The sequence below is a fragment of the Anthonomus grandis genome, chromosome 20, assembly GCF_022605725.1.
Source record: "Anthonomus grandis grandis chromosome 20, icAntGran1.3, whole genome shotgun sequence".
In the NCBI taxonomy this organism is placed as follows: Eukaryota; Metazoa; Arthropoda; class Insecta; order Coleoptera; family Curculionidae; genus Anthonomus; species Anthonomus grandis.
This window is the reverse complement of record NC_065565.1, coordinates 5,386,531-5,458,619: the sequence shown is the minus strand read 5'-3', so window position 1 is coordinate 5,458,619 and position 72,089 is coordinate 5,386,531. Positions and strand designations below refer to the sequence as shown.

Genomic DNA, 72,089 nt, shown 5'->3' with positions numbered 1-72,089 from the left:
AGACATCCATCCATAACTTGCAACGAACCCTTGATATCCAACACTGCTGCATCTGTAGACCGATTTGAGGTGCTCCAGTACCTGAGACTTGTTCTGCTCACAAAATGTCAGTCTGGCTTCAAGAGAACCTGGTTCCAATGGAAGAAAAAGGTGAAGGGCATGTGTGGGGAGGTCCTAGATGCTCCTGCAAGAGATTCCAGCAGCACTTTAACCAAATAAATGAAACATAGTGTGACAAGGAGAGTAAATTCCAAACTACAGCGTATCAAAACTTCATATGCTTTATTAAGTTACACTGTTATACACTAATCAACAATTAGGTCCTCTTTCTTCTTACATGTAACAATATGTAGCATCTAAAGACAGAGAGAGAGAGAGAGAAGAAATTGGTGCCAAGTACTAGTAAAGAAACTCACCACTTGTCCTAGAAACGATCCAAGTTAAGAAGGAGGTGACTCGAGAATTTATTCCGGGATTAGCAGTTGCGCAAGCGACCCCGTGGGAGATAATGCCCACCAAATGCATCCTGTTGGTGGTAGAGTCTGTCCAGAGTACTGGACCTCCGGAATCCTGTTGGCATGCGTCTTTACCTGTATAGAGGGCGACACTTGAGTTATGTAATGGAAGAAGAAGGTGTTTAAGAGTCTTTTCTTGATGGATGCAACTGTTTTTGAGTGCAAAACATTTGAGGTTAGATCTGGTGAGTGAGCTTGGTTCGCTCAATGTTTTCTAATGCTTGGAATATCTCTTGAACTTAGTGCTTGGAGCTAGATCTGGTTAGCAAGGACCGTAGTCCATAGTTAATAGTTGATTCCTTCAGTGCCAAAACTCTGATCGATTGCACCTAAACTTCAAGCTCTGCATCTCTCACGTGACTTTGATGGCTCCATCTCTAATTCCATCTGACTCTATCTCTAATTGGTGCAATGATAAATTTTTGACCAAAGTCCACGTATTCAGCATTCAATTCCTTGGCACGGAGAAGGAGAAGGAGAAGGAGAAGGAGAAGGAGAAGGAGAAGGAGAAGGAGAAGGAGAAGGAGAAGAAGACGAAGAGAAGAAAGGTTTGACTCAACTGCCTGTAAGAAATCAATAGTTTCTTCCAGGCATTTGGCGTTCCTAAGAAGAAAAAGAATAGATACCTCTAATCTCATAAGAATAGCTCTCTTATATCTGAGTAATCGGACTTGGCTATTAAGAATCACCTTCAAGATTGGAACTTGCTCCTTGGACCTTACTGGAGAAAAAACTGGATATCACAAAAACTATTGCTTGGATTGGTTTGGACTGTAAACATCATTTATTAAGCACGCTTTTCTTAATATTATGCTTTTTATTTCATAAGAATAGCTCTATTATTATTTGAGTTATTGGACTTCGAAGTGAGTGGTCACCTTGAAGTTGGAACTTGCTTATTGGACCTCACTGGAAAAAAATTCGGATATCTCAAAAATTGTTGCTTGGATTGGTTTGGACTGTAAGCATTGTTTATTAAGCATACTTTCCTTAGTATTATGCTTTTAATTTCATAAAAATAGCTCTATTATTATTTGAGTTATTGGACTTCGAATTGAGTGGTCACCTTGAAGTTGGAACTTGCTCCTTGAACCTCACTCAACAAAAATTCGGATATCTCAAAAAATGTTGCTTGAACTGGATTAGAATTTAAGCATTATTTATTAAGCATACTTTCTTTAGCATTATGCTTTTAATTTCATAAAAATAGCTCTATTATTGTCTGAGTTATTGGACTTGGAAATGGGTGATCATCTTGAAGATGGAACTTACTTCTTGGACCTTACTGGAGAAAAGTTCGGATATCTCAAAAACTATTGCTTGGACTAGCTTGGACTCTTAATATCATTTATTAAGCATGCTTTTCTTAGTATTATGCTTTTAATTTCATAAGAATAGCACAATTATTGTCTGAGTTATTGGACTTGGAAGGGAGTGGTCACCTTAAAGATGGAACTTGCTTATTGGACCTCACTAGAGAAAAATTCGGATATCTCAAAAACTGTTACTTAAACTAGGTTGCAATCCAAACATCACTTGTTGAACAGGCTTTCCTAAGTAATATGCTTGTAATTTCATAAGAATAGCTCCATTATTTTTTAAGTTACTGGACTTAAAACTGAGTGGTCACCTTGAAGATGGAACTTGCTTCTTGGACCTCACTGGAGAAAAGTTCGGATATCTTAAAAACTGTCCCTTAGACTGACGTAGACTCTTAACATTGTTTATTAAGCATGCTTTCCTTAGCATTATGTTTTTAATTTCATAAAAATAGCTCTATTATTGTCTGAGTTATTGGACTTGGAAATGAGTGGTCACCTTGTAGTTGGAACTTGCTCCTTGAACCTCACTCAACAAAAATTCGGATATCTCAAAAAATGTTGCTTGAACTGGGTTGGAATTTAAGCATTATTTCTTAAGCATGCTTTCCTTAGCATCACGCTTTTAATTTTATAAGAATAACTCTATTATTATTTGAGTTATTGGACTTGGAAATAGGTGGTCACTTTGAAGATGGAACTTGCTCCTTGGACCTCAGTCAACAAAAATTCGGATATCTCAAAAAATGTTGCTTGGATTGGTTTAGACTGTAAATATTATTTATTAAGCATGCTTTCCTTAGTAATATGCTATTGATTTCATAAGAATAGCTCTATTATTATTTAAGTTGCTGGACTTGAAAGTAAGTGTTTACCTTGAAGATGGAACTTGCTTCTTGGACCTCACTGGAGAAAAATTCGGATATCTCAAAAACTGTTACTTGACTTGGGTTGGAATCTTAATATTATTTATTAAGCATACTTTCCTTAGTATTATGCTTTGAATTTCATTAGAATAGCTCTATTATTATCTAAGTTATTGGACTTTGAAGTGACTGCTCACCTTGAAGTTTGAACTTGCTCCTTGGGCCTCACTGGAGAAAAATTCGTATATTTTAAAAACTGTTACTTGCACTACCTTGGACTCTAAACATTATTTATTAAGCATGCTTTTCTTAGTATTATGCTTTTGATTTCATAAAAATAGCTCTATTATTATTTGAGTTGCTGGACTTGAAAGTAAGTGTTTACCTTGAAGATGGAACTTGCTTCTTGGACCTCACTGGAGAAAAATTCGGATATCTCAAAAACTGTTACTTGAATTGGGTTGGAATCTTAATATTATTTATTAAGCATACTTTCCTTAGTATTATGCTTTGAATTTCATCAGAATAGCTCTATTATTATCTGAGTTATTGGACTTTGAAGTGACTGCTCACCTTGAAGTTGGAACTTGCTCCTTGGGCCTCACTGGAGAAAAATTCGTATATTTTAAAAACTGTTACTTGCACTACCTTGGACTCTAAACATTATTTATTAAGCATGCTTTTTTTAGTATTATGCTTTTGATTTCATGAAAATAGCTCTATTATTATTTGAGTTGCTGGACTTGAAAGTAAGTGTTTACCTTGAAGATGGAACTTGCTTCTTGGACCTCACTGGAGAAAAATTCGGATATCTCAAAAACTGTTACTTGAATTGGGTTGGAATCTTAATATTATTTATTAAGCATACTTTCCTTAGTATTATGCTTTAAATTTCATCAGAATAGCTCTATTATTATCTGAGTTATTGGACTTTGAAGTGACTGCTCACCTTGAAGTTGGAACTTGCTCCTTGGGCCTCACTGGAGAAAAATTCGTATATTTTAAAACCTGTTACTTGCACTACCTTGGACTCTAAACATTATTTATTAAGCATGCTTTTCTTAGTATTATGCTTTTGATTTCATAAAAATAGCTCTAATATTATCTGAGTTATTGGACTTGGAAGTGAGTGGTCACCTTGAAGTTGGAACTTGCTCCTTGGACCTCACTCGACAAAAATTCGTATACCTCAAAAACTGTTGCTCGGATTCGCTTGAAGCTTCAACATCATTTGTTGAGCATGCTTTCCTAAGCATTACTTAAGACCTTTTTATTTTAAAAACTCTTTAGACAACCCTCGTAAGACTGTCTTGTCTAGTACATAGTGAGTTGGCTTTCCTGCTGTTCCACATCAAGTGTTTCCCTCTTTTTCTCGACTTCAGGATAAAATTTCAAGAAAATTTATTTATGGACATTTAGGTGGTGCCCCAATGGTCACCTCACAAGAGCAGCTCTTTAACCAGGTTCCCTCTTATCTTATAACCTGACAATAGATCAACCTCGGACTATTTCCAATAGTTATTAGTGCAACATTTCAAGACCTGTCACAGGCATTCGACTCTAGATACCCGATGTCCTCTTGAATCCTCGAAATCTGCAATGGAAAGCTATTGAAGCGACTTACCATCCGCATAAGTGCATAACTCAGAATCCAATATGGTGTCACCAGTTTCGTTGGCGCAGTCTTCGTTGGAAAGCACCTGCAACGTCGCCTCTAAAAGAACATCCGAGGATGGACCTGAGAACTCGGTTTGGCCCCATCCTAAAACGGCTCAGGTAAGTTAAGAACTCGTTGACAGCACGGGAGTCTTACCTAATAAAGTGACAGATTCAAGGGCAAAGTCGTTCGAGTAATACCTGAAAGGTAAGCACACGGGACCGACGTAGGTGCTGAACGATATCTCCGTCTTCGTTTGCACTATTGCGATGTCATAGGAGTAAGTGTCCGAGTCGTAGCTCGGATTGATCTCGTAAGCGCTCACGTAGTAAATGGCGGAATAGTTCGTGTCCGAACCTAAATTTTAATGAAGAATGTGAGTTATTCATTCATTTCGTAGCTGGTACCTGAGGAGATGTTATGGTCACCCACCAGTACCACCAGCTCATCTGGATCTTTGTTTTGCAAGCAATGCCCCGCCGTCAAGATGTACCTGCTAGCAATGACGTGTGATCCGCAAAAGAACGAGTCGTCTTGCAGGCTCAACAGTGCCGCCATTGCGGGATATTCGTTCGTGCCAGTTTCTGTTCCTCCGACGATCTTCAGGGCCTACAGTAGATCAAATTTGAAGTTCCTGGAGGTTGTTATTTATTTTAATTGTCAAGGTTATTTGAATAATAAGGATAATATTATTTTGCTGGTTAACGATTGGAGGCCGAAAGTTGTTCTTTTGAGTGAGACTCACATAACATCTGTTAATTGGATTATTATTTTTTAAGTTAAAATTTTTTTAGCAAAAACACTGATACATAAAAAAATCCAAGAGTCCTCTTAAACTGTATTTGGTAAAACATTTATAACTTAAAAAATAAATGACCAATTAACTTAGAATTTTCCCAAGTCGATTAACAATAAATGTCGTTATAACCATAAAAAGTTTCAAGTAAATTGCTCTTGATTTGAATTTCTTATGAATTTTTAAAGTTAAATTAAAATAATTTTCGGATTGTTTTTGGTAAAAATTTATAACTTATCAAATAAATGACTAATTAACTTACAGTTTTCTTAAATCGATTAGCAATAGATGTCGTTATACCCACGAAAAGTTTTAAGTAAATTACTCTTGATCTGAATTTCTTATGAATTTTTAAAGTTAAATCAAAATAATTTTCGTATTGTTTTTGGTAAAAATTTATAACTTAAAAAATAAATAACCAATTAACTTACAATTTTCTTAAATCGATTAGCAATAGATGTCGTTATAACCATGAAAAGCTTCAAGTAAATTGCTCTTGATTTGAATTTCTTATGAATTTTTAAAGTTAAATCAAAATAATTTTCGGATTTTTTTCGGTAAAAATTTATAACTTATCAAATAAATGACCAATTAACTTACAGTTTTCTTAAATCGATTAGCAATAGATGTCGTTATAACCATGAAAAGCTTCAAGTAAATTGCTCTTGATTTAAATTTCTTATGAATTTTTAAAATTAAATCAAAATAATTTTTGAATTGTCTTTGGTCAAAATTTATAACTTAAAAAATAAATGACCAATTAACTTACAATTTTCTCAAGTCGATTAACAATAAATGTCGTTATAACCACGAAAAGTTTCAAGTAAATTGCTCTTGATTTGAATTTCTTATGAATTTTTAAAGTTAAATCAAAATAATTTTCGGATTGTTTTCGGTAAAAATTTATAACTTATCAAATAAATGACTAATTAACTTACAATTTTTCTAAATCGATTAGCAATAGATGTTGTTATACCCAAGAAAAGTTTTAAGTAAATTACTCGTGATTTGAATTTCTTATGAATTTTTAAAGTTAAATCAAAATAATTTTCGGATTGTTTTCGGTAAAAATTTATAACTTATCAAATAAATGACCAATTAACTTACAATTTTCCTAAATCGATTAGCAATAGATGTCGTTATAACCATGAAAAGCTTCAAGTAAATTGCTCTTGATTTGAATTTCTTATGAATTTTTAAAATTAAATCAAAATAATTTTCGGATTGTTTTCGGTAAAAATTTATAACTTATCAAATAAATGACCAATTAACTTACAGTTTTCTTAAATCGATTAGCAATAGATGTCGTTATAACCACGAAAAGCTTCAAGTAAATTGCTCTTGATTTGAATTTCTTATGAATTTTTAAAGTTAAATCAAAATAATTTTCGGATTGTTTTCGGTAAAAATTTATAACTTATCAAATAAATGACCAATTAACTTACAATTTTCCTAAATCGATTAGCAATACATGTCGTTATACCCAAGAAAAGTTTTAAGTAAATTACTCTTGATTTGAATTTCTTATGAATTTTTAAAGTTAAATCAAAATAATTTTCGGATTGTTTTCGGTAAAAATTTATAACTTATCAAATAAATGACCAATTAACTTACAAATTTCTTAAATCGATTAGCAATAGATGTCGTTATAACCACGAAAAGTTTCAAGTAAATTGCTTTTGATTTGAATTTCTTATGAATTTTTAAAGTTAAATCAAAATAATTTTCGGATTGTTTTCGGTAAAAATTTAAAAATTATCAAATAAATGACCAATTAACTTACAATTTTCCTAAATCGATTAGCAATAGATGTCGTTATACCCAAGAAAAGTTTTAAGTAAATTACTCTTGATTTGAATTTATTATGAATTTTTAAAGTTAAATCAAAATAATTTTCGTATTGTTTTTGGTAAAAATTTATAACTTAAAAAATAAATGACCAATTAACTTATAACTTTCCCAAATCGATTAGCAATAGATGTTTTTATAACCACGAAAAGTTTTAAGTAAATTGCTCTTGATTTGAATTTCTTATGAATTTTTAAAATTAAATCAAAATAATTTTCGGATTGTTTTCGGTAAAAATTTATAGCTTAAAAAATTAATGACCAATTAACTTAGAGTTTTCCTAAATCGATTAGCAATAGATGTCGTTATAACCGTGAAAAGCTTTAAGTAAATTGCTCTTGATTTGAATTTCTTATGAATTTTTAAAGTTAAATCAAAATAATTTTCGGATTGTTTTCGGTAAAAATTTATAACTTATCAAATAAATGACCAATTAACTTACAATTTTCCTAAATCGATTAGCAATAGATGTCGTTATACCCAAGAAAAGTTTTAAGTAAATTACTCTTGATTTGAATTTCTTATGAATTTTTAAAGTTAAATCAAAATAATTTTTGAATTGTCTTTGGTAAAAATGTATAACTTATCAAATAAATGACCAATTAACTTACAGTTTTCTTAAATCGATTAGCAATAGATGTCGTTATAACCACGAACAGTTTTAAGTAAATTACTCTTGATTTGAATTTCTTATGAATTTTTTAAGTTAAATAAAAATAATTTTCGGATTGTTTTCGGTAAAAATGTATAACTTATCAAATAAATGACCAATTAACTTACAATTTTCTTAAGTCGATTAGCAATAGATGTCGTTATAACCACGAAAAGTTTTAAGTAATTTACTCTTGATTTGAATTTCTTATGAATTTTTAAAATTAAATCAAAATAATTTTTGAATTGTCTTTGGTAAAAATTTATAACTTAAAAAATAAATGACCAATTAACTTACAATTTTCCCAAGTCGATTAACAATAAATGTCGTTATAGCTACGAAAAGTTTTAAGTAAATTGCTCTTGATTTAAATTTCTTATGAATTTTTAAAGTTAAATCAAAATAATTTTTGGATTGTTTTCGGTAAAAATTTATAACTTAAAAAATAAATGACCAATTAACTTAGAATTTTCCTAAATCGATTAGCAATAGATGTCGTTATACCCAAGAAAAGTTTTAAGTAAATTACTCTTGATTTGAATTTATTATGAATTTTTAAAGTTAAATCAAAATAATTTTCGTATTGTTTTTGGTAAAAATTTATAACTTAAAAAATAAATGACCAATTAACTTATAACTTTCCCAAATCGATTAGCAATAGATGTTTTTATAACCACGAAAAGTTTTAAGTAAATTGCTCTTGATTTGAATTTCTTATGAATTTTTAAAATTAAATCAAAATAATTTTCGGATTGTTTTCGGTAAAAATTTATAGCTTAAAAAATTAATGACCAATTAACTTAGAATTTTCCTAAATCGATTAGCAATAGATGTCGTTATAACCGTGAAAAGCTTTAAGTAAATTGCTCTTGATTTGAATTTCTTATGAATTTTTAAAGTTAAATCAAAATAATTTTCGGATTGTTTTCGGTAAAAATTTATAACTTATCAAATAAATGACCAATTAACTTACAATTTTCTCAAATCAATTAACAATAAATGTCGTTATAACCACGAAAAGTTTCAAGTAAATTGCTCTTGATTTGAATTTCTTATGAATTTTTAAAATTAAATCAAAATAATTTTCGGATTGTTTTCGGTAAAAATTTATAACTTAAGAAATAAATGACCAATTAACTTACAATTTTCCCAAATCGATTAGCAATAAATGTCGTTATAACTACGAAAGGTTTCAAGTAAATTGCTCTGGATTTCAATTTCTTATGAGTTTTTAAAGAAAAAAATAGAAACTTTGTAAATGCGTCCAAACAAATAACTGTCTGAGTGGAAAAAACTTAAATATCTTTCCTAATTATTGACCGATTTTCAAAAAAGTTAGTTTTAGGAAAAGTGCATTTAATATAGAATAAAAAGTGTTCGTATAAAAATTTTGAAAAACTGGAAAATTTTAAAGAAAAAAAGGAAATATTGCAAATGTGTCCAAATTAATGAGTTTGACTAAAAAAACATTAATATCTTCCATAATTTTTCACCGATTTTTATGAAAATTGACTCTAAGGAAAGAACGTTTAATTTAAATTTAAAGATATAAATATGAAAATTTAGAAAAATTGGAAAATTTTACAGAAAAAAGGAAATATTGGAAAATTGTCCAAATAGTGAATATGTCTGAGTGGAAAAAATGCAATATCTTTTATAATTTTTCACCGATTTTCTTGAAAATTGGCTCTAGAGAAAGAATTTTTAATTGAGAACAAAAAGTGTAAATAGAAAAATTTTGAAAAACTAAAAAATTTTAAACAAACAGAGAAATTATGTAAATGCGTCCAAACTAATTGTAAACTAAGTGTAACTAAAGCGTCTGAGTGGAAGAACTTAATTAAATTCTCTAATTTTTAACCGATTTTCAAGAAAATTAGTTCCAGGGAAAGCGTTTTTAATATAGAATAAAAAAGTTTTTTATGAAAATTTTGAAAAACTGGAAAATTTCGGAGAAAAGGCGAAATATTGCGAGTGAGTGCATCTGAGAAGAAAAACTTTAATAGCTTCACTAATGTTTCACCGATTTTTGTCAAAAATAGCTCAAAGGAAAGAATTTTTAATTTGGAACAAAAAATGTTAATAAGAAAATTTTGAGAAAATGGAAAATTTCAGAGTAAAATGTTGTTTCTGATTTTATTAAATTTTACCTCATTTTATTTTTATAACTCATGTTTTATTATTTATTCTTTTACGTTAACCTTAAGATTTTATTTTTACATTGTATATGTTTGTACATTGTTTGTTGAGAGAGTTTACCTGAGAGTTTCTCCATCCGCAATCGCAACTCGCTTGCAAGTTCGCCACCAGTTTAGTGCCGTTCGAACCTCCAAATTCCGCATTTCGTTGCACTAAACTTCGGCCGGACACTTTCAGGTGAAAATTGGAAAGCAGCAACACCCACGCTACGATACCACTTGTGTTTCCTAATTTAGAGAGAGAGAGAGAGCCCTTGGGTGTTTTATAAATTACAAATTAAGTCGGTCTTACCCATTCTTACTGCTCAAGCATGACTTTGAAGTGGCTCATTTTGCCGGTAAGCGGTACTTATAATAAAGGTTTATCTATTATCAAAAAAAAAAAACAATAGACAATATTATTTGGATTTCACCAATTACTTATAGATAGCGGATTTTATGATTCTTTTTTATTTTTTTACAAGTAAGGATTAGCAAGGTTTTTTCAATTTATAATAGGGCTTAAGTTTAATTACTACTGTGAATTTCCACATAATTCTTCTAAAATCCTAACAGCGCATGCTCATGCCAATTCCCACTTAAAAAAATCGCTTTGACCTTCAAACAACCTTGAAGGTCAAGCTCAAGGTCAAGTTTAAGGTCACCAACAGATGCACCGATTTATTCCGTATGTCCTGGTATAAGTTTCTTGGTCTACTGTACCTCGATGATCAGTGCATATTTAAATTCATTTTTTGGGAATAAAGAAAGGGAGAGGGGAGGAATGGAAGGAAGGAGAGAGAAAATGAAAAAACCAGCAAAAGTTACGTCACCATTTTGTCAAGGAAATTGGTGTGTTCCAGGCATTTGAGGCCCTTAAAAAAGAAGAAGAAGAAGAAAAAAATGAACAGAAGAAACGTGTAACTCTTGTGCTTGTAAGAAATCAATAATTTCTTCCAGGCAATTGACGTCATTAGGAAGAAGAGGAAGAAGAAGAAACGACTGATTCAACTGCCTGTGAGAAATCAATAATTTCTTCCAGGCATTTGACAACCTTAAAGAGAAAGAAGAAGAAGAAAAAGAGAAGAAATTTCATGCTTAACTGCCTGTAAGTAATCAATAATTTCTTTCAGGCATTTGACGTCCTTGAAGAAGAAGAAGAAGAAAAAGAAAAGAAGAAGAAGTAAAAGTAGAAAAAAAAGACGAGAAGAAACATCTGACTCAACTGCCTGTAATAAATCAATAATTTCTTCCAGGCAATTGACGTCATTAGGAAGAAGAGGAAGAGGAAGAAACGACTGATTCAACTGCCTGTGAGAAATCAATAATTTCTTCTTCCAGGCATTTGACGTTTTTAAAAAGAAGAAGAAGAATAAGAAGAGAAAGAAAAGAAGAATTATTTGGCTCAACTGCCTATAAGAACTCTTTAAGGTATTTGACGTCTTTAAGAAGAAGAAGAAGTGAAAGGAAAAAAAAAGAGAAAAAAGTTTGACTCAACTGCCTGTAAGTAATCAATAATTGCTTCCTGGCATTTGAAGAAGAAAAGAAGAAGAAGAAGAAGAGAAGAATGAATGATTTTTATCTCATAAGAGCAGCTCTCTTATATCTGAGTTATTGGACTTGGCAATAAGTGATCACCTTCAAGAAGAAACTTGCCTCTTGGACCTCACTCGACAAAAATTCATATAACTCAAATACAATTGCGGACTGGCTTGGACCCTAAACACTACTTATTGAGCATACTTTCCTATGTATTATGCTCTTGATTTCATAAGAATAGCTCAATTATTGAGTGAGTTATTGACCTTGGAAGTAAGTGGTCACCTTCAAGAAGAAACTTGCTCCTTGGACCTCACTGGACGAAAATTCAAATATCTCAAAAACTATCGCTTGCACAAACAAAAGCCTTAAATGTCATTGGTTAAGCATGCTCTTCTAAGCAACTTTTTTTTTAATTCATAAAAATAGCTATATTAATTTCTGAGATACAGGACTTAGAAGTGAGTGGTCACCTTGAAGTTGGAACTTGCTCCTTGGACCTCACTTAAGAAAAATTCGGATATCTTAAAAAATGTTGCTTGGATTGGTTTGGACTGTGAACATTGTTCATTAAGCAAGCTATCCTTAGTACTATGCTTTTAATTTCATAAAAATAGCTCTATTATTATCTGAGTTATTGGACTTTGAAGTGAATGATCACCTTGAAGTTGGAACTTGCTCCTTGGACCTCACTGGACAAAAATTCAAATATCTCAAAAACTATTGCTTGTACAAACTTAAACCTTAAATGTCATTAGTCAAGCATGCTCTTCTAAGCAACACCTTTTTAATTCATAAAAATAGCTATATTAATTTCTGAGATACTGGACTTGGAAGTGAGTGATCACCTTGACGTTGGAACTTACTCCTTGGACCTCACTGGACAAAAATTCAAATATCTCAAAAACTATTGCCTGTACAAACTTAAACCCTAATTAGCATTGGTCAAGCATGCTTTTTTAAGTAACATCTTCTTTAATTCATAAAAATAGCTATATTAATTTCTGAGATACAGGACTTAGAAGTGAGTGGTCACCTTGATGTTGGAACTTGCTTCTTGGACCTCACTGGACAAATATTCAAATATCTCAAAAACTATCGCTTGCACAAACTTAAACCTTCAATAGCATTGGTTAAGCATGCTCTTCTAAGCAACTTTTTTTTAATTCATAAAAATAGCCATATTAATTTCTGAGATATAGGACTTAGAAGTGAGTGGTCATCTTGATGTTAGAACTTGCTTCTTGGACCTCACTGGACGAAAATTTGAATATCTCAAAAACTATTAATTAAACGGGCTTGATTCCTAAGCATTATTTATTAAGCATACTTTTCTTAGTAATATTCTTTTTAATTTGTAAAAATAGCTCTATTATTGTCAGAGATATTAGACTTGGAATTGAGTGGTCACCTTGAAGTTCGAACTTGCTCCTTGGAACTCACTGGACAACAAATCAAATATCTCAAAAACTTTCCCTTAAACAGGCTTAGTCCCAAAACATTATTTATTAAGCATACTTTTCTTAGTAACATTCTTTTTAATTCATAAAAATAACTATATTAATTTCTGAGATACAGGACTTAGAAATGAGTGATCACCTTGAAGTTGGCACTTGCTCCTTGGACCTCACTGGACAAAAATTCGAATATCTCAAAAACTATTGCTTAGACGGGCTTGGTCCCTAAGCATCATTTATTAAGCATACATTTCGTAGTAATATTCTTTTTAATTTATAAAAATAGCTCTATTATTGGCTGAGATATTAGACTTGGAATTGAGTGGTCCCGTTGAAAATGAAACTTGCTCCTTGGACCTCACTGGATAAAAATTGAAATATCTCAAAAACTATTACTAGGATTGGCTTGAACCTTTACCAATATTTGTTGATCATGCTTTCCTAAGTAATAAAATGGGCAAACATTACCACAGAATATCCTTGTCAAAGCACACTTTAATCAAAAATCAAAAGTTCCACAATCCTTTCATAATAAATTATTATAGAAGCGTACCTGGCAAACCATTATGAAACTTTTTTAATTTCCCGAAGTAAAAACTTCAGATAAGCTATTTCGTAATGGTTTTTGTTTTCGTAAATAAGGGAATTACGAGAGGAAAAACTTTAGGCGACTGCTTTATATAAAAGTTTATCTAAACTTAAGTTTTAAAGGTAAAGCAGTAAAATCAGAGAATCATTTTATCTCCTTATTTACCTTTCAGTGTTCCCGTTATAATTTCTATGAAAGTTTTACTAAAAATGCTCAAATTCCTGTAAGAAATCCAGCAACTTTTTTTATGCATTTGATGTCTAACAAGAAGAAGAAGTAGAAGAAGAAAAGGAAGAAGAAGAAGAAGAAGGGAAGAAAAGTTTGACTTAACTGCCTGTAAGAAATCAATAAATTCTTCCAGGCGAAGAAGACTAGATGCAAGAGAGATATCTGGCCTATACCGGTTGGGTCAAATTCTCCCACCCCACAAGGCTATTCTCGGACTGGAGTAACGAGAGTGACAGTAAGATGGAGGAGGGAAAGAGACAGAGGGTTTTTAGAGTAAGGGAGACTAGCTGGTTTCTCGATCGATGCAAGTACAGGGGATATCTCTCCTACTTCTAGTCTTCTTGTTTAGGCTATTGAAATAAAAAGAAGGAGAAGACGAGAAAAAAAAGGAGATAAGAAAATTTGTGCTCAAATTCCTGTAAGAAATCGGCAACTTTTTTTATGCATTTGATGTCTTTAAAAAGAAGAAGAAGAAGGAGATGAAGAAGAATAAGTGGAGAAACATTGTGCTCAACTGCCTGTAAAAAATCAATATTTTCTTTAAAGTCTTTAAAGAAGAAGAATGGATGCTAACTTCCTTGTTACCCAGTGAGGCGCAAGTTTCATCTACAAGATGACTATTCACTTCCAAGTCCAATAACTCATAAACTAATATAGCTTACTCCTATGAAATAACCACCCAACTCACAAATTTACCCAGTATTATTTTTTTCTGCAAAATCACTGTTTTTCATAATGATCTAAAAAATTAATATTAATTATAGGATTGATTTCTTGTAATTCTAGATTCTATTTTCTAGTAAGAAATTCCTCTATAAAATCACTGCCTTTCAAATTAATATACTTGAACAAGTGTTTTTGTATCAAATATTTATATATAATATATATAAAATTATATCACATTTAAATGAACTGTGTTATATGCAGGAAATCGAACAGCAAGAATCGTATAATTATTATCTGTAATCCTATAATTAATATTTATTTTTTAGAACATTCTGAAAAACAGTGATTTTGCAGAAGAATTTCTTACTGGTAAAGTTTGTGGGGTGGGTGGGGGGACAAGGGTAGTTTTGTTAAAAAATGGTTTTTGTTTTTTATAAAAAAAGCACTTTTCAAAAACATTATCTATGCACCCCCCACCCACCCCACACACTTTACCAGTAAGAAATTCTGCTGCAAAATCACTGTTTTTTTAGAATATTCTAAAAAACAAGGATAAATTATAGGGTTACAGAAAATAATTATAAGATTTCTGTGGTTAGATTTCCTACATAATAACACATTTTATTTAAATGTTGTATAATTTTATATATACATTATATATAAATATTTAGTACAAAAACACTTGTTCAAGTATATTAATTTAAAAAACAGTGATTTTGCAGAAGAATTTCTTACTGGTAAAGTGTGTGGGGTGGGTGGGGGGTGCATAGATAATGTTTTTGAAAAATGCTTTTTTTATAAAAGACGAAAACCATTTTTTAACAAAACTACCCTTGTCCCCCCACCCACCCCACACACTTTACCAGTGAGAAATTCTTCTGCAAAATCACTGTTTTTCAGAATGTTCTAAAAAATAAATATTAATTATAGAATTACAGATATTAATTATACGATTCTTGCTGTTCGATTTCCTGCATAATAACACACTTTATTTAAATGTTATATAATTTTAAATATGTTATATATAAATATTTAATAAAAAAAGACTTGTTCATGTATATTAATTTAAAAAACAGTGATTTTGCAGAAGAATTTTTTACTAGTAAAGTGTGTGGGGTGGGTGGGGGGGCAAAGGTAGTGTTGATAAAAAATTGAATTTCTTGCAGTAGATAATTGCCTTAAAGGAAACAATTAAATGTATTAAATAATTTACTTTTTCAGGTTACATTCGATTGGGTTGGTTCGATTTTGCGAAATTATTTAACACATTTAATTCTTTCCTTTAAGGCAATTATTTACTGCAAAAAATTCAATTTTTTTATTAACACGTATTTGATGTTTTTTTTTACATGACGGTGCTTCAGCCCATTTTAGTTTAGTGGCTCGGCAGTATTTGGATATTACGTATCCAAATCGTTGGATAGGTCGGGGAAGTATTCACCCTTGGCCCCCACGGTCTCCCGACTTAAATCCGCTGAATTTTTTTTTGTGGGGCCACCTTAAATCACTGGTTTATAGAAATCCAATTGATAATGTGGAGGAATTGCGTAATCGCATTATAACGTCTTGTGACATAATTCGGCAGACACCAGGAATTTTTGAACGTGTCAGCCAATCAGTGCGACGTCGATTAGATGCTTATATTGAAGTTGGAGGAGCACACTTTGAACTTTTGTAAAAATAATAATGTTACTTAAATAAATAATAAAAAATGAAATATTTTTTTATTATTTAAGCAAAAGTTTTAAATCCTCAATTACAATTTTATTAAATTGGGCTGGCTTTTGTACTAAATTAATTAATATAAATTTTATTATTTATTAATAAATTTGCAATAAACTAAAAAAACGAATAATTATTAGAATAAAGAAAGTCTAATCAGATCTGAGCAACATGTCCCTGGTTTTAAATTTTTTGTGCGAAAATCGGGCATCTAACCAACAAAGTCCAAGGGATCAAAAATGTTGCAAAGAAAATGGGGAATTTAAAAATATTTTTAAATACAAGAAAAACCAGTGGCGTACCATTTTTCTTTATAAAAGTATTCAGCGAAAAACCCGCACACGCGCCACTAAAGAACATAAAAATGTTGAAAGTATGTTGGTAAATGGCTCTGAATACACAGACCCTGCGTACTAATCTTTGAACAAATATCTACAGGGGTATTTAAGTTATCGAAAAAAATTCATTTTTTTGTTAAAACTTTACCACCCTGTAGCTCAAAATCTAAAAGGTGTAGGACCTATGTTTATAGGAAATTTTTTGCGAATTTTCGTCCAAAGAATACGTTCCTGATATTTGTCGAAATATATAAAAAACGCCCTGTATAAATATTTAGTACAAAAACACTTGTTCATGTATATTATTAATTTAAAAAACAGTAATTTTGTGGAAGAATTTCTTACTGGTAAAGTGTGTGGGGTGGGCGGGGGGTGCAAGGATAATGTTTTTGAAAAATGCTTTTCTTTTAAAGACAAAAATCATTTTTTAACAAAACTACCTCTGCCCCTCCACCCGCCCCATACATTTACCCAGTAATAAATTCAGTAATAATTCATATTTATTTTTTAGAACACACCGAAAAAAAGTGATTTTGCAGAAGAATTTTTACTGGTAAAGTGTGTGGGGTGGGTGAGGGGTGCATAGATAATGTTTTTGAAAAATGCTTTTTTTATAAAAGACGAAAACCATTTTTTTATCAACACTACCTTTGCCCCCCACCCACCCCACACACTTTACCAGTAACAAATTCTTCTGCAAAATCACTGTTTTTCAGAATGTTGTTTTGCATTTTTTTGCAGAAGAATTTTTTACTGGTAAAGTGTGTGGGGTGGGTGGGGGTGCATAGATAATATTTTTGAAAAATGCTTTTTTTGCAAAAAAGAAAAATTAATTTTTAACAAAACTACCCTTAGAATATTCTCAAAAACAGCGATAAATTATAGGGTTACAGAAAATAATTATAAGATTTCTGTGGTTAGATTTCCTACATAATAACACACTTTATTTAAATGTGATATAATTTTAAATATATTGTATGTAAATATTTTATACAAAAACACTTGTTCACTATACATATATGAACAAGTATTTTTGTATCAAATCAAAAATTATATCACATTTAAATAAAGTGTGTTATTATGCAGGAAATCAAACCTCAGGAATCGTATAATCAATATCTGTAATTCTATAAATAATGTTAATTTGTTAGAACATTCTAAAAAACAGTGATTTTGCAGAAGAATTTCTTACTGTTAAACTATGTGGGGTGGGTAGGAGGGATGCAAGTTTAATGTTTTTGAAAAATGCTTTTTTTATAAAAGACAAAAAACATTATTTAATCAAACTACCCTTGACCCCCCACCCACCCCACATAGTTTAACAGTAAGAAATTCTTCTGCAAAATCACTGTTTTTCAAATAAATATACATGAACAAGTGTTTTTGTATGAAATATTTATATATAATATATATAAAATTATATCACATTTAAATAAACTGTGTTGTTACGCAGAAAATCGAACCTCAGGATACCTGTAATCAATATCTGTAACCCTATAATTAATATTTATTTTTTAGAACATTATGAAAAATAGTGATTTTGCAGAAGAATTTCTTACTGGTAAATTATGTGTGGTGGGTGGGGGGTCAAGGGTAGTTTTGTTCAAAAATGGTTTTTGTCTTTTACAAAAAAAACATTTTCCAAAAACATTATCCTTACACCCCCCACCCACCCCATGCATTTACCCAGTAATATATTCTTCTGCAAAATCACTATTTTTCATAGTGTTCTAAAAAATAAATATTAATTATAGGGTTACAGATATTGATTATAGGTATCCTGAGGTTCGATTTTCTGCGTAATAACACAGTTTATTTAAATGTGATATAATTTTATATATATTATATATAAATATTTCATACAAAAACACTTATTCATGTATATTTATTTGAAAATCAGTGATTTTGCAGGAGAATATCTTACTGGTAAAGTATGTGGGGTGGGTGGGGGGGTGTAAGGATAATGTTGTTGAGAAATGCTTTTTTTTTATAAAAGGCAAAAACCATTTTTAAAAAAAACTACCCTTGACCCCCACCCACCCCAAACACCTTAGCAGTAAGAAATTCTTTTGCAAAATCACTGTTTTTTAGAATATTCTAAAAAACAACGATAAATTATAGGGTTACAAAAAATAATAATAATAAGATTCCTGAGGTTAGATTTAATAATAACACACTTTATTTAAATGTGATATAATTTTAAATATATTATATATAAATATTTATACTTGGGTTACCGAACAGATGGAGTGGTCACGTGATCGTTCTGCGCCGGAGGTGTGGCCTAGAGCATCGATAGGGTTCATGACGGGTTTTTTTTTTTAATTTTATTAGTCGAGCGGCTTTAGATCGTTTTGGTTGAATGTTCTGCTATTCGAATATTTGAATCTTCGCAACATTGAAAAGTTGAGATTGTGTTTATTTTTTTGTTAATTTGTTTCTTAACAAGTAATGGCTGACGCGCCACCTACATCCCCATTGTCACCCCCAAGAAAAGAATAAGAAAACATTTGACCATTGCTGAAAAGTAAGTGATTGTGAACATATATATATATATATATAAAACATATGATAACGAGCATCCAGCATACAACAAAGTGCAAAAAGTCCAGTTTACAGCAGAAGCAGCAGGTAATAAATATTTTTAATATACAGTGTGTCCCAGGATGAGCGAATTTATACCTGAAAATGACAAAAAATGTTGTGGTTAAAATTTGACCGTTTGGCATCCAGCCCTGTTTGATTAAAAAATAAATTTTGCATATAGCATATAAAAAATAAATTAAACATAGCACGATTACTTAAAAGGATTACCTATCCCTTTTCGGTAAACCCCAATATATTAACATAACTTTGCATAACAAAATACTTAAAAAGGGATTATTGTATCATTACCTGGCATAACCTCAAAATCGGTTTGGACCCATTTTACAGGCGACCGTATTATATTTAAAAAAAAAGCTGCATCCAAAGCAAAGCTGTACGGTAAAATAATTTAAAATAAGTAGGCATAATTCTCCTCGTCTAAATCTGCCAGTGATTTTGCAGAAGAATTTCTTACTGGGTAAATGTGTGGGGTGGGTGGGGGGGCAAGGGTAGTTTTGTTGAAAAATAATTTGTATTTTCTACAAAAAAAAGGATTTTTCAAAAACAATATCCTTGCACCCCCCACCCACCCCACATACTTTACCAGTAAAAAATTATTCTGCAGAATCACTATTTTTTATAGTGTTCTAATAAATAAATTAATATGAATTATAGGATTACAGATATTGATTATATGCTTCCTGAGGTTCGATTTCTTGCATAATAACACAGTTTATCAAAATGTGATATCATTTTATGTTTATTATATATAAATATGTAGTACAAAAACACTTGTTCATGTATATTAATTTGAAAAACAGTGATTTTGTAGAAGAATTTCTTACTGGTAAAGTGTGTGGGGTGGGTGGGGGGTGCAAGGATATTGTTTGTGAAAAATGCTTTTTTCGTAAAAGACAAAAACCATTTTTTAACAAAACGACCCTTGCCCCCCCACCCACCCCACACACTTTACCAGTAAGAAATTCTTCCACAAAATCACTGTTTTTCAAATTAATATACATGAACAAGTGTTTTTGTACTACATATTTACATATAATAAACATAAAATGATATCACATTTTGATAAACTGTGTTATTATGCAAGAAATCAAACCTCAGGAAGCATATGATCAATATCTGTAATCCTATAATTCATATTAATTTATTTATTAGAACACTATAAAAAATAGTGATTCTGCAGAATAATTTTTTACTGGTAAAGTGTGTGGGGTGGGTGGGGGGTGCAAGGATATTGTTTGTGAAAAATGCTTTTTTCGTAAAAGACAAAAACCATTTTTTAACAAAACTACCCTTGCCCCCCCACCCACCCCACACACCTTACCAGTAAAAAATTCTTTTGCAAAATCATTGTTTTTTAGAATTTTCTAATCAACAGAGAAATATTCACAAGTGATCAACGTTTACACTCATTATTTTGAAAGTATTTGTCGACGATCTTAAAGTCTCCATTTGATTTGACGAAACGTACATGCGTATGGCATCATTATGAGCAAGACGCACGATTAAATTACATCAATAGAGTCTGAGAATTTGATGCCAAACTTTTGCAGACGATAGATAGACAAATGCATCTTACCTATTATATGATTGTCGTTGGCCTTAAGCGATAACAGCTTGGGCGTCCTCAGGGCGCAAGAGCATAAAGAGACAAAAGTGTTATGCCATATATCCAGCCTCTCCATATTTTCCAACTCGGCACACTCCTCTGGCAACTTTGACATCTGGTTATGTGACAAGTTTAAGTCTGAAATTAATCCACTGTTACCTGTGATTAAGTTAAATTTAACAAAAAATTTCGGGGGGATTTTGGTTATCACGCTCTCGCTAAGATCACAGATAACATTATGCTTTTGATTTCATAACAGGATCTCTATTATTAATTTCTGAGATATTAGACTTGAAACCTAGATCCTGAGTTTCAGTGTAAGGACAGTAAAGAAAAGACTCCAATAAGAATGAACTCTTTATTACTCATTTTTCCTTGTTTAATCATATTAGAGAAAATAAGACAACTATACAACCTTTATCACAAATTTGACTAGAGGTCGATACAAAATTCTCTGGTAAGTAAATGCGGAAGCGCACTTCCAATTTTGCAAATCCATTATTTCACGCGAGGACATTAAACCGTTATAAATATTACACTGGTAAGGTTATAAAAATAAAAATATCTAAGCTAATACACAAAGATAAATATATAATATTTATATACAATAAAAACACTTTGACTGTCACACTCCCCTATACATCAACTTGAACTATTTATTCTTTATGATGCTATGGGATTATGAACAAGTAAATTCACATGTGGTGAGCAACCTTACAACTAATGTCTAACTAATACAGTTATCACATATCAGATGGTGAGATCTTCCCAGTCTTCTGTCTCTCTCGGCGACAATGCCACCGCGATTTTGGTGATTCGCAGTAGCTGATCGTGGATACGAGGAGACAGCGGATTTCTTTCCAAATCCATCGTTTCCAACGATGGCGCTTCTGTGATTTGATCCACTTCCACATCTGGAATCAAGAAGAAACGTTATTATACAGATATACAAGAATGAGCAACAATAACACCGATATAGGTGCATACTATAATTCATATTTATTTTTTAGAACATTTTGAAAAACAGTGATTTTGCAGAAGAATTTTTTACTGGTCAAGTTTGTGGGGCGGGTGGGGGGGTGGAAGGATAATGTTTTTGAAAATGCTTTTTTTTGTTAAAGACAAAAACAATTTTTTAAAAAAAAACTACCCTTGCCCCCCCACCCACCCCACACACCTTACCAGTAAGAAATCCTTTAGTAAAATCACTGTTTTTTAGAATATTCTAAAAAACAACGATAAATTATAGGGTTACAGAAAATAATTATAAGATTTCTGAGGTTAGATTTCCTGCATAATATAATTAGATTTAAATGTGATATAATTTTATATATAAAATATATATAAATATTTAGTACAAAAACACTTGTTCAAGTATATTAATTTAAAAAACAGTAATTTTGTGGAAGAATTTCTTACTCGAAAAGTTTGTGGGGTGGGTGGGGGGTGCAAGGATAATGTTTTTGAAAAATGCTTTTTTTTTAGACAAAAACAATTTTTTAACAAAACAACCCTTGCCTTCCCCCTCCCACCCCACACACTTTACGAGTAAGAAATTCATCCACAAAATTACTGTTTTTTAAATTAATATACATGAACAAGTGTTTTTGTATCAAATATTTATATATAATATATTTAACTATTAATTATATCACATTTAAATAAAGTGTGTTATTATGCAGTAAACCTAACCTCAAAAATCTTATGATTATCTTAAGAAGTTTCTACTGGTAAAGTGTGAGGGGTAGGTGGGGGGCAAGGGTAGTTTTGTTAAAAAATGGTTCTTATCTTTTACAAAAAAAAAAATTTCAAAAACATTATCCCTGCACCCCCCCACCCACCCCACACACTTTACCAGTAGAAAATTCTTCTGCATAATCACTGTTTTTTAGAATATTCTAAAAAACAACGATAAATTATAGGGTTACAGAAAATAATCATAAGATTTTTGAGGTTAGATTTCCTGCATAATAACACACAAAATATAATCAGATATAATTTTAAATATATTATATGTAAATATTTTATACAAAATCACTTGTTTACTATATTAATTTGAAAAACAGTGATTTTGCAAAATAATTTCTTACTGGTAAAGTATGTGGGGTGGGTGGGGGGGCAAGGGTAGTGTTGATAAAAAATAAACAAATTATTACTAATTTTCTATTACCTGAAAAAATAATTTAATTAATGAATCTAATTATTTTCTCTAGAGCGATAATTTTCTGCAAAAAAATTCAATTTTTTATCAACACTACCCTTGCCCCCCCACCCACCCCACATACTTTACCAGTAAGAAATTATTTTGCAAAATCACTTTTTTTCAAATTAATATAGTGAACAAGTGTTTTTGTATAAAATATTTACATATAATATATTTAAAATTATATCACATTTAAATAAAGTGTGTTATTATGCAGGAAATCTAACCTCAAAAATCTTATGATTATTTTCTGTAACCCTATAATTTATCGTTGTTTTTTAGAATATTCTAAAAAACAGTGATTTTGCAGAAGAATTTTCTACTGGTAAAGTGTGTGGGGTGGGTGGAGGGGTGCAGGGATAATGTTTTTGAAAAATGTTTTTTTTTGTAAAAGATAAAAACCATTTTTTATCAACACTACCCTTGCCCCCCCACCCACCCCACACACTTTACCAGTATAAAATTCTTCTGCAAAATCACTGATTTTCAGAATTTTCCACTCATCAGAGAAATATTCACAGGTGAAAAACGTTTACACTGAGTAAATCAACACCTCACTAGGAAATATTGCGCAATGTTACACTCATTTCCTATCGTTTTTTCAATAACTGTAAAGTCTCCATTTAATTTGACAAAACGTACATGCATATGGCACCATTATGAGCAAATTAAATCGCTTAAATAGAGTCATTCAGTTTGTCATCAATAGAGAATTTGATGACAAACTTTCACAGACGATAGACATACAGGGTGTTCGAAAAATAGACGGAGATATTTCAATGGGTGATTCCTTGTAAAAAAATATGAGCAAAAGTTTCTATAAACATGTATTCGGAAATGCACAGTTTTCAAGATGTGGGGTGATACATTTTTTTTTAAGATTAATTTTTTATTAATATTAAACAAAATATTTACTCGATTCTTTTGAAATTTGAAAGTATTACTTGTTGTATTAACAGGCTAATTAAGCCCTAATTAGATTAAAATTCTAAGGTTCAGTGGGGTCCCGGGGGACATCTTAGCAAATATTATTAGCAAAAAAATGTCCGCCACTGTATTTTTTTCAACTTTAATATTTGTTGTTTGATTAAGCGTTTAAAAATACAATTTTTTTGTAAAAATTGGATAAGAATATAAAGAAATTTCTGGATCAAATTATTTTTGTTCTTGTCAGTGTTAACTTTTATCTAAATAATAAAATAAAAATCACGCAATCGCCTTACCTATTTACTATGAATAGAGCAAAAATAAGCATAAAAGTCGAATAATACTAAAAAATCACAAAAAATTTAATAACTCCTAAACTAAAAAAAATCGGATCATATATATGGGGGTGATTCGGATTTCCCTAGGGTTGCTCTATCTCTGGGCGCTCGCTTGATACTCTTTTTTGGGACACCCTGTATATAAAATTATATGACATTTAAATAAAGTATGTTATATGCAGGAAATCGAACCTCAGTAATTTTATAATTATTTTCTCTAACCCTACAATTAATTATTGTTTTTTAGAAAATTCTAAAAAACAGTGATTTTGCAGAATAATTTTTTACTGGTAAAGTTTGTGGGGTGGGTGGGGGGTGCATAGATAATGTTTTTGAAAAATGCTTTTTTTATAAAAGACAAAAACCATTTTTTAACAAAACTACCCTTGCCCCCCCACCCACCCCACATACTTTACCAGTAAAAAATTATTCGGTAAAATCACTGTTTTTTAAATTAATATACTTGAACAAGTGTTTTTGTACTACATATTTATATATAATATATTTAAACTTATATCACATTTAAATAAAGTGTGTTATTATGCAGGAAATCTAACCTCAGAAATCTTATAATTATTTTCTTTAATAGAAACGTATCATCCATTTTTCTCTAAGAGACCAAACGAAAACAAAAACAAAAGTAAGGACACAAAGTCACGGTCTCATCCAATCTATATAATTTCTTAAAAAAGCCTAAAAGCTACACATGTTTCGCTCCTATCGGAGCATCATCAGGCCTAGACCTACACAGATCACATTACAACTGATGATGATGCTCCGACAGGAGCGAAACACGTGTAGCTTTTAGACTTTTTTAAGAAATTATATAGATTGGATGAGACCGTGACTTTGTGTCCTTACTTTTGTTTTTATTTTCTGTAACCCTATGACTTATCGTTGTTTTTTAGAACATTCTAAAAACAGTGATTTTGCAGAAGAATTTTCTACTGGTAAAGAGTGGGGTGGGTGGGGGGGCAAGGGTAGTTTTGTTAAAAAATGGTTTTTGTCTTTTGCAAAAAAAACATTTTTCAAAAATATTATCCTCATACCCCCCACCCACCTAATACATTCACGCAGTAAGAAATTCTTCCACAAAATCACTGTTTTTCAAATTAATATATATGAACAAGTGTTTTTGTACTAAATATTCATCTATAATATATATAAAATTATACCACATTTAAATATACTGTATTATTAAATAGGAAATGGAGCAGTTTATTTAAATGATATATAATTTTGTATATAATATGTATATAGATATTTGATACAAAAACACTTGTTCAAGTATACTAATTTGAAAAACAGTGATTTTGCAGATGAATTTTTTACTGGTAAGGTATGTGGGGTGGGTGGGGGGTGCATAGATAATGTTTTTGAAAAATGCTTTTTTTATAAAAGACAAACACCATTTTTTAACAAAACTACCCTTGTCCCCCCACCCACCCTACACACTTTACGAGTAAGAAATTCTTCCACAAAATCACTGTTTTTTAAATTAATATACTTGAACAAGTGTTTTTGTATCAAATATTTATATATAATATATATAAAATTATATCACATTTAAATATACTGTGTTATTAAATAGGAAATATAGATATTTGATACAAAAACACTTGTTCAAATATATTAATTTCAGAAACAGTGATTTTGCAGAAAAATTTTTTACTAGTAAAGTGTGGGGTGGGTGGGGGTGTAAAGATAAGGTTTTTGAAAAATGCTTTTTATTATAAAAAACAAAAATTATTTTTTATCAAAAAAACCCTTGCCCCCCCACCCACCCCATACACTTTTTCAGTAGAAAATTCTTCTGCAAAATCACTGTTTTTTAGAATATTCTAAAAAACAAGGATAAATTATAGGGTTACAGAAAATAATTATAAGATTTCTGAGGTTAGATTTCCTGCATAATAACACACTTTATTTAAATGTGATATAATTTTAAATATATTATATGTAAATATTTTATACAAAAACACTTGCTCAAGTATATTTATTTGAAAAACACTGATTTTACCGAAGAATTTTTTACTGGTAAAGTGTGTGGGGTGGGTGAGGGGCAAGGGTAGTTTTGTTAAAAAATGGTTTTTGTCTTTTATAAAAAAAGCATTCTTTAAAAACGTTTTCCTTACACCCCCCACCCACCCCACACACTTTACCAGTAAAAATTCTTCTGCAAAATCACTGTTTTTCAGAAAGTTCTAAAAAATAAATATTAATTACAGGATTACAGATATTAATTATAGAATTGCTGAAGTTCGATTTCCTGTATTTTTTTAAAACACTCGTTCATGTATATTAATTTACTAAACAGTGATTTTGTGGAATAATTTTTTACTGGTAAAGTGTGTGGGGTGGGTGGGGGGTCAAGGGTAGTTTTGTTAAAAAATTGTTTTTGTCTTCTAAAAAAAAACATTTTTCAAAAACATTATCCTTGCACCCTCCACCCACCCCACAAACTTTACCAGTAAAAAATTCTTCTGCAAAATCAGTATTTTTTATATAAATATACATGAACAAGTGTTTTTGTATCAAATATTTAAATATAATATATATAAAATTATATCACATATTAATAAAATGTGTTATTATGCAGGAAATTGAACCTCAGTAATCTTATAATTATTTTCTGTAACCCTATAATTAATTATTGTTTTTTAGAAAAACCTGAAAAGCAGTGATTTTGCAGAAGAATTTTTTACTGGTAAAGTGTGTGGCGTCGGTGGGGGGGGAGCAAGGATAGTGTTGATAAAAAATTGAATTTTTTGCAGTAAATGATTGTCTTAAAGGAAACATTTAAATGTATTGAATAATTGACTTTTTCAGGTTACAGAATATTAACAATAATTTGTTTATTTATTATCAACACTACCCTTGTCCCCCCACCCACCCCACACACTTTACCAGTAAAAAATTCTTCTGCAAAATCAGTGTTTTTTTGAATAATAATACATAAACAAGTGTTTTTGTACTAAATATTTATATATAATATATTTAAAATTATATCACATTTAAATAAACTGTGTTATATGCAGCAAATCGAACCGCAAGAATCGTATAATCGATATCTGTAATCCTATAATTAATATTTATTTTTTAGAACATTTTGAAAAACAGTGATTTTGCATAAGAATTTTTTAATGGTAAAGTGTTGATAAAAAATAAACAAATTATTGCTAATTTTCTGTAACCTGAAAAAGTCAATTCCGTCAAAGCAGAATGGTTATTTATTAATATATATGTATATTTTTTTCTTTATTAGTTCTTGTGTTTTAATAATAATTAGTTTTAAATTCGAATCTTATTCCAATTACTTGCGCGGCCTTTTATCGCGTCACAGGGCGACAGCCTTATTCTTTGACCGAGAAGAGTCGCACGCATCACCCAGTAGTACTGCACCGAATTTTGATGTATTCGGAAGGAGCGCGTAAACCTTGAACCAAGTACGTTGCTCTCATATACACGCATAATTGTTTTCGCGAGTGAATTCCATAGTGCCGGTACGTCTTTAAGCAAAACAACCCTCCGGAAGTGAACCTGTGGGACCAGCAGTTTGAATTGGATAGAAAAGGAAGCGACAGCAAGGTAGGCCACCACTTTAATAGGGTTGTCTTGACCGTCGTAATATTTTATTCAGTCCACACAACATTTTTTGGTGACTTGGATCGCGGATTTGGATTTAAGATTTATTGCATATATTTAGCTAAAAATTGCATTCAAAACGTGTATTTAATAAATAACTAATGCATAAAAAACTCATGGTCAAGCTGCTATCTTATCGGTAAATCTCATGTTAGACATTTTTTTGGTAAAGATAGAAATTCCGTTCTTGGGTCAGTGCGATCATACCGTCTCTCTCGTCACATCTAGCGTCTCGACGTTCCGCGTCGCGTTGCGCGTCAATTCACCACGCACGGTGACGTCCGCTGTAGCGCCGCTGTCGATCGTCCGTCTTTTATATTGGTACTAGTGTCACGATTTTTGTACAGAGTGAAATCAGGTCGGTTTCGTATTCATTTTCATACTCTACGCGAGTTACGTATGGGCCGAGGGAAACAAAGTTTTAAAAAACAAACTTTTATTTATAATACCTCGTATGAGTAACAAATTTATTTAGGGAGGATTCGTACATGAAACAAAATTAAAGAAAATGAAAATCGGGGTTTTAACAAAATACAGAAAGTAAGTTGAGCTAAACAAAGAATTCCTACTCAATGCATTTAACTTATATTTACAATCTTGCCTTATCTAATAGTAAAGGAGTGGTATTTAATGTAAACATCAGCTATTTTAGGGATGTAACTCGCGCGGACTTATAGTATGCCTCTTTATAGTACTCTTACTTTATAGTTATACATCGCCCCTTATTATATTTATATTAATATTTCATGACTTTTCGGTGAAAGATTTGGTAATAAATCTTATTTCCAAAGTATATAGATTTCAACTGTTATTGATTCAATTGTTAGAGAATTGTTAGAATTATTACCCCCAAATATAAAACCCCCTGGTTTGCCAAATCTTCTCTCTCTCTTTCTCTCTTTGTGATATTCATAGGCGATATTTGCCTCTCTCTTCTTATATATGGTACTATTTGTAATATTCCTCAATTGTTTTGATTATACATATAATATTATATATAAATATTTAGTACAAAAACACTCATTTAAGTATATATAATTTGAAAAACAGTGATTTTGTAGAAGAATTTCTCACTGGTAAGGTGTGTGGGGTGGGTGGGGGGACAAGGGTACTGTTGATAAAAAATAAACAAATTATTGCTAATTTTCTGTTACCTAAAAAAGTAAATTATTTAATACATTTAATTGTTTCCTTTAAGGCAATTATTTACTGCAAAAAATTCAAATTTTTATCAACACTACCCGTGCCCCCCCACCCACCCCACACACCTTACCAGTAGAAAACTCTTTTGCAAAATCACTGTTTTTTTAGAATTATCTAAAAAACAATAATTAATTATAATAACAGAATTATTAAAATGTGATATAATTTTCTATATATTATATATAAATATTTGATACCAAAACACTTGTTCATGTATATTTATTTGAAAAACACTGATTTTGCAGAAGAATCTTTTACTAGTAAAGTGTGTGGGGTGGGTGGGGGGTGAAAGGATAATGTTTTTGAAAAATGCTTTTTTTTTAGAAGAAAAAAACAATTTTTTAATAGAACAACCCTTGCCCCCCACCTACCCCACACACTTTACCAGTAAAAAAAATTCTTCTGCAAAATCACTGTTTTTTAGAATGTTCTAAAAAATAAATATTAATTATAGTATTACAGATATTAATTATACGATTCTTACTGTTCAATTTCCTGCATATAACACAGTTTATTTAAATGTGATATAATTTTATATATATTATATATAAATATTTGATACAAAAACACTTGTTTAAGTATATTAATTTAAAAAACTAATTTGAAAATAGAATCTAGAATTACAAGAAATCAATCCTATAATCAATATCTGTAATCCTATAATTCATATTTATTTTTTAGAATATTATGAAAAACAGCGATTTTGCAGAAGAATCTCTTACTGGTAAAGTGTGTGGGGTGGGTGGGGGGGCAAAGGTAGTATAATTTCGCAAAATCGAACCAACCCAATCGAATGTAACCTGAAAAAGTAAATTATTTAATACATTTAATTGTTTCCCTTAAGGCAATTATTTACTGCAAAAAATTTAATTTTTTATCAAATTTACCCTTGCCCCCCCACCCACCCCACACACTTTACCAGTAAAAAATGCTTTAGTAAAATCACTGTTTTTTAGAACATTCTAAAAAACAACGATAAATTATAGGGTTACAGAAAATAATTATAAGATTTCTGAGGTTAGATTTCCTGCATAATAACACACTTTATTTAAATATGATATAATTTTATATATAATATATATTAATATTTAGTACAAAAACACTTGTTCAAGTATATTAATTTACAAAACAGTGATTTTGTGGAAGAATTTTTTACTCGTAAAATGTGTGGGGTAGGTGGGGGGACAAGGGTAGTTTTGTTAAAAAATTGTTTTTGTCTTTTATAAAAAAAGCATTTTTCAAAAACATTATCTGTGCACCCCCCACCCACCCCACATACCTTACCAGTAAAAAATTCTTCTGCAAAATCACTGTTTTTCAAATTAATATACTTGAACGTGTGTTGAAAGTGTTTTTGTACTAAATATTCATCAAGTAATATTATTATAAGTATTAATTATTAAGTATTAATTTACATCTCCTTTAATTAATTTTCCTTATTTTTCTTTCTTTTCGTTATTTAATTTATAGTAATTTAATACTTGTTTACACTTTCAAAACATTAATTGTAGATTTTCTGGAACTGGATTAATTACAGGATTACAGATATTTATTATAGGATTCCCGAAATTCGATTTTCTGTATTTTTTTAAAACACTTGTTCAAATATATTAAGTTAATAAACAGTGATTTTATAAAAGAATTGGTTACTGACTGTTAATTATTTTTTTTAGAAAATTCTAAAAAACAAACAGTAATTTTGCAGAATAATTTTTTACTAGTAAAGTGTGTGGGGTGGGTGGGGGGTGTAGGGATTATGTTTTTGAAAAATGCTTTTTTTTGTAAAGTGAAAAACCATTTTTTAACAAAACAACCCTTGCCCTCCCACCCACCCCACACACTTTACCAGTAAAAAATTCTTCTGCATAAGCACTGTTTTTCAGAATGTTCTAAAAAATAAATATTAATTAAAGAATTACAGAAATTAATTATATAATTCCTGAGGTTCGATTTACTGCATAATAACACATCTTATTTAAATGTAATATAATTTTATATATATTATATGTAAATATTTAATACAAAAACACTTGTTTAAGTATATTTATTTGAAAAACAGTGATTTTACCGAAGATTTTTTTACTGGTTAAGTGTGTGGGGTGGGTGGGGGGTGCAAGGATAATGTTTTTGAAAACTGCTTTTTTTTTAGAAGACAAAAACAATATTTTAACAAAACAACTCTTGCCCCTCCCCCACCCACTCCACACACTTAACCAGTAAAAAAATCTTCGGTAAAATCACTGTTTTTCAAATAAATATACTTGAACAAATGTTTTTGTATCAAATATTTATAAATAATATATATAAAATTATATCACATTTAAATAAACTGTGTTATATACTGGAAATCGTACTGCAAGAATCGTATAATCAATATCTGTAATCCTATAATTCATATTTATTTTTTAAAACATTATGAAAAACAGTGATTTTGCAGAAGAATTTTTTACTAGTAAAGTGTGTGGGGTGGGTGGGGGGTGTAGGGATAATGTTTTTGAAAAATGCTTTTTTTTGGAAAAGACAAAAACCATTTTTTTTAAAAACTACCCTTGCCCCCCCACCCACCCCACACATCTTACCAGTAAAAAATTCTTGTGCAAAATCACTGTTTTTCAGAATTTTCTAAAAAACAATAATTATTTATAGGGTTACATTATTCATGTATAATAATTTAAAAAACACTGATTTTGTAAAAGAATTTCTTACTGCGTAAATGTATTGGGTGGTTGGAGGCACAAGGGCAGTGTATGATAAAAAATTGATTTTTTTGCAGAAAATAATTGCTTTAGAGGAAAATAATAAATTTATTAAATAATTTACTTTTTCAGGATACAGAAAATTACCAATATTTTTTTTATTTTTTATTAACACTACCCTTGTCCCCCCACCCACCCCCCTCAGTTTACCAGTAAGAAATTCTTCTACAAAATCACTGTTTACATTTTTTTTATAAACTATTTAAGTAAAATCAAAAAAAACCGACTAGAAGTATACAAAACTTTCATAAAGAATGATATAGAATAATTTTCTGTAAACTGAAAAAGTGGATTATTCAGTAAATTAATTTTTTTTTCTAAGGCAAACATTTTCTGCAAAAAAAATGCTTTTTATTAATCCTACCCTTACCCCCCTTCCCTCCACCCGTTTCACATCCTTATTTACGCTAGAAAATGCCTGATATCAATTATTTCGAATGACCAGACTCAAAACAGCATTGGGACTTTCGAGAACTTTTTATGATTTTTGGGTCCTACCTGCAGTTTCACAGATTCTTTTCCTGCTTCTGGTGCCATATACATGTACGTTTTGCCAAATCAAATGGAGACTTTGAGATGGTCGACAAACACTTTCAAAAAATTAGTGTAAAGGTTGATCACCTGTGAATATTTCTCTGATGATTAGAAAATTCTAAAAAACAGTGATTTTGCAGAAGAATTTTTTACTGGTAAACTGAGGGGGGTGGGTGGGGGGACAAGGGAAGATTTGATAAAAAATTGATTTTTGTCTTCTAGAAGAAAAAGCATTTTTCAAAAACATTATCCTTGCACCCCCCGCCCACCCCACACACTTTACCAGTAAGAAATTCTTCTGCAAAATCGCTGTTTTTCAAATTAATATACATGAACAAGTGTTTTTGTACTAAATATTTATATATAATATATTTAAAATTCTATCACATTTAAATAAAGTATGTTATTATGCAGGAAGTCAATGCATAAAACAATGATTTTACAAAAGAATTTCTTACTGGTAAAGTGTGTGGGGTGGGTGGGGGGTGTAAGGATAATGTTTTTGAAAAATGCTTTTTTTTGTAAAAGACAAAAACATTTTTTTAACAAAACTACCCTTGCCCCCCCACCCACCCCACACACTTTACCAGTAAGAAATTCTTTTGTAAAATCATTGTTTTTTAGAATATTCTAAAAAACAACGATGAATTATAGGGTTAAAGATAATAATGATAGGATTCCTGAGGTTCGATTTCCTGCGTAATAACACAGTTTATTATAAAGTGATATAATTTTAAATAAATTATATATAATTATTTGATACAAAAACATTTGTTTAAGTATATTAAATTGGAAAACAGTGATTTTATAGAGGAATTTGTTAATGGTAAACTATGTGGGGTGGGTGGAGGGACAAGGGTAGTTTTGTTAAAAAATTGTTTTTGTCTTGTACAAAAAAGCATTTTTCAAAAACATTATCCTTGCACCCCCACCCACCCCACACACTTTATCAGTAAAAAATTCTTCAGTAAAATCACTGTTTTTCATATAAATATACTTGAACAACTCTTTTTGTATTAAATATTCATATATAACATATTTAAAATTATATAACATTTAAATAAAGTGTGTTATTATGCAGTAAATCGAACCTCAGGAATTATATAATTAATTTCTGTAATCCTATAATTAATATTAATTTTTTAGAACATTCTGAAAAACAGTGATTTTGCAGAAGAATGTTTTACTGGTAAAATGTGTGGGGTGGGTGGGGGGGGGCAAGGGTTGTTTTGTTAAAAAATTGTTTTTGTCTTCTAAAAAAAAATATTTTTCAAAAACATTATCCTTGCACCCCCCACCCACCCCACAAACTTTACTAGTAGGAAATTCTTCCACAAAATCACTGTTTTTGAAATTAATATATTTGAACAAGTGTTTTTGTATCAAATATCTATATACAAAATTATATAACATTTAAATAAACTTCTCCATTTCCTATTAATTAACACAGTATATTTAAATGTGATATAATTTTATAGATATTATTTATTTATTTATTTATTTAGCAGTTTATTTCCAACAAGCAGAGCCCAGTTACAGGAAAATCTACAACTAATGTTGTGAAAGTGTAAACAAGTATTAAATTACTATAAATTAAATAACAAAATAAAAGAAAAATAAAGAAAAATAAGGAAAATTAATTAAAGGAGATGTAAATGAATGCTTAATAATTAATACTTATAATAATATTACTTTATGAATATTTAGTACAAAAACACTTGTTCAAGTATATTAATTTGAAAAACAATGATTTTACAAAAGAATTTTTTACTGGTAAATTGTGTGGGGTGGGTGGGGGGCAAGGGTAGTTTTGTTAAAAAATTGTTTTTGTCTTTTACAATAAAAAGCATTTTTCAAAAACATTATCCTTACACCTCCCGCCCACCCCACATACTTTACCAGTAACAAATTCCTCTATAAAATCACTGTTTTTCAAATTAATATACTTGAACAAGTGTTTTGTATCAAATATTTATATATAATATATATAAAATTATATTACTTTTTAATAATTCTGTTATTATGCAGGAAATCGAACCTCAGGAGTCCTAGAAATAATATCTGTAACCCTATAATTAATTATTGTGTTTTTAGAAAATTCTAAAAAAAAACAGTGATTTTGCAGAATAATTTATTACTGGTTAAGTGTGTGGGGTGGATGGGGGGTGCATAGATAATGTTTTTGAAAAATGCTTTTTTTTGTTAAAGACAAAAACCATTTTTTAACAAAACTACCCTTGCCCACCCACCCACCCCACACACTTTACCAGTAAAAAATTCTTCTGCAAAATCACTGTTTTTCAGAATGTTCTAAAAAATTAATATTAATTAAAGGATTACAGAAATTAATTATATAATTCCTGAGGTTCGATTTACTGCGTAGAATACAGTTTATTTAAATCTTATATAATTTTAAATATGTTATATATAAATATTTGATACAAAAACACTTGTTCATGTATATTAATTTGAAAAACAGCGATTTTGCAGAAGAATTTATTACTGGTAAGGTGTGTGGGGTGGGCGGGGGGTACAAGGATAATGTTTTTGAAAAATGCTTTTTTTTTTCTAGAAGACAAAAATCAATTTTTTATCAAATCTACCCTTGCCCCCCACCCACCCCACACACCTTACCAGTAAAAAATTCTTCTGCAAAATCACTGTTTTTTAGAATTTTCTAATCATCAGAGAAATATTCACAGGTGATCAATTTTTACACTGATTTTTTGAAAGTGTTTGTCAACGATTTTAAAGTCTCCATTTGATTTGGCAAAACGTACATGTATATGGCACCAGAAGCAGGAAAAGAATCTGTGAAACTGCAGGTAGGACCGAAAAATCATAAAAAGTTCTCGAAAGTCCCAATGCTGTTTTGAGTCTGGTCATTCGAAATAATTAATATCAGGCATTTTCTAGCGTAAATAAGGATGTGAAACGGGTGAGAGGGAGGGGGGGGGGGGTAGGATTAATGAAAAGCGTTTTTTTTTTGCAGAAAATGTTTGCCTTAGAAAAAAAAAATTAATTTACTGAATAATTCACTTTTTCAGTTTACAGAAAATTATTCTATATCATTCTTTATGTAAGTTTTGTATACTTCTAGTCGGATTTTTTTGAATTTATTTAAATAGTTTATATAAAAAATGTAAACAGTGATTTTGTAGAAAAATTTCTTTCTGGTAAACTATGTGGGGTGGGTGGGGAACAAGGGTAGTGTTAATAAAAAATAAAAAAATTATTGGTAATTTTCTGTATCCTGAAAAAGTAAATTATTTAATAAATTTAATATTTTCCTCTAAAGCAATTATTTTCTGCAAAAAAATCAATTTTTTATCATACACTGCCCTTGCCCCTCCAACTACCCAATACATTTACGCAGTAAAAAATTCTTTTACAAAATCAGTGTTTTTTAAATTATTATACATGAATAATGTAACCTTATAATTAATTATTGTTTTTTAGAAAATTCTGAAAAACAGTGATTTTGCAGAACAATTTTTTACTGGTAAGGTGTGTGGGGTGGGTGGGGGGACAAGGGTAGTTTTTTAAAAAAATGGTTTTTGTCTTTTCCAAAAAAAAGCATTTTTCAAAAACATTATCCCTACACCCCCCACCCACCACACACACTTTACTAGTAAAAAATTCTTCTGCAAAATCACTGTTTTTCATAATGTTTTAAAAAATAAATATGAATTATAGGATTACAGATATTGATTATACGATTCTTGCGGTTCGATTTCCTGTATATAACACAGTTTATTTAAATGTGATATAATTTTATATATATTATTTATAAATATTTGATACAAAAACATTTGTTCAACTATATTTATTTGAAAAACAGTGATTTTACCGAAGATTTGTTTACTTGTAAAGTGTGTGGGGTAAGTGGGGGGGGCAAGGGTTGTTTTGTTAAAAAATGGTTTTTCACTTTACAAAAAAAAGCATTTTTCAAAAACATAATCCCTACACCCCCCACCCACCCCACACACTTTACTAGTAAAAAATTATTCTGCAAAATTACTGTTTGTTTTTTAGAATTTTCTAAAAAAAATAATTAACAGTCAGTAACCAATTCTTTTATAAAATCACTGTTTATTAACTTAATATATTTGAACAAGTGTTTTAAAAAAATACAGAGAATCGAATTTCGGGAATCCTATAATCAATATCTGTAATCCTGTAATTAATATTTATTTTTTAGGACATCATGAAAAACAGTGAATTTGCAGAAACATTTTTTACTAGTAAAGTGTGGGGTGGGTGGAGGGTATAAGGATACGGTTTTTAAAAAATGCTTTTTATTGTAAAAAACAACAATTATTTTTTAACAAAACTACCCTTGTCCCCCCTCCCACCCCACACACTTTACCAGTAAGAAATTCTTCCACAAAATCACTGTTTTTTAAATTAATATACTTAAACAAGTGTTTTTGCACTAAATATTTATATATAATATATTTAAAATTATATCACGTTTAAATAATGTGTGTTATTAAGCAGGACTTTTAGATAAGAGTGTATGAAACTGCAGGTAGTAGGACTCAAAAATCATAAAAAGTTTTTATGGTTTTAAGTCCTAATTACTGTTGAGATAATTAATATCAGATTTGTGATGCGTGGGGGAGAGGTGGGTAAGGGTTGTATTATTAAAAAACGTTTTTTTTGCAAAAAATTTTTGCCTTAGAATTAACTATAATTAGAATTAATTTATTGAATAATCCACTTTTTCAGTTTACAGAAAATTATTCTAGTATATCATTATTTATTTCTATATACTTATATACAACCTGGAAAGTGTTGTATACTTCTAATAGGATTTTTTTCAATTTTTTTAAATAGTTAGTTTATAAAAAAATATATATTTGGTAAAATTAGAAAAACAGCAATTTAAATTATTTTTTTGTCTGTTTCTATTAAGACTATGTATATTTATAATTATGTTTAATAAGTGGTCTATTTTTATGTTCTGGTGGCTGTTTATTTTGCTTGCTTGTATGCCTCTTGATTGTTTCTTGTATTTTCATTTTTATTTTGCAATTAAAATAAATAAATTGTAGGTAATTTTCTCTAAAGCACTGCCCTTGCCTCCCCACCCACCCCTGCACCTTCAACCAGTTATGAATTCTTTTGCAAACCTGAAACTCAGGAATCGTATTACCAATATTCGTAATTCAATAACTAATTATTGTTTTTTAAAAAATTCTAAAAAACAGTGATTTTGCAGAAGAATTTCTTACTGGTAAAGTGTGTTGGGTGGGTGGGGGGGACAAGAGTAGTGTTGATAAAAAATAAACAAATTATTGCTAGTTTTCTGTAACCTGAAAAAGTCAATTATTTAATATATTTAATCAATTTTTTTATCAACACTACCCTTGCCCCCCCACCCACCCCACACATTTTACCAGTAAGAAATTCTTTTGTAAAATCATTGTTTTTTAGAATATTCTAAAAAACAACAATGAATTATAGGGTTAAAGATAATAATTATAGGATTCCTGAGGTTTGATTTCCTGCATAATAACATACTTTATTTAAATGTGATATAATTTTAAATATATTATATATAAATATTTAGTACAAAAACACTCGTTCATGTATATTAATTTGAAAAACAGCGATTTTGCAGAAGAATTTCTTACTGGTAAAGTGTGTGGGGTGGGCGGGGGGTGCAAGGATAATGTTTTTGAAAAATGCCTTTTTTTCTAGAAGACAAAAATCAATTTTTTATCAAATCTACCCTTACCCCCCCACCCACCCCACACTTTTATCCAGTAAGAAATTCTACTGCAAAATCACTGTTTTTTAGAATTTTCTAATCATCAGAGAAATATTCACAGGTGATCAACCTTTACACTGATTTTTTGAAAGTGTTTGTCGACAATCTCAAAGTCTCCATTTGATTTGACAAAACGTACATGCGTATGGCACCATTATGAGCAAGACGCACGATTAAATTGCATCAATAGAGTCTGAGAATTTGATGCCAAACTTTTGCAGACGATAGATAGACAAGTGCATCTTACCTATTATATGATTGTCGTTGGCCTTAAGGGATAACAGCTTGGGCATCCTCAGGGCGCAAGAGGGTAACGAGACAAAAGTGTTATGCGATATATCCAGCCTCTCCAAGTTTGCCAACTCGGCACACTCCTCTGGCAACTTTGACATCTGGTTATGTGACAAGTTCAAGTCTGAAATGAATCCGGTATTACCTTGACCCTTTAAATTAATCCCCTGTTACCTGTGATTAAGTTAAATTTAACGGCAAACTTTGGAGGGATTTTGGTTATCACGTTCTCGCTAAGATCGCAGGTCCTGAGCTCGGTGTGCCTCATCAGGTGATACACGGCGTCCGGAACTTGCATTAATTGACAATTTGAGAGATCTGCAATAAATAAGGAAAGTTTTACCAGGTGTGACAGTCGTATGAGTCACACGGCCCGGCAAGCAAACTTTACCGAGCACACTAGAACTGCGTAGTTACGAAAGCCCCTTAATGTGTTTTATTTTTTTTCTAGTCAAAAATAGAAGGAACTAAAAATATTTAAAGAGCACGTACCGAAATAGACCAGTGCGGAAGCGCTATTATTAAATTCGTTCTCTTTATGTAATGATGTAGGCCGGTACCCATCTGGTTACGATTTCATACGTATGCAATTAAGTAACGGTCGGTTTTTTTACAATCAGACCGAAAACTGAATAAATTAATAAATATTACGTATGAAAGCACCAGGACAGATGTGTACCGTTCCTGCGTCACAACAACTATGTAAACTTATGGCAGATTGAAATGATTGGCTTGATGAACAAGACATATCAATGAGATATGTGATTTGTGACCTCCATGTAACCCTGACTATACCTGATAAGTAGAAAAGATAAGAGTGATGTGGTATGAAAATTAACCGGATTTCTTCGTTCAATTAAAGGTGGTGTGAGTGAAAAACAGGATTTTTGCAAAATATATTTGACCAATTAACTCCTAACCTTCTTGCATCGATTAGCAATAGATGTCTTTATAATTACAAAAAGTTTCCAGTCAATTGCTCTTGACTTGAATTAATTATGAATTTTTAAAGTTAAATTAAAATAGTTTTCGAATTGCTTTTGGTAAAAAATTTATAACTTAAAAAATAATTGAGCAATTAACTTACAACCTTCTTGCATTGATTACCAATAGATCTTTTTATATTCACAAGAAGTTTCAAGTAAATCGGTCTTGATTTGAATTACTTATGAATTTTTAAATTTAGATTTAAATAATTTTTGAACTTTCTTTCGCAGAATTTTTTTCTAGGAAAACTGGTTGGGGTGGGTGGGGGGATAAGGGTGCTGTTAATAAAAAACAGGATTTTTGCAAAAAAAATTGACTAATTAACTAATGACCTTCTTGCATGAATTAGCAAAAGATATCTTTATAATTACAAGAAGTTTCAAGTAAATTGCTCCTAATTTGAATTTCTTATGAATTTTTAAAGTTGAATTAAAATAATTTTTGGACTGTATTTGCAAAAATCTTGTTTTTTATTAATAGCACCCTTTGTCCCCCACCCACCCCAAATAGTTTTTCAAATAAGAAATTTTTCTGCAAAAATTTTTTTTTAATCCAACTTTAAAAATTCATACGAAACTCAAATCAAGAGCAATTTACCTAAAACTTCTTACAATTATAAAGACATCTTTTGCTAACTCATGGAAGAAGGTTACAAGTTAATTGGTCAAATATTTTTTAAGTTATAAATTTTTTACTAAAAATAATCCAAAAATCATTTTGATTTAACTTTAAAAATTCATAATTAATTCAAGTAAAGAGCAATTCACTTGAAACTTTTTGTGACTATAAAGACATCTATTAATAATCGATATAAGAAGGTTACAAGTTACTTGGTCAATTATTTTTTAAGTGATAAATTTTTTACCAAATACAGTCTAGGAGGACTCATATTGCAACATCTAATTTTTTAAGTATCACTATTTTTGCTAAAAAATTTATAACTTGAAAAACAATAGACCAATTAACTAGCAGTTTTCTTGCGTCGATTAACAATTGATCTCTTTATATTCACAAAAAGTTTCAAGTAAATTGCTCTTAATTTAAATTTCTTATGAATTTTTAAAGCGGCATTAAAATAATTTTTGAACTGTTATTAGTAAAAAATTTATAACTTAGAAAAAAATTGACCAATTAACTTCTAGTCTTCTTGCGTCGACTAGCATAGATGTCTTTATAATCACAAGAAGTTTCAAGTAAATTGCTCTTAATTTAAATTTCTTATGAATTTTTAAAGTCACATTAAAATAATTTTCGGACTGTTATTAGTAAAAAATTTATAACTTAGAAAAAAATTGACCAATTAACTTCTAGTCTTCTTGCGTCGAATAGCATAGATGTCTTTATAATCACAAGAAGTTTTAAGTAAATTGCTCCTAATTTGAATTTCTTATGAATTTTTAAAATAATTTTCAAACTGTTTTTGCAGAAGAATTTCTTACTGGAAAAATTATTTGGGGTGGGTGGGGGGCTAAGGGTGGTTTTAAGGAAAAACAGAATTTTTGCAAAAAATAATTGACCAATTCACTTATAACCTTTTTGCACGATTCTAAACTTCTCAAATCGATTAGCAATAGATGTCTTTATATTTACAAGAGGTTTTAAGTAAATTGTTCGTGATTTGAATTTCTTATGAATTTTTAAAGTTGAATTAAAATATATTTTGGACTGTTTTTGCGAAAATCCTGTTTTTGATTAAAACCATCCTTAGCCCCCCATCCACCCCAAATAGTTTTTCTAGTAAGACATTTTTCTGCAAAAAAATTTTTTTGTCCAACTTTAAAAATTCATAAGAAATTCAAATCAAGAGCAATTCACTTGAAACTTTTTGTGGTTATATAGACATCTATTACTAATCGATACAAAAAAGTTACAAGTTAATTGGTCAATTATTTTTTAAGTCAGAAATTTTTTTACCAAATACAGTCTAGGAGGACTCATATGGCAACATGGAATTTTTTATGTATCAGTGTTTTTGCTAAAAAATGTATAACTTGAAAAACAATAGACCAATTAACTAGTAGTTTTCTTGCATCGATTAGCAATTGATCTCTTTATATTCACAAGAAGTTTCGAGTAAATTCCTCTTGATTTAAATTTCTTATGAATTTTTAAAGTCGCATTAAAATAATTTTTGAACTGTTATTGGTAAAAAATTTATAACTTAAAAAAAAATTGACCAATTAACTTATAGTCTTCTTGCATCGACTAGCAATAGACGTCTTTATAATCACAAGAAGTTTTAAGTAAATTGCTCCTAATTTGAATTTCTTATGAATTTTTAAAATAATTTTCAAACTGTTTTTGCAGAAGAATTTCTTACTGGAAAAATTATTTGGGGTGGGTGGGGGGCTAAGGGTGGTTTTAAGGAAAAACAGAATTTTTGCAAAAAATAATTGACCAATTCACTTATAACCTTCTTGCACGATTCTAAACTTCTCAAATCGATTAGCAATAGATGTCTTTATATTTACAAGAGGTTTTAAGTAAATTGTTCGTGATTTGAATTTCTTATGAATTTTTAAAGTTAAATTAAAATAATTTTTGGACTGTTTTTGCGAAAATCCTGTTTTTGATTAAGACCATCCGTAGCCCCCCACCCACCCCAAATAGTTTTTCCAGTAAGAAATTTTTCTGCAAAAAAATTTTTTTAATCCAATTTAAAAATTCATAAGAAATTCAAATCAAGAGCAATTCACTTGAAACTTCTTGTTATTATAAAGACATCTTTTGCTAACCCATGGAAGAAGGTTATGAGTTAATTGCTCCAATATTTTTTAAGTGATAAATTTTTTACCAAATACAGTCTAAGAGGACTCATATTGCAACATCGAATTTTTTATGTATCACTGTTTTTGCTAAAAAATTTATAACTTAAAAAATAATGGACCAATTAACTGGCAATTTTCTTGCATCGATTAGGAATAGATCTCTTTATATTCACAAGAAGTTTCAAGTAAATTGCTCTTGATTTAAATTTCTTATGAATTTTTAAAGTCGCATTAAAATAATTTTCGAACTGTTATTGGTAAAAAATTTATAACTTAGAAAAAAATTGACCAATTAACTTATAGTCTTCTTGCATCGACTAGCAATAGATGTCCTTATAATCACAAGAAGTTTTAAGTAAATTGCTCTTAATTTGAATTACTTAAGAATTTTTAAAATAATTTTCAAACTGTTTGTGTAGAAGAATTTCTTACTGGAAAAATTATTTGGGGTGGGTGGGGGGCTAAGGGTGGTTTTAAGGAAAAACAGAATTTTTGCAAAAAATAATTGATTAATTCACTTATAACCTTCTTGCACGATTCTAAACTTCTTAACTCGATTAGCAATAGATGTCTTTATATTTACAAGAGGTTTTAAGTAAATTGTTCGTGATTAGAATTTCTTATGAATTTTTAAAGTTGAATTAAAATAATTTTTGAACTGTTTTTGCTAAAATCCTGTTTTTTATTAACACCATCATTAGCCCCCCACCCACCCCAAATAGTTTTTCTAGTAAGAAATTTTTCTGCAAAAAAATTTTTTTAGTCCAACTTTAAAAATTCATAAGAAATTCAAATCAAGAGCAATTTACTTGAAACTTCTTGTTATTATAAAGACATCTTTTGCTAACCCATGGAAGAAGGTTATGAGTTAATTGCTCCAATATTTTTTAAGTGATAAATTTTTTACCAAATACAGTCTAGGAGGACTCATATTGCAACATGGAATTTTTTATGTATCGGTGTCTTTGCTAAAAAATTTATAACTTGAAAAATAATGGACCAATTAACTGGCAATTTTCTTGCATCGATTAGCAATTGATCTCTTTATATTCACAAGAAGTTTCGAGTAAATTCCTCTTGATTTAAATTTCTTATGAATTTTTAAAGTCACATTAAAATAATTTTCGGACTGTTATTAGTAAAAAATTTATAACTTAGAAAAAAATTGACCAATTAACTTATAGACTTCTTGCATCGACTAGCAATAAATGTCTTTATCATCAGCAGAAGTTTTAAGTAAATTGCTCTTAATTTGAATTACTTAAGAATTTTTAAAATAATTTTCAAACTGTTTGTGCAGAAGAATTTCTTACTGGAAAAATTATTTGGGGTGGGTGGGGGGCTAAGGGTGGTTTTAAGGAAAAACAGAATTTTTGCAAAAAACAATTGACCAATTAAGTTATAACCTTCTTGCACTATTACAAACTTCTCAATTCGATTAGCAATAGATGTCTTTATATTTGCAAGAAGTTTCAAGTAAATTGCTCGTGATTTGAATTTCTTATGAATTTTTAAAGTTGAATTAAAATAATTTTTGGAATGTTTTTGCAAAAATCCTGTTTTTCATTAAAACCACCCTTGGCCCCCCACCCACCCCAAATAGTTTTTCCAGTAAGAAATTCTTCTGCAAAAAATTATTCTTAGTCCAACTTTAAAAATTCATGAAATATTCAAATCAAGAGCAATTTACCTAAAACTTCTTGTAATTATAAAGACATCTTTTGCTAACCCATGGAAGAAGGTTATGAGTTAATTGCTCCAATATTTTTTAAGTGATAAATTTTTTACCAAATACAGTCTAGGAGGACTCATATTGCAGCATGGAATTTTTTATGTATCAGTATTTTTGCTAAAAAATTTATAACTTGAAAAATAATGGACCAATTAACTGGGAATTTTCTTGCATCGATTAGCAATTGATCTCTTCATATTCACAAGAAGTTTCGAGTAAATTCCTCTTGATTTAAATTTCTTATGAATTTTTAAACTCGCATTAAAATAATTTTCGGACTGTTATTGGTAAAAAATTTATAACTTAGAAAAAAATTGACCAATTAACTTATAGTCTTCTTGCATCGACTAGCAATAGATGTCCTTATAATCACAAGAAGTTTTAAGTAAATTGCTCTTAATTTGAATTACTTAAGAATTTTTAAAATAATTTTCAAACTGTTTGTGCAGAAGAATTTCTTACTGGAAAAATTATTTGGGGTGGGTGGGGGGCTAAGGGTGGTTTTTATGAAAAACAGAATTTTTGCAAAAAATAATTGACCAATTCACTTATAACCTTCTTGCACGATTCCAAACTTCTCAAATCGATTAGCAATAGATGTCTTTATATTTACAAGAGATTTTAAGTAAATTGTTCGTGATTTGAATTTCTTATGAATTTCTAAAGTTGAATTAAAATATATTTTGGACTGTTTTTGCGAAAATCCTGTTTTTGATTAAAACCATCCTTAGCCCCCCACCCACCCCAAATAGTTTTTCTAGTAAGACATTTTTCTGCAAAAAAATTTTTTTAGTCCAACTTTAAAAATTCATAAGAAATTCAAATCAAGAGCAATTTACTTGAAACTTTTTGTGGTTGTTAAGACATCTATTGCTAATCGATACAAAAAAGTTACAAGTTAATTGGTCAATTATTTTTTAAGTGATAAATTTTTTACCAAATACAGTCAGGAGGACTCATATGGCAACATGGAATTTTTTATGTATCAGTGTTTTTGCTAAAAAATGTATAACTTGAAAAACAATAGACCAATTAACTAGTAGTTTTCTTGCATCGATTAGCAATTGATCTCTTTATATTCACAAGAAGTTTCGAGTAAATTCCTCTTGATTTAAATTTCTTATGAATTTTTAAAGTCGCATTAAAATAATTTTTGAACTGTTATTGGTAAAAAATTTATAACTTAAAAAAAAATTGACCAATTAACTTATAGTCTTCTTGCATCGACTAGCAATAGACGTCTTTATAATCACAAGAAGTTTTAAGTAAATTGCTCCTAATTTGAATTTCTTATGAATTTTTAAAATAATTTTCAAACTGTTTTTGCAGAAGAATTTCTTACTGGAAAAATTATTTGGGGTGGGTGGGGGGCTAAGGGTGGTTTTAAGGAAAAACAGAATTTTTGCAAAAAATAATTGACCAATTCACTTATAACCTTCTTGCACGATTCTAAACTTCTCAAATCGATTAGCAATAGATGTCTTTATATTTACAAGAGGTTTTAAGTAAATTGTTCGTGATTTGAATTTCTTATGAATTTTTAAAGTTAAATTAAAATAATTTTTGGACTGTTTTTGCGAAAATCCTGTTTTTGATTAAGACCATCCGTAGCCCCCCACCCACCCCAAATAGTTTTTCCAGTAAGAAATTTTTCTGCAAAAAAATTTTTTTAATCCAATTTAAAAATTCATAAGAAATTCAAATCAAGAGCAATTCACTTGAAACTTCTTGTTATTATAAAGACATCTTTTGCTAACCCATGGAAGAAGGTTATGAGTTAATTGCTCCAATATTTTTTAAGTGATAAATTTTTTACCAAATACAGTCTAAGAGGACTCATATTGCAACATCGAATTTTTTATGTATCACTGTTTTTGCTAAAAAATTTATAACTTAAAAAATAATGGACCAATTAACTGGCAATTTTCTTGCATCGATTAGGAATAGATCTCTTTATATTCACAAGAAGTTTCAAGTAAATTGCTCTTGATTTAAATTTCTTATGAATTTTTAAAGTCGCATTAAAATAATTTTCGAACTGTTATTGGTAAAAAATTTATAACTTAGAAAAAAATTGACCAATTAACTTATAGTCTTCTTGCATCGACTAGCAATAGATGTCCTTATAATCACAAGAAGTTTTAAGTAAATTGCTCTTAATTTGAATTACTTAAGAATTTTTAAAATAATTTTCAAACTGTTTGTGTAGAAGAATTTCTTACTGGAAAAATTATTTGGGGTGGGTGGGGGGCTAAGGGTGGTTTTAAGGAAAAACAGAATTTTTGCAAAAAATAATTGATTAATTCACTTATAACCTTCTTGCACGATTCTAAACTTCTTAACTCGATTAGCAATAGATGTCTTTATATTTACAAGAGGTTTTAAGTAAATTGTTCGTGATTAGAATTTCTTATGAATTTTTAAAGTTGAATTAAAATAATTTTTGAACTGTTTTTGCTAAAATCCTGTTTTTTATTAACACCATCATTAGCCCCCCACCCACCCCAAATAGTTTTTCTAGTAAGAAATTTTTCTGCAAAAAAATTTTTTTAGTCCAACTTTAAAAATTCATAAGAAATTCAAATCAAGAGCAATTTACTTGAAACTTCTTGTTATTATAAAGACATCTTTTGCTAACCCATGGAAGAAGGTTATGAGTTAATTGCTCCAATATTTTTTAAGTGATAAATTTTTTACCAAATACAGTCTAGGAGGACTCATATTGCAACATGGAATTTTTTATGTATCGGTGTCTTTGCTAAAAAATTTATAACTTGAAAAATAATGGACCAATTAACTGGCAATTTTCTTGCATCGATTAGCAATAGATCTCTTTATATTCACAAGAAGTTTCAAGTAAATTGCTCTTGATTTAAATTTCTTATGAATTTTTAAAGTCGCATTAAAATAATTTTCGAACTGTTATTGGTAAAAAATTTATAACTTAGAAAAAAATTGACCAATTAACTTATAGTCTTCTTGCATCGACTAGCAATAGATGTCCTTATAATCACAAGAAGTTTTAAGTAAATTGCTCTTAATTTGAATTACTTAAGAATTTTTAAAATAATTTTCAAACTGTTTGTGTAGAAGAATTTCTTACTGGAAAAATTATTTGGGGTGGGTGGGGGGCTAAGGGTGGTTTTAAGGAAAAACAGAATTTTTGCAAAAAATAATTGATTAATTCACTTATAACCTTCTTGCACGATTCTAAACTTCTTAACTCGATTAGCAATAGATGTCTTTATATTTACAAGAGGTTTTAAGTAAATTGTTCGTGATTAGAATTTCTTATGAATTTTTAAAGTTGAATTAAAATAATTTTTGAACTGTTTTTGCTAAAATCCTGTTTTTTATTAACACCATCATTAGCCCCCCACCCACCCCAAATAGTTTTTCTAGTAAGAAATTTTTCTGCAAAAAAATTTTTTTAGTCCAACTTTAAAAATTCATAAGAAATTCAAATCAAGAGCAATTTACTTGAAACTTCTTGTTATTATAAAGACATCTTTTGCTAACCCATGGAAGAAGGTTATGAGTTAATTGCTCCAATATTTTTTAAGTGATAAATTTTTTACCAAATACAGTCTAGGAGGACTCATATTGCAACATGGAATTTTTTATGTATCGGTGTCTTTGCTAAAAAATTTATAACTTGAAAAATAATGGACCAATTAACTGGCAATTTTCTTGCATCGATTAGCAATTGATCTCTTTATATTCACAAGAAGTTTCGAGTAAATTCCTCTTGATTTAAATTTCTTATGAATTTTTAAAGTCACATTAAAATAATTTTCGGACTGTTATTAGTAAAAAATTTATAACTTAGAAAAAAATTGACCAATTAACTTATAGACTTCTTGCATCGACTAGCAATAAATGTCTTTATCATCAGCAGAAGTTTTAAGTAAATTGCTCTTAATTTGAATTACTTAAGAATTTTTAAAATAATTTTCAAACTGTTTGTGCAGAAGAATTTCTTACTGGAAAAATTATTTGGGGTGGGTGGGGGGCTAAGGGTGGTTTTAAGGAAAAACAGAATTTTTGCAAAAAACAATTGACCAATTAAGTTATAACCTTCTTGCACTATTACAAACTTCTCAATTCGATTAGCAATAGATGTCTTTATATTTGCAAGAAGTTTCAAGTAAATTGCTCGTGATTTGAATTTCTTATGAATTTTTAAAGTTGAATTAAAATAATTTTTGGAATGTTTTTGCAAAAATCCTGTTTTTCATTAAAACCACCCTTGGCCCCCCACCCACCCCAAATAGTTTTTCCAGTAAGAAATTCTTCTGCAAAAAATTATTCTTAGTCCAACTTTAAAAATTCATGAAATATTCAAATCAAGAGCAATTTACCTAAAACTTCTTGTAATTATAAAGACATCTTTTGCTAACCCATGGAAGAAGGTTATGAGTTAATTGCTCCAATATTTTTTAAGTGATAAATTTTTTACCAAATACAGTCTAGGAGGACTCATATTGCAGCATGGAATTTTTTATGTATCAGTATTTTTGCTAAAAAATTTATAACTTGAAAAATAATGGACCAATTAACTGGGAATTTTCTTGCATCGATTAGCAATTGATCTCTTCATATTCACAAGAAGTTTCGAGTAAATTCCTCTTGATTTAAATTTCTTATGAATTTTTAAACTCGCATTAAAATAATTTTCGGACTGTTATTGGTAAAAAATTTATAACTTAGAAAAAAATTGACCAATTAACTTATAGTCTTCTTGCATCGACTAGCAATAGATGTCCTTATAATCACAAGAAGTTTTAAGTAAATTGCTCTTAATTTGAATTACTTAAGAATTTTTAAAATAATTTTCAAACTGTTTGTGCAGAAGAATTTCTTACTGGAAAAATTATTTGGGGTGGGTGGGGGGCTAAGGGTGGTTTTTATGAAAAACAGAATTTTTGCAAAAAATAATTGACCAATTCACTTATAACCTTCTTGCACGATTCCAAACTTCTCAAATCGATTAGCAATAGATGTCTTTATATTTACAAGAGATTTTAAGTAAATTGTTCGTGATTTGAATTTCTTATGAATTTCTAAAGTTGAATTAAAATATATTTTGGACTGTTTTTGCGAAAATCCTGTTTTTGATTAAAACCATCCTTAGCCCCCCACCCACCCCAAATAGTTTTTCTAGTAAGACATTTTTCTGCAAAAAAATTTTTTTAGTCCAACTTTAAAAATTCATAAGAAATTCAAATCAAGAGCAATTTACTTGAAACTTTTTGTGGTTGTTAAGACATCTATTGCTAATCGATACAAAAAAGTTACAAGTTAATTGGTCAATTATTTTTTAAGTGATAAATTTTTTACCAAATACAGTCAGGAGGACTCATATGGCAACATGGAATTTTTTATGTATCAGTGTTTTTGCTAAAAAATGTATAACTTGAAAAACAATAGACCAATTAACTAGTAGTTTTCTTGCATCGATTAGCAATTGATCTCTTTATATTCACAAGAAGTTTCGAGTAAATTCCTCTTGATTTAAATTTCTTATGAATTTTTAAAGTCGCATTAAAATAATTTTTGAACTGTTATTGGTAAAAAATTTATAACTTAAAAAAAAATTGACCAATTAACTTATAGTCTTCTTGCATCGACTAGCAATAGACGTCTTTATAATCACAAGAAGTTTTAAGTAAATTGCTCCTAATTTGAATTTCTTATGAATTTTTAAAATAATTTTCAAACTGTTTTTGCAGAAGAATTTCTTACTGGAAAAATTATTTGGGGTGGGTGGGGGGCTAAGGGTGGTTTTAAGGAAAAACAGAATTTTTGCAAAAAATAATTGACCAATTCACTTATAACCTTCTTGCACGATTCTAAACTTCTCAAATCGATTAGCAATAGATGTCTTTATATTTACAAGAGGTTTTAAGTAAATTGTTCGTGATTTGAATTTCTTATGAATTTTTAAAGTTAAATTAAAATAATTTTTGGACTGTTTTTGCGAAAATCCTGTTTTTGATTAAGACCATCCGTAGCCCCCCACCCACCCCAAATAGTTTTTCCAGTAAGAAATTTTTCTGCAAAAAAATTTTTTTAATCCAATTTAAAAATTCATAAGAAATTCAAATCAAGAGCAATTCACTTGAAACTTCTTGTTATTATAAAGACATCTTTTGCTAACCCATGGAAGAAGGTTATGAGTTAATTGCTCCAATATTTTTTAAGTGATAAATTTTTTACCAAATACAGTCTAAGAGGACTCATATTGCAACATCGAATTTTTTATGTATCACTGTTTTTGCTAAAAAATTTATAACTTAAAAAATAATGGACCAATTAACTGGCAATTTTCTTGCATCGATTAGGAATAGATCTCTTTATATTCACAAGAAGTTTCAAGTAAATTGCTCTTGATTTAAATTTCTTATGAATTTTTAAAGTCGCATTAAAATAATTTTCGAACTGTTATTGGTAAAAAATTTATAACTTAGAAAAAAATTGACCAATTAACTTATAGTCTTCTTGCATCGACTAGCAATAGATGTCCTTATAATCACAAGAAGTTTTAAGTAAATTGCTCTTAATTTGAATTACTTAAGAATTTTTAAAATAATTTTCAAACTGTTTGTGTAGAAGAATTTCTTACTGGAAAAATTATTTGGGGTGGGTGGGGGGCTAAGGGTGGTTTTAAGGAAAAACAGAATTTTTGCAAAAAATAATTGATTAATTCACTTATAACCTTCTTGCACGATTCTAAACTTCTTAACTCGATTAGCAATAGATGTCTTTATATTTACAAGAGGTTTTAAGTAAATTGTTCGTGATTAGAATTTCTTATGAATTTTTAAAGTTGAATTAAAATAATTTTTGAACTGTTTTTGCTAAAATCCTGTTTTTTATTAACACCATCATTAGCCCCCCACCCACCCCAAATAGTTTTTCTAGTAAGAAATTTTTCTGCAAAAAAATTTTTTTAGTCCAACTTTAAAAATTCATAAGAAATTCAAATCAAGAGCAATTTACTTGAAACTTCTTGTTATTATAAAGACATCTTTTGCTAACCCATGGAAGAAGGTTATGAGTTAATTGCTCCAATATTTTTTAAGTGATAAATTTTTTACCAAATACAGTCTAGGAGGACTCATATTGCAACATGGAATTTTTTATGTATCGGTGTCTTTGCTAAAAAATTTATAACTTGAAAAATAATGGACCAATTAACTGGCAATTTTCTTGCATCGATTAGCAATAGATCTCTTTATATTCACAAGAAGTTTGAAGTAAATTGCTCTTAATTTAAATTTCTTATGAGTTTTTAAATTCACATTAAAATAATTTTCGGACTGTTATTGGTAAAAAATGTATAACTTAAAAAAAAATTGACCAATTAACTTATGGTTTTCTTGCATCGATTGGCAATTGATGTCTTTATATTCACAAAAAGTTTTAAGTAAATCGCTCTTGATTTGAATTTCTTGTGAATTTTTAAAATCGAATTAAAATAATTTTCGGACTGTTATTGGTAAAAAATTTACAACTCAAAAAATAATTGTCCAATTAACTCCTAACCTTCTTGCATCAATTAGCAATAGATCTCTTTATATTTTCAAGAAGTTTCAAGTGAACTGCTCTTGACATTGGCAATAGTCCTCAGCAATTCCTTTGTTGAAAACAGGACAGGAGCTTGCCTTAGTTTGATCACAAGGAACCAACGAGAGCGAGATGGAAGATCTCCTGAAGTCTCAAAGAAGGAATGAATAAAGATGGAGAATTCTACACATATATAAAGAGAGGGGAGCCTCCTCAAGCTAAAGAACCCACTAAAGCAAGATAAGAGATCATGTTATCTCACTCTCACTTAAAAGATTCGTATTATCTGATGCTGAGTAATAAACGAATTAATTATTACCTAAATCCTCGGTATCTTTAGCATCCTCGCATCGATGAATCACCCGCGTAACAGCGTTCGCCATGACGGTTCACTCTGATCACGATACGCAACTTGAACTTAAGGCGACGACACTGCGTCGAATATTTTGAACTTTATTAAAGTCTGACATGCGCTGTTTGAGGTAACCCGAGAGAACGACGCGGTAAGAGAGGGATGGGAGAGCATGTACTGTATCCCATGAGAATTGTACAATAATTATTTAATCCTGCTAAAGTAAGCGGTCACTTTTAGGTTAAATGGTGCTGAAGCAAGCAAATGTAAGGATGATGTTATTGTTTATCAATAAATAAAGCAAAAATTGGAGATGCCAAAGTGGTATCCAGTAGGGCACCGCTGGAGGCAAAGCTGGCTTGTTAAAGGGGGTTTTGTGGACTAAAATTAGGTTTTGAGATGTCGGTACTGCAAAAGCAAGCAGTCATATTGGAGTTAAATTATCCTAAAGATCATCTGCAACAAGCGAGTGTTATAATATGTTATAAAAAACGGTTTTTTTGCAGAAAATTAACTATAATTTATATGGTTCTTAAACTAGCCCCCCACCCATCTCAAACAGTTTTTCTAGTAAGAAATTCTTCTGCAAATTTTTTTTTAATCCAACTTTAAAAATTCATAAAAAATTCAGATCAAGAGCAATTTACTTGAAACTTCTTGTGAATATAAAGAGATCAATTGCTAATCGACGCAAGAAAATTGCCAGTTAATTGGTCTATTGTTTTTCAAGTTATAAGTTTTTTGGCAAAAACACTGATACATAAAAAATTCGATGTTGCAACATAAGTTCTCTTAGACTGTACTTGGTAAAAAATTTATAACTTAAAAAATAATTGACCAATTAACTTATAACCTTCTGCCGTAGATTAGCAAAAGATGTCTTTATAACTACAAAAAGTTTCAAGTAAATTGCTCTTGATTTGAATTTCCTATGAATTTTTAAAGTTGGATTAAAAAAAATTTTTTTGCAGAAGAATTTCTTACTAGAAAACTATTTGGGGTGGGTGGGGGGCTAAGGGTGGTTTTAATAAAAAACCGAATTTTTGCAAAAAAAAATTAACCAATTAACTAATAACCTTCTTGTATGGATAAGCAAAAGATATCTATATAATTACAAGAAGTTTCAAGTAAATTGCTCTTTATTTGAATTCCTTTTGAATTTTTAAACTTCGATTAAAATTATTTTTGGACTGTTTTTGCAAAAATCCTGTTTTTCATTAACACCACCCTTAACCCCCCACCCACCCCAAATAGTTTTTCTAGTAAGAAATTCTTCTGCAAAAAAATTTTTTTTATTCCAACTTTAAAAATTCATAAGAAATTCAAATAAAGAGCAATTTACTTGAAACTTCTTGTAATTATAAAGACATCTTTTGCTAACCTATGAAAGAAGATTGTGAGTTAATTGGTCAATTTTTTTTGTGATAAATAATTTACCAAATATAGTCTAAGAGAACGTATGTTGCAACATCGAATTTTTCATATATCAGTGTTTTTGCTAAAAAAATTATAACTTGAAAAATAATAGAGCAATTAACTGGAAATTTTTTTACATCGATTAGCAATTGATCTCTTTATATTCACACGAAGTTTCAAATAAACTGCTCTTGATTTAAATTTTTTATGAATTTTTAAATTTAAATCAAAATAATTTTCGGATTGTTTTTGGTAAAATACTTATAACTTAAAAAATAATACAGCAATTAACTTAGAACCTTCTCGCATTGATTGGTAATAGATCTTTTTATAATCACAAGAAGTTTCAAGTAAATTGCTCTTGATTTGAATTTCTTATAAATTTTTAAAGTTGGATTAAAAAAAAAATTTTTGCAGAAGAATTTTTTACTAGAAAAACTATTTGGGGTGGGTGGGGGGCCAAGGGTGGTTTTAAAGAAAAACAGAATTTTTGCAAAATAATTGACCAATTAAATAATAACTTTCTTGCATGGATAAGCTAAAGATATCTTTATAATTACAAGAAATGTCAAGTAAATTGCTCTTTATTTGAATTCCTTTTGAATTTTTAAAGTTCGATTAAAATAGTTTTTGGACTCTTTTTGCAAAAATTCTGTTTTTTATTAAAACCATCCTTAGCCCCCCACCCACCCCAAATAGTTTTTCTAGTAAGAAATTCTTCTGCAAACATTTTTTTTTTAATCCAACTTTAAAAATTCATAAGAAAATCAAATCAAGAGCAATTTACTTGAAACTTCTTGTAATTATAAAGACATCAATTGCTTATCGATTCAAGAAGGCTATGAGTTAATTAGATATTTAATTTTTGAGTTGTAAATTTTTTACCAATAACAGTCCGAAAATTATTTTAATACGAATTTAAAAATTCATAAAAAATTCAAATCAAGAGCAATTTACTTGAAACTTCTAGCAATTATAAAAACATCTTTTGCTAACCCACGGAAGAAGGTTATAAATTAATTGCTCCAATATTTTTTAAGTAATAAATTTTTTACTAAATACAGTCTAGGAAGACTCATATTGCAACATCGAATTTTTTATGTATCAGTGTTTTTGCTAAAAAATTTATAACTTAAAAAACAATAGAGCAATTAACTGGCAATTTTCTTGCGTCGATTAGCAATTGATCTCTTTATATTCACAAGAAGTTTTGAGTAAATTTCTCTTGATTTGAATTTCCTATAAATTTTTAAAGTTGGATTAAAAAAAAAAATTTTTGCAGAAGAATTTCTTACTAAAAGAATTATTTGGGGTGGGAGGGGGGCTAAGGGTGGTTTTAATGAAAAACCGAATTTTTGCAAAAAAAATTGACCAATTAACTAATAACCTTTTTGCATGGATAAGCAAAAGATATCTTTATAATTACAAGAAGTTTCAAGTAAATTGCTCTTTATTTGAATTCCTTTTGAATTTTTAAAGTTCGATTAAAATAATTCTTGGACTCTTTTTGCAAAAATTCTGTTTTTTATTAAAACCATCCTTAGCCCCCCACCCACCCCAAATAGTTTTTCTAGTAAGAAATTCTTCTGCAAACATTTTTTTTTTAATCCAACTTTAAAAATTCATAAGAAATTCAAATCAAGAGCAATTTACTTGAAACTTCTTTTAATTATAAAGACGTCAATTGCTTATCGATTTAAGAAGGCTATGAGTTAATTAGACAATTATTTTTTGAGTTATAAATTTTTTACCAATAACAGTCCGAAAATTATTTTAATACGAATTTAAAAATTCATAAAAAATTCAAATCAAGAGCAATTTACTTGAAACTTCTAGTAATTATAAAAACATCTTTTGCTAACCCACGGAAGAAGGTTATATAATAATTGCTCCAATATTTTTTAAGTAATAAATTTTTTACTAAATACAGTCTAGGAAGACTCATATTGCAACATCGAATTTTTTATGTATCAGTGTTTTTGCTAAAAAATTTATAACTTAAAAAACAATAAAGCAATTAACTGGCAATTTTCTTGCGTCGATTAGCAATTGATCTCTTTATATTCACAAGAAGTTTCAAGTAAATTGCTCTTAATTTGAATTTCTTATGAATTTTTAAAACTGGATTAAAAAAAAAATTTTTGCAGAAGAATTTCTTACTAGAGAAACTATTTGGGGTGGGTGGGGGGCTAAGAGTGGTTTTAATGAAAAACAGAATTTTTGTAAAAAAAATTGACCAATTAACTAATAACCTTTTTGCATGGATAAGCAAAAGATATCTTTATAATTACAAGAAGTTTCAAGTAAATTGCTCTTTATTTGAATTTCTTTTGAATTTTTAAAGTTCAATTAAAAAAGTTTTGGACTGTTTTTGAAAAAATCCTGTTTTTCATTAAAACCACCCTTGGCCTCCCACCCACCCCAAATAGTTTTTCTAGTAAGAAATTCTTCTGCAAAAAAAAATTTTTTTAATCCAACTTTAAAAATTCATAAGAAATTCAAATCAAGAGGAAATTACTTGAAACTTCTTGTAATTATAAGGACATCTTTTGCTAACCCATGAAAGAAGGTTATAAATTAATTGCTCCAATATTTTTTAAGTAATAAATTTTTTACCAAATACAGTCTAAGAGGACTCACCGAATTTTTTATGTATCAGTGTTTTTGCTAAAAAATTTATAACTTGAAAAAAAATAGAGCAATTAACTGTCAATTTTCTTGCATCGATTAGCAATTGATTTCTTTATATTCACAAAAAATTTCATATTTAATAAATAATTCAGGTTACAGAGAATTAACTATAATTTATATTAGTTTAACAATATAAAGTGTATTAAATGGTGCACCTAAGAACCATTTTCTATAATTTGTATTACCGGAAATCTAACCTTAGCAAGTCCGTATAAAGACATTCATCTTGTCCATTCAATAATATTGAGAAAGAACAGACAGGAAAAGCGAAGAAGGTTTATTTTCCTTTTTACCTTGATGATTGTACCATATTTGGTACCGTTACACCTTGTATCTGAATTTGTGACGTACGTACATACGTTTGTGTTTAGTTCGTAAAAGGAAGAGTTTACTTGAAGAAGAAGTAATTATTCAATTTAACAAGTTCTCTGCACTCATGGCACCTTATTGCATTGACTCAAATTTCATAGGCTCTTCCAAAGCACTCAATTCACTGTAAGATCTCTTCATCCAACCACTTCACCTTAAAAGCATAACATTGCTGACTTCGAAGCACTTCTTTTCCAAAATTCCTTCATCATAACATAATCAGTATACTATCTAGGCATCAGAAACAATTCCCCATTAAATCAAACGAACGTAAGTGCGTGATGTCAGCAGGCGCTTGCTGCAGAACAAATTTCACTTTCGGCACCCAACGATCTGCGTAATAATTATTATTGTAGAACATAATTGCCCCTATAGCTTCCGAAGTAAGAATAAATAGCGCGGAAATAAAATAAAATAGAAAGTAACGACGTTAATGAGTCGGCATACGTACAGTACAGGCTTTAATTATGCTTCTAAAAATTTAATTAGCTGCTAATGTTCTCGATTGATTGATTGAATATCGCTAATCTTATTGGCCATTATATGGATGACATATGTTTTATGTCCCACTTCAAATTCCTTCTTGCGAGAGCAGTTGTGTCGTCTGCAAAAAGGATCAAGCCCTTAGTGACTGAACAGGAGTGGGAAACAGAACTGATTGACTGGAAAACAGAATAATAGTATTTCAATGGAAGATACATAGTCAGAGGCCTTTGGTAGATCACACAGGATTGCACCTATGAATGTGTTAAATCTATAGCACCGATTTTGAATTTTTTGCAGCTGATAGAGAGTGGTCTTATTTAAATATAGAGAATATCAGCTGAATTATCATGCAGTTTTGAAACAAAGAAAAATAATTTCAACTGCCTAGAATTTATTGAAGTTACTTTTAGGCGGGTTGAAATATTAAAAAATAAAGTTTCCTGCAAAAATGGCTTTAAAAATGAAAAATTATAACGTGGAAATGTGTTTCTATTCAGTTTTCCAAACGCAGCAAGTAAAATCTAGCCAGGTGTATCCAGAAAATCCTTCCTATAGCGGTAAAAAATATTTAAAATTGGTCGAAGGGTGACCTTGGAATATTTCCTAACTTTATAATGAAACTAGCTGGACTAGAGTTTCCAAACCTGGATAGTGGCATGCGCTCAACTGTCCCCTATAAGAAAATCCAAAAGTTTCCAAAATATTTATGACTAGTTTTTGAGCTATCGCTAGGTTTGTCCAGGAAGTCTTTGTTATAGCGGTAAAAAATAATTAAAATAGGTTGTAGGATGTTCTGGAGTTGTTTCTAAGGAAACTAGCTGAGCTAGAGTTTCCAAACCTAGACAGTGGCGTGCGCTCAAGTGTCCCCTACAAGAAAATCCAAAAATTTCTAAAACATTTATGACTAGTTTTTGAGCTATCGCTAGGTTTCTCCAGGAAGTCCTTGCTATACTAGTAAAAAAACAATTAAAATACAGGGTCACCTTAAAGCGTTTCCTAATTTTTTGTTGGGGACACAGTCAATTGCCCTTGTCAGATCAAAAAATGAGCCATAAAAACCTTCAGGAATATCAGTTGCTAGTACACTCGTAGCAATAGTGGTGCACTAAAATTATCGTACCTTACCTAATTCTTGATTTTCTTGAGCTTCCTCGCATCTACCGACCACCCTGATCACTGCCCGACCTGCTAACCTGGTGCTGATCATCATGGCCACCATCCTCGGATCAGGCTGTTCACCTTCAGCTTCTGTAGCCACTTGGCTGTCGTATTGAGCTGGTGGGCGCATCTGTGAACCGATAAGAACGTGCTAATCTAATTTTCACTTAATTTTAGACTGCTGTAGACTGCCAATAAACAGTCTAAGTCTCGTTTGTTTTTTTTTTACAAAAATTAAATATATGAACATGCAAAGAAAGCCGACAGTGTGCCATAAGATCTTACAATGTCACTAGACAATTTATGTCTTATGGAAGAAGTGTGAAAGGCCCAAGGAGAAATAGGCCAACAGAGACAACACCATTCATACAATACCAAAACCCTTTACTACAGAGAGAGAGGAAAACATCAACTACAAGTAGTATTCTTTATAGAAGAAGTATAAGATTTTAAGTTACAACAAGGAGAAGGTTAGTAAAAAATACAGGCTGAATATTTGACTAGCAAAAGAGAACCAGGAACCAGGTTAATTTTTCCAGATCGAGGAATTACAGGGTGGTGCACTACGAATATATACGAATATATAACGTATATGAAATACCCATTAGAAGAGTTTAGATTTATGGAGCAGAGTAGACGTGGAGAATAATAGGAACGACTGAAATGGCCGTTTTTAGGAAAACGCTTAGTTCTTCTGAGGAATGTGTTGGCTCAGATGTTCATAACTCGGAAACTACTTGAGGTATTCTCATAATTTTTTTACGCTCTCATAGTGAGATTCCTGAAGATGGGTTTGAGGGTAGAAACGTCAGTCTGGTTGAAAAATTGATGTAGCTACTTCCTAGCTTAGTAGCTTAGTACCTTAGCTAGTTTTTCCTAGCTACTTTCTATGTTAGAGTCATTGGCCAATAGGAGTCAAAGTGTTTTGTTCTTTACAGGCACTCCTGGAATAAGAATTTGAATATCTTGACTTTTAATGCATCGATTTTGGTCATTTCTTCAGAAAATATTAAAATGGTCTTTAGGTTAGTCCACAAATTAATAACTTTTAAATTTTGACTACTAGACCCCAAGATATTCACTTGCCAATAAGAGACAAAATCTTTGATTCGTTACAGGCACTCCTGGAATAGGAATTTGAAAATCTTAACTTTTGGTGCATGGATTTTAGTTATTTTTTCAAAAAAGACTAAAATGGTCCTCAGACTAGTCCATAAATTAATAATTTTTAAATTTTGATTCCTAGAACCTAAGATATTCACTTGCGAATAAGAGACAAAATCTTTGGTTCCTCCTAGGCACTGCTGGTATAGGAATTTGAATATCTTAACTTTTGGTTTATGGATTTTAGTAATTTTTTCAAAAAAGACTAAAATAGTCCTCAGACTAGTCGACTGTTCAATAATTTTTAATTGTTTTTACTTTTGTTCCCTCAACGAAGTAAAAATGGTACTTAAATATTAATTATTAGGCGCTTAATTCTGTTCAGTATCTCTAAAGTAGTAAAGTAGTCTCTTTCAGTAAAGTATTCTGTGTAGATATTTCTTATAGTCTTCAGACTAGTCCATCAATCAATAATTTCTAAACTTTGACGACTAGAACCTAAAATGTTCACTTGCCAATAAGAAACAAAGTATTTTCTTACTCACAGGCACTCCTGAAATACGAAATTGAATATCTTGACTTTAAGTGCATCGATTTTAGTCATTTTTTCAAAAGAGATTAAAATGGTCTTCAGACTAGTCTACAAATCACTAATTTTAAAATGTTGACTACTCGAACCCGAGATCTTCAGTTGTCAATAAAAGACAAATTATTTTGCTCCTTACAAGCACTCCTGGAATATGAATTTAAATATCTTGACTTTTAGTGCATCGATTTTCATAAATTTTTTAAAATATATTAAAATGGTCTTTAGACTAGTCTACAAATCAATAATTTTTAAATTTTGACTACGAAAACTCAAGTTGTTTACTTGTCAATAACAGACAAAGTATTTTGTTTCTTACAGGCACTCTTGGACTAATGATTCTAATATCTTGACTTTTAGTGCACGGATTTTAGTAATTTTTTCAAAAAAAACTAAAGTAGTCCTGAGACCAGTTTATAAATCAATAATTTTTAAATTTTGACTACTAGAAATCAAGATATTTATTTGCCAATAAGAGACAAAATCTTTGATTCCTTACAGGCACTCCTGGAATAAGAATTTGAGTATCTTGACTTCTGGTTCATGGATTTTAGTCATTTTTTCAAAAAAGACTAAAATTGTCTTTAGACTACTTCATAAATCAATAATTTTTAAATTTTGACTACCAAAAATCCAAGATATTTACTTGCAAATAAGAGACATATTACGTCGCCCATTCCTACATTTTCCTGAACAGTCTTTATAGAACTAGAGCTTTCATTATCATTATGAACACCAATACTTGACAACTGTCTATTGTTAAATGTACAACAAGAACTACACTGCCACTCATGACTCTTCTTCTTTTTAAAAGTCGCATAGATTTTATTAAATTCAGTTTTGGAAAAATTAGAGCAGCCTTTGTGAAACCAGGAACGACACAAGCTGCATTCAACGGAAATTGCTCCTGATTTAATTACTTTATCGCAACTGCTACACAGTTCCAAAACAAGAAACTCAAAATCAAACAACAATAAATTAACGAAAGTTCTTACTTTGCTACTACGTTGACTCAATGCATAAACCAGCATTAGACAAACACATCAAAAGTCCATACTTCGAACTGTTGTTGAGCATATATTTACACCTGACCATAGGAATTTAGTGTAAAATATGTGACTTGTTAGTTTTGCTAGATCAATCACAGCAGCAGGCAAAATGAGAGGAACCAAAAACTGTTACGATCGTATAATAATATCACAGTAAATACACTTATAACTACAAAGCACCTTCAACAATGAACTTCTAATCAATTAGCCGGAAAACTATCATTTTGTCAAACATTTTGCAACAAACGTAAACACGACTTATTCGCTAGGCTGCCGCGACGTGAACTGACATATCTTGACTTTTAGTGCATCGATTTTCATAAATTTTTTAAAATATATTAAAATGGTCTTTAGACTAGTCTACAAATCAATAATTTTTCAATTTTGACTACGAAAACTCAAGTTGTTTACTTGTCAATAACAGACAAAGTATTTTGTTTCTTACAGGCACTCTTGGACTAATGATTCTAATATCTTGACTTTTGGTGCATGGATTTTAGTCATTTTTTCAAAAGGAACTAAAGTAGTCCTGAGACCAGTTCATAAATCAATAATTTTTAAATTTTAACTACTAAAACCCAAAATATTCATGTTCCAATAAGAGACAAAGTATTTTATTCCTTGCAGGCACTTTTGGAATAAGAATTTAAATATCTTAATTTCTGGTGCATGGATTTTAGTCATTTTTTCAAAAAAAACTACAGTAGTCCTAAGACTAGTTTATAAATTAATAATTTTTAAATTATGACTGCTAGAACTCAAGATATTTACTTGCCAATAAGAGAAATTTTTTTTAATTTCTTACAGGTACTCCTGGATAAGGAATTTAAGTATCTTCATTTCTAGTGCATGGATTTTAGTAATTTTTTCAAAAAAGACTTAAATAGTCCTCGGACTAGTCTATAAATTAACAATTTTTAAATTCTGACTGCTGAATACGAAGATATTTACTTGCCATTAAGAGACACAGTTTTTTTCTTCCTTACAGGCACTTCTGAATTAAGAATTTGAATATCTTAACTTTTGGTGCATGGATTTTAGTCATTTTTTCAAAAAAGACTAAAATTGTCCTCAGACTACTTCATAAATCATTTAACTACTAAAACTCAAGATATTTACTTGCCAATAAGAGACAACATTTTTGATTTCTTACAGGCACTCCTAGATTAAGAATTTAAATATCTTAACTTTTGATGTATGGATTTTAGTCATTTTTTCAAAAAATACTAAAATTGTCCTTATACTAGTCCATATATCAATATTTTTTTAATTTTGACTACCAAGACTCAATATATTTATTTTCCAATAAAAGACAAAGTATTTTGGTCCTTACCGGCACTCCTGAATTTAGAATTTGAATATTTTAACTTTTGATGCATAGATTTTAGTCATTTTTTCAAGAAAGACTAAAATAGTCTTTAGACTAGTCCACAAATTAATAATTTTTTAATTTTGACTACGAAAACTCAAGTTATTTACTTGTCAATAACAGACGAAGTCTTTATTGACAAGTAAATATTACAGGCACTCCTGGAAGAAAAATTTAAATATCTTGACTTTTGATGCATAGATTTTAGTCATTTTTTCAAAAAAGACTAAAATAGTCTTTAGACTAGTACACAAATCAATAATTTTTAAATTATGACTGCTAAAACTTAAGATATTTACTTGCCAATAAGAGGATTTTTTTTAAATTTCTTACAGGCACTCCTGGATAAGAAATTTAAGTATCTTAATTTCTAGTGCATGGATTTTAGTCATTTTTTCAAAAAAGACTTAAATAGTCCTCGGACTAGTCTATAAATTAACAATTTTTAAATTCTGACTGCTGAATACGAAGATATTTACTTGCCATTAAGAGACACAGTTTTTTCTTCCTTACAGGCACTTCTGAATTAAGAATTTGAATATCTTAACTTTTGGTGCATGGATTTTAGTCATTTTTTCAAAAAAGACTAAAATTGTCCTCAGACTACTTCATAAATCAATAATTTTTAAATTTTAACTACTAAAACTCAAGATATTTACTTGCCAATAAGAGACAACATTTTTGATTTCTTACAGGCACTCCTAGATTAAGAATTTAAATATCTTAACTTTTGATGTATGGATTTTAGTCATTTTTTCAAAAAATACTAAAATTGTCCTCATACTAGTCCATATATCAATATTTTTTTAATTTTGACTACCAAGACTCAATATATTTATTTTCAAATAAAAGACAAAGTGTTTCGGTCCTTACCGGCACTCCTGAATTTAGAATTTGAATATCTTAACTTTTGATGCATAGATTTTAGTCATTTTTTCAAGAAAGACTAAAATAGTCTTTAGACTAGTCCACAAATTAATAATTTTTTAATTTTGACTACGAAAACTCAAGTTATTTACTTGTCAATAACAGACGAAGTCTTTATTGACAAGTAAATATTACAGGCACTCCTGGAAGAAAAATTTAAATATCTTGACTTTTGATGCATAGATTTTAGTCATTTTTTCAAAAAAGACTAAAATAGTCTTTAGACTAGTACACAAATCAATAATTTTTAAATTATGACTGCTAAAACTTAAGATATTTACTTGCCAATAAGAGGATTTTTTTAAATTTCTTACAGGCACTCCTGGATAAGAAATTTAAGTATCTTAATTTCTAGTGCATGGATTTTAGTCATTTTTCCAAAAAAGACTTAAATAGTCCTCGGACTAGTCTATAAATTAACAATTTTTAAATTCTGACTGCTGAATACGAAGATATTTACTTGCCATTAAGAGACACAGTTTTTTCTTCCTTACAGGCACTTCTGAATTAAGAATTTGAATATCTTAACTTTTGGTGCATGGATTTTAGTCATTTTTTCAAAAAAGACTAAAATTGTCCTCAGACTACTTCATAAATCAATAATTTTTAAATTTTAACTACTAAAACTCAAGATATTTACTTGCCAATAAGAGACAACATTTTTGATTTCTTACAGGCACTCCTAGATTAAGAATTTAAATATCTTAACTTTTGATGTATGGATTTTAGTCATTTTTTCAAAAAATACTAAAATTGTCCTCATACTAGTCTATATATCAATATTTTTTTAATTTTGACTACCAAGACTCAATATATTTATTTTCAAATAAAAGACAAAGTGTTTCGGTCCTTACCGGCACTCCTGAATTTAGAATTTGAATATCTTAACTTTTGATGCATAGATTTTAGTCATTTTTTCAAGAAAGACTAAAATAGTCTTTAGACTAGTCCACAAATTAATAATTTTTTAATTTTGACTACGAAAACTCAAGTTATTTACTTGTCAATAACAGACGAAGTCTTTATTGACAAGTAAATATTACAGGCACTCCTGGAAGAAAAATTTAAATACCTTGACTTTTGATGCATAGATTTTAGTTATTTTTTCAAAAAAGACTAAAATAGTCTTTAGACTAGTACACAAATCAATAATTTTTAAATTTTGACTACGAAAACTCAAGATATTTATGTTCCAATACGAGACATAGTATTTTGTTTCTTACAAGCACTTCTGGAATAAAAATTTTTATATCTTGACTCTAGGTGCATGGATTTTGATCAATTTTTCAAAAAACACTAAAATGGTCCTCAGACTAGTCATAAATTAATAATTTTTAAATTTTGACTACTGGAACCCAAGATAATTATATTCCAATAAGAGACAAATTATTTTGTTCCTTACAGGCACTCCTGGAAGAAAAATTTAAATATCTTGACTTTTGATGCATAGATTTTAGTCATTTTTTCAAAAAAGACTAAATAGTCTTCAGACTAGTCCATAAATCAATAATTTTTAAATTTTGACTACTATAACCCAAGATATTTATATTCCAATAAGAGACAAAGTATTTTGTTCCTTACAGGCACTCCTGGAAGAAGAATTTAAATATCTTGACTTTTGATGCATAGATTTTAGTCATTTTTTCAAAAAAGACTAAAATAGTCCTCAGACTAGTCCATAAATCAATAATTTTTAAATTTTGACTACTAAAACCCAAGATATTCACTTGCAAATAAGAGACAAAATTTTTGATTTCTTACAGGCACTCCTGGAATAGGAACTTAAATATTTTAACTTCTGGTGCATGGATTTTAGTTATTTTTAAAAAAAAACTAAAATAGTCCCTAGACTAGTCAATAAATCAATAGTTTTTAAATTTTGAATACTAGAACTTAAGATATTCATGTTCCAATAAGAGACAAAGTATTTTGTTCTTTAGAGGCACTCCTGGAATAAGAATTTTAATATCTTAAATTTTGGTACATGGATTTTAGTCATTTTTTCAAAATAGACTAAAATAGGCATCAGACTACTCTATAAATTAATAATTTTAAAATTTTGACTACTTGAACTTAAGATATTTACTTGCCAATAAGAGACAAAATCTTTGATTTCTTACAGGCACTCCTGGAATAGGAATTTAAATATCTTAATTTCTAGTGCATGGATCTTGGTAACTTTTTTAAAAAAGACTAAATTAGTACCCAGACTAGTTAATAAATCAATAATTTTCAAATTTTGACTACTACAACTTAAGATATTCATGTTCCAATAAGAGACAAAGTATTTTGTTCCTTACAGGCACTCCTGAAATAAGAATTTAAATATATTAAATTTTGGTGCATGGATTGTAGTCATTTTTTCAAAAAAGACTAAAATAGGCATCAGACTACTCTATAAATCAATAATTTTTAAATTTTGACTACTAAAACCCAAGATATTTACTTGCCAATAAAAGACAATTTTTTTGATTTCTTACAGGCACTCCTGGAATAGGAATTTAAATATCTTAACTTCTGGTGCATGGATTTTAGGCATTTTTTAAAAAAAACTAAAATGGTCCTCAGACTAGTCAATAAATCAATAATTTTCAAATTTTGACTACTAGAACTTAAGACATTCATGTTCCTATAAGAGACAAAGTATTTTGTTCTTCACAGGCACTCCTAGAATAAGAATTTAAATATCTTAAATTTTGGTGCATGGATTTTAGTAATTTTTTCAAAAAAGACTAAAATGGTCCTCAGACTAGTCCACAAATTAATAATTTTTGAATTTTGACTACTTGAACCCAAGATATTTATGTTCAAATAAGAGACAAAGTATTTTGTTCCTTACCGACACTCCTGGAATAAAAATTCTAATATCTTAACGTTTAATGCATCGATTTTAATCGTTTGTTCAAAAAAGACCAAAATAGTCCTCAGACTAGTCCACACATCAATAATTCTTAAATTTTGATTACCAGAACCCAAGATATTCATTTTCTAATAAGACACAAATTATTTTGGTTCTCACAGGTACTCTTGGAATAAGAATTTGAGTATCTTTACTTCTCGTGCATCTATTTTAGTAATTTTTTCAACAGGGACTAAAATACTCTTCAGACTACTCCATAAATCAACAATTTTTAAATTTTGACTACTAGAACTCAAGATATTCATATTTCAATAAGAGACAAAATATTTTGTTACATCTCTTGGAACAAAAACTTAAATATCTTCACTTTAAGTGCATCAATTTTAGTAATTTTTTCACACAGAATCTGGAACACATCATTCTCACTAAGCAGCTAATAACTGAGGCAAACAACGCCCCAATTCATATCAATTTAGCCTGGATACTAGGACAATGAAATATAAACGAACAGAAAATATACTGGCAAACATACATCCCATAGATTCGGATATACTTGGATACGCTTATATAAGGAAAAACATTGGAGTAAACCTAGGAAAGCAAACTTGGTTTTCCACAATAGGACAGATCTGGAATATTGGATAAATTCACTTTTAAAAAAATTAGTGAAAGTGTAAAAACCAAAGAACTCAGTAACAGAGCAACCACAAGACGAAGAGTGAACAAGAGAATGAGGAACTAATTTGACTGATAAAGAAACACTAGAATGGCTTATAAAAAAGCCAACAAACCTTCTCTGTCTCGTTTTTTTTTCTTGAAATTCTAACGTCAATAAGAGAGATAACAACAGATTTTCAACTGATTAAACTAGGCTTCTCTACTCACCTCTGCACTTATTTCCCCAACTGATTCACTATAATATCCCTTTATCCTGATGCACTTTCACAGACCAAAGAGTGAGTCACACCAAAAGAGGACGAACTGAAATCAAACTGTTCACTCTCCTTCTAATCAACCCTCGGAAGGTATAAAAGAAGAAAGAAATAGGGGCACTTTTGATTTCACTTTCGAGACAGAGAGAGCGCGCCGTACAAATGTTTAATTAGGAGCATCGCGACGCCGTTTTATACGCGTCTCGCTCTTTGTTACGGTCGAGACTTGAGCAAATGGTGCGCAGTAAGTTTGGCGCCCAACACCGGCGCGTTTTTGTTTATTTGGTTTATTTTTATTTCAGGGAGGGAGGGGGGGCTATTGTTGTTTCGTGTGACGTCGTTTATTAATAAAATCGTGCGAAATAAATTAAACGTTGCAGTTTTTTTTTTTAATTTTAGGAAATTTTGTTATCGGGTCAATGACATTTTTATCGTTGATTTTTGTCAAAATATTGGCCTCAAAACAAAGACCATGGCGGAACTCTTGGTGGTTTTTAAGTCATATAAAAGGTGTCAATTATCCCCCCCAAGCAACACACGATAGTTAAATTATTATTCATTTTTTGCACCAGGTGTACATTTTTGGTTGAACTTCAACTATAAGTATCGGATAAAATGTTCGCGTGATATACGATGTTTATGTTATTCGCGTTTGGTACATGTTAATAATACAAAATTATTGCGTCAAGTATGGTATATTGTATCCTATTTAAAGACGGTTACATAATGGAATGAAATGAGCTTCTAAACAAATCATCGATAAAACGTTGAATTTTTAGTTATCGTAGACAATTATAAAACCTTTATTTTAATCGTTAAATAATTGTTATCTATTGAAGCTAAATTGTATTTTATATTTTACTGGGTGCCCAAGAAGTCTGCCAACAAACTTAAATATTTATTAATAAAAAAACTACACCACTGCATTTTTCTAAAAAAATTATTTTATTTTAAAATCCTTTTTTTTCTCTGCGTAAGATATTCGATTATTACACTATAAAATATATACGTTTATAAAGAGTATATCGTATGCTACACAGTGACATTTCTGTGATATCGGGGTAATTTTATCAAATATTTGAAGTGTAGTGATCGAGTTTAAAAACTAGATATGGCAGTTTCTTTAAATCCGAAATTTTCTCCAATTTTTAAACAGAATGGTATATTATATACGTATATTCTCACCTATAATTTCCTTAAAAAGCATTTTTCTCTTAGGAAATTAATTTCTTGAAAAAAAAACTGTTTTTCATTAACCCTACCCTTGCCCCCCCACCCACCCCGCACTACTTACCAGTCAGAAATTGTCTTCAAAAATTATTGTATAAAAAAAAAATAATACACATAAATGGTTTCGTCATTAATGTCTAATCTAATAACACAGTTTGTTTATTTAAATTTGATATAATTATATATACGTATATTAGTAAATTTTTAATACAAAAACAGTGATTTTTTAAAGGAATTTCTTACTGGGCAATCGTTTGGGGTGGGTGGGGGGTGTAAGGGTTGTTTTGATAAAAAAAAATGTTTCTGCAGTAAATATGTATGCAATATTTAATTTAATAACACTGTTTATTTAATTTTCAAAAGAAGTACATCAAATATAATTAACCGAAGTGAGTGCTCACTTTTAGGATCAAACATTGTTTTCAGACACCAGTACATAAAATGGCGGATATCTCCGAAACCATTACTTGAATTAAGTTCGACCTAGAACAACATTTTTAAAGAATGTTCCTGTGAATATCATGCTTTTTATTTCACAAAAATAGTCCAAGTAGTTTTTTAAATATTAGACCTCAAAGTGAGTGCTTGAAGATCAAAGGTCGTTTTTAGACACTAGTACATAAAATGGCGAATATCTCTGAAATTATTATTTGAATTAAGTTGGACCCAAAACAACATTTTTAAAGAATATTCCCTTGAATATCATGCTATTTGTTTCACGAGAATAGTCCAAGTAGTTTTTTAAATATTACTCTTGAAAGTGAGTGCTCACCTTTAGGATCAAACATTGTTTTCAGACACCAGTACATAAAATGGCGGATATCTCTGAAATTATTACTTGAATTAAGTTGGACCCAAAACAACATTTTTAAAGAATATTCTTCCGAATATCATGCTATTTGTTTTACGAGAATAGTCTAAGTAGTTTCTTAAATATTACACTTGAAAGTGAGTGCTCACCTTTAGGATCAAACATTGATTTTAGACACCAGTACATAAAATGGCGAATATCTCTAAAACTATTACTTGAATTAAGCTGGACCCAAAACAACATTTTTTAAGAATATTCCTCTGAATATCATGCTATTTGTTTCACAAAAATAGTCCAAGTAGTTTTTTAAATATTAGACCTCAAAGTGAGTGCTTGAAGATCAAAGGTCGTTTTTAGACACTAGTACATAAAATGGCGAATATCTCCGAAATTATTACTTGAATTAAGTTAGACCCAAAACAACATTTTTAAAGAATATTCCTCTGAATATCATGCTTTTTATTTCACGAGAATAGTCCAAGTAGTTTTTTAAATATTACTCTTGAAAGTGAGTGCTCACCTTTAGGATCAAACATTGTTTTTAGACACCAGTACATAAAATGGCGAATATCTCTAAAACTGTTACTTGAATTAAGTTGGACCCAAAACAACATTTTTAAAGAATATTCCCTTGAATATCATGCTATTTGTTTCACGAGAATAGTCCAAGTAGTTTTTTAAATATTACTCTTGAAAGTGACAGCTCACCTTTAGGATCAAACATTATTTTCAGACACCAGTACATAAAATGGTGAATATCTCTAAAACTGTTACTTGAATTAAGTTGGACCCAAAACAACATTTTAAAGAATATTCCCTTGAATACCATGCTATTTGTTTCACGAGAATAGTCCAAGTAGTTTTTTAAATATTACACTTGAAAATGAGTGCTCACCTTTAAGATCAAACATTATTTTCAGACACCAGTACATAAAATGGCGAATATCTCTAAAACTGTTACTTGAATTAAGTTGGACCCAAAACAACATTTTTGAAGAATATTCCCTTGAATATCATGCTATTTGTTTCACGAGAATAGTCCAAGTAGTTTTTTAAATATTACTCTTGAAAGTGAGTGCTCACCTTTAGGATCAAACATTATTTTCAGACACCAGTACATAAAATGGCAAATATCTCCGAAACTATTACTTGAATTGAGCTGGACCTAGAACAACATTTTTAAAGAATATTCCTCTGAATATTATGCTATTTGTTTCACGAGAATAGTCCAAGTAGTTTTTTAAATATTACACTTGAAAGTGAGTGCTCACCTTTAAGATCAAATTGCGTTCTTAGACACCACTGCCTAAAATGGCGAATATCTCTAAAATTATTACTTGAATCAAGTTAAACCTAAAACAACATTTTTAAAGAATATTCTTCTGAATATCATGCTATTTATTTTATGAGAATAGTCCAAGTAGTTTTTTAAATATTACTCTTGAAATTGAGTGCTCACCTTTAGGATCAAACATTATTTTCAGACACCAGTACATAAAATGGCGAATATCTCTGAAATTATTACTTGAATCAAATTAAACCCAAATCAACATTTTTAAAGAATATTCCTCTGAATATCATGCTATTTGTTTCACGAGAATAGCCCAAGTAGTTTTTTAAATATTACACTTGAAAGTGAGTGCTCACCTGTAAGATAAAATTGCGTCACTATACACCACTGCGTAAAATGGCGGAATTCCTACTTGGACTAAATTGAACCCAAAATATTATTTGCAAACAATATTCTTCTGAGTAGAATGCTTTTTGCTTAAAAAGAGTCCAATTATAATTAACTAATATTTTATTGTTGCGTCAAAGACATCAGTTCGATTAAAATTTAATTAGTTTCGATTTAAAATTCGCGCCAGTTCGTGCTCAAATTGGCCTCCTTGCGGAGAGATATTTTACTATATATAACTTTCTACGTATGTCCAAAGATGTCGCCAGTTTTGCATTGGGGTCTAAGCGTAAGTTCAATTCTACAACCCTAAAAGCATTTGCACAATTTGTATATTTTTTTTTAAATAAGAGGGTGTAGTTCGATTAAAGTTTGATTTGAAATTCGCGCCAGTTCGAGTATTTTGTACTTCAGGGATAAATAATGCAGGGGTTATAAATAATTTTTTTCCATGCATTTAGACTCACTTTTCGTCCCTGACAAGCACAATTGATTGTAGTTAAATTTGTAAATTGCTCTCAATATTTCACGGGAATCTTTGAGGTTAGAGCCCTACAAATTGGACAGTACATGCGCTCAAGTGACCTGTCCAGGAAACATCAAGAGTTTTTAACATATTTTTGTTATTTTTTGAGTTATGGACAGGTTTGTGCAAGTGGTCTAGCGCCAACTGGAAAAAAAGATGCAGGGTGAATGTAAAGTTACATTTAATTTTTCAAGGAAATTTTTAATGTTAGAGTCTTAAAAACTGGACAGTAGTGTGCGCTCAAATGTCCTGTTTAAGAACCATCAAGAGTTTTAAAAAAAAATTTTGTTATTTTTTGAGTTATGACCAGGTTTGTCCAAGTGGTTTAGCGAGAAAAGCATAAAAAATGCAGGTAAAGTTACTCCCAATTTTTTAACAAAAATTTTTAAAATTAGACTTTTGAAAAAATGATAGTAGTGTGCGCTCAAGTGTTCCTTATAAGATGCATCAAGAATTTTGAAAAGATTTTTGTTATTTTTTGAGATATGACCAGGTTTGTCCAAGTGGTTTAGCGAGAAAAGCATAAAAAATGCAAGTAAAGTTACTCCCAATTTTTAAACGAAAATTTTTAAAATTAGACCTTTGAAAAAATGACAGTAGTGTGCGCTCAAGTGTTCCTTACAAGATGCATCAAGAATTTCTAAAAGATTTTTGTTATTTTTTGAGTTATGACCAGGTTTGTCCAAGTGGTTTAGCGAGAAAAGCATAAAAAATGCAAGTAAAGTTACTCCCAATTTTTAAACGAAAATTTTTAAAATTAGACCTTTGAAAAAATGACAGTAGTGTGCGCTCAAGTGTTCCTTACAAGATGCATCAAGAATTTCTAAAAGATTTTTGTTATTTTTTGAGTTATGACCAGGTTTGTCCAAGTGGTTTAGCGAGAAAAGCATAAAAAATGCAGGTAAAGTTACTCCCAATTTTTTAACGAAAATTTTTAAAATTAGACCTTTGAAAAAATGACAGTAGTGTGCGCTCAAGTGTTCCTTACAAGATGCATCAAGAATTTCTAAAAGATTTTTGTTATTTTTTGAGTTATGACCAGGTTTGTCCAAGTGGTTTAGCGAGAAAAGCATAAAAAATGCAGGTAAAGTTACTCCCAATTTTTTAACAAAAATTTTTAAAATTAGACTTTTGAAAAAATGATAGTAGTGTGCGCTCAAGTGTTCCTTACAAGATGCATCAAGAATTTTTGAAAGATTTTTGTTATTTTTTGAGATATGACCAGGTTTGTCCA

General features: G+C 29.9%; 2 protein-coding genes and 1 long non-coding RNA gene across 5 annotated transcripts; all 3 read right to left on the bottom strand.

Annotated features, from left to right (window-relative positions):
- Nucleotides 1–263: 263 nt before the first annotated feature.
- LOC126747777 (venom serine protease 34-like) lies at nt 264–10,232 on the bottom strand. Its single transcript, XM_050456577.1, has 7 exons — nt 10,144–10,232; nt 9,913–10,079; nt 4,765–4,966; nt 4,514–4,714; nt 4,325–4,462; nt 417–590; nt 264–356 (listed from the first exon to the last, which is right to left on the bottom strand). The coding sequence occupies exons 1-7, from the start codon at nt 10,145–10,147 to the stop codon at nt 334–336; spliced, it is 909 nt and encodes a 302-aa protein (XP_050312534.1). The 5' UTR covers nt 10,148–10,232; the 3' UTR covers nt 264–333.
- LOC126747779 (uncharacterized) lies at nt 597–4,315 on the bottom strand. Of its 2 annotated transcripts, XR_007664394.1 has the most exons (4): nt 3,725–4,315; nt 3,113–3,348; nt 1,958–2,736; nt 597–1,769 (listed from the first exon to the last, which is right to left on the bottom strand). It is a non-coding gene; the product is annotated as an uncharacterized LOC126747779 (long non-coding RNA). The 2 variants fall into 2 exon arrangements; XR_007664393.1 differs by having other exon boundaries at nt 597–2,736.
- A 10,694-nt stretch (nt 10,233–20,926) lies between the features above and the next one.
- Nucleotides 20,927–66,803, bottom strand: LOC126747778 (leucine-rich repeat-containing protein 40-like). Of its 2 annotated transcripts, XM_050456578.1 has the most exons (5): nt 66,564–66,803; nt 57,751–57,913; nt 38,430–38,573; nt 38,212–38,379; nt 20,927–21,496 (listed from the first exon to the last, which is right to left on the bottom strand). In XM_050456578.1, exons 2-5 carry the CDS (start codon nt 57,911–57,913, stop codon nt 21,333–21,335), a joined length of 639 nt encoding a protein of 212 aa, XP_050312535.1. In that variant the 5' UTR covers nt 66,564–66,803; the 3' UTR covers nt 20,927–21,332. The 2 variants fall into 2 exon arrangements, with proteins under 2 accessions (XP_050312535.1, XP_050312537.1); XM_050456580.1 differs by lacking the exons at nt 57,751–57,913; nt 66,564–66,803 and adding an exon at nt 51,631–51,770.
- Nucleotides 66,804–72,089: the final 5,286 nt, after the last annotated feature.

Bases quoted from the DNA above. Each gene is read 5' to 3' on its own strand.
- LOC126747777 (XM_050456577.1), bottom strand. The intron at 4,967-9,912 runs GTAAACTCTCTC...GATCTACTGTAG, and splicing joins GCGGATGGAGAAACTCTCAG to GCCCTGAAGATCGTCGGAGG. The intron at 4,463-4,513 runs GTAAGACTCCCG...GAGCCGTTTTAG, and splicing joins TGAATCTGTCACTTTATTAG to GATGGGGCCAAACCGAGTTC.
- LOC126747778 (XM_050456578.1), bottom strand. From the start codon at position 57,913: ATGCGCCCACCAGCTCAATACGACAGCCAAGTGGCTACAGAAGCTGAA. The intron at 38,574-57,750 runs GTAAGGTACGAT...TATTTATTGCAG, and splicing joins TCAAGAAAATCAAGAATTAG to ATCTCTCAAATTGTCAATTA. The intron at 38,380-38,429 runs GTAACAGGGGAT...GATTCATTTCAG, and splicing joins TAAATTTAACTTAATCACAG to ACTTGAACTTGTCACATAAC.